At 32.5% G+C, this 62,039-nt stretch overlaps 6 protein-coding genes and 1 long non-coding RNA gene across 9 annotated transcripts in view; 3 read left to right on the forward strand and 4 right to left on the reverse strand.

The window, feature by feature from the left end:
- The window catches only part of LOC139493143 (SWI/SNF-related matrix-associated actin-dependent regulator of chromatin subfamily A containing DEAD/H box 1A-like), a 19,659-nt gene extending 17,094 nt beyond the window's left edge, over nt 1-2,565 (reverse strand). For all 3 annotated transcript variants that reach the window (XM_071281317.1, XM_071281316.1, XM_071281315.1), the window contains exon 1: nt 2,500-2,565. The gene's annotated coding sequence lies outside the window, so the exon portion shown is untranslated. The remainder of the gene's footprint in view (nt 1-2,499) is intronic.
- Nucleotides 2,566-5,534: 2,969 nt separating this feature from the next.
- On the forward strand, nt 5,535-11,953 carry LOC139493145 (uncharacterized). The gene is made up of 5 exons (XM_071281318.1): nt 5,535-5,897; nt 7,366-7,492; nt 9,792-9,903; nt 10,208-10,344; nt 11,010-11,953. Exons 1-5 carry the CDS (start codon nt 5,636-5,638, stop codon nt 11,353-11,355), a joined length of 984 nt encoding a protein of 327 aa, XP_071137419.1. The 5' UTR covers nt 5,535-5,635; the 3' UTR covers nt 11,356-11,953.
- Nucleotides 11,954-16,580: 4,627 nt separating this feature from the next.
- Nucleotides 16,581-22,196, forward strand: LOC139493146 (uncharacterized). Its single transcript, XM_071281319.1, has 5 exons — nt 16,581-17,048; nt 18,450-18,579; nt 19,344-19,464; nt 20,209-20,345; nt 21,683-22,196. The coding sequence occupies exons 1-5, from the start codon at nt 16,784-16,786 to the stop codon at nt 22,122-22,124; spliced, it is 1,095 nt and encodes a 364-aa protein (XP_071137420.1). The 5' UTR covers nt 16,581-16,783; the 3' UTR covers nt 22,125-22,196.
- Nucleotides 22,197-22,678: 482 nt separating this feature from the next.
- Nucleotides 22,679-39,232, reverse strand: LOC139492150 (L-sorbose 1-dehydrogenase-like). The gene is made up of 12 exons (XM_071280291.1): nt 39,065-39,232; nt 38,329-38,392; nt 36,845-37,062; nt 35,477-35,666; nt 34,310-34,438; nt 32,341-32,462; nt 31,632-31,799; nt 30,667-30,814; nt 26,173-26,327; nt 25,400-25,577; nt 24,463-24,682; nt 22,679-23,044 (listed from the first exon to the last, which is right to left on the reverse strand). Exons 1-12 carry the CDS (start codon nt 39,230-39,232, stop codon nt 22,924-22,926), a joined length of 1,881 nt encoding a protein of 626 aa, XP_071136392.1. The 3' UTR covers nt 22,679-22,923.
- A 2,088-nt stretch (nt 39,233-41,320) lies between these two features.
- On the forward strand, nt 41,321-44,068 carry LOC139493147 (uncharacterized). The gene is made up of 3 exons (XR_011656924.1): nt 41,321-41,414; nt 42,912-43,072; nt 43,895-44,068. It is a non-coding gene; the product is annotated as an uncharacterized lncRNA (long non-coding RNA).
- A 2,694-nt stretch (nt 44,069-46,762) lies between these two features.
- Nucleotides 46,763-51,258, reverse strand: LOC139492310 (E3 ubiquitin-protein ligase XIAP-like). Its single transcript, XM_071280527.1, has 4 exons — nt 51,165-51,258; nt 49,202-49,336; nt 48,019-48,138; nt 46,763-47,202 (listed from the first exon to the last, which is right to left on the reverse strand). Exons 1-4 carry the CDS (start codon nt 51,196-51,198, stop codon nt 47,006-47,008), a joined length of 486 nt encoding a protein of 161 aa, XP_071136628.1. The 5' UTR covers nt 51,199-51,258; the 3' UTR covers nt 46,763-47,005.
- Nucleotides 51,259-54,793: 3,535 nt separating this feature from the next.
- Nucleotides 54,794-60,658, reverse strand: LOC139492311 (baculoviral IAP repeat-containing protein 7-like). The gene is made up of 6 exons (XM_071280529.1): nt 60,407-60,658; nt 58,461-58,615; nt 57,872-57,902; nt 57,356-57,481; nt 56,454-56,539; nt 54,794-55,102 (listed from the first exon to the last, which is right to left on the reverse strand). The coding sequence occupies exons 1-5, from the start codon at nt 60,585-60,587 to the stop codon at nt 56,478-56,480; spliced, it is 555 nt and encodes a 184-aa protein (XP_071136630.1). The 5' UTR covers nt 60,588-60,658; the 3' UTR covers nt 54,794-55,102; nt 56,454-56,477.
- Between the last annotated feature and the right edge of the window lie 1,381 nt (nt 60,659-62,039).

The raw sequence follows: 62,039 nt of genomic DNA on the forward strand, positions 1-62,039 counted from the left end.
CACTCATTTTATCTGAAACAAAACAGAATTAATTTGTGATTTAATTTCAACCCTGAGAATTTGTCAATCTACTTTTTTTTGTATATCACTGAAGTCATTCCCTGATTTATATTTTGTGTCACCTGTGACATGTATGATCTTTAAATATGTATTTCTACTGTATAGTTTATCTCATCAAAAAAGTCTGTTCTATGGTCGGGTTGTTGTCTTTTTGACTCATTCCCCATTTCCATTCTCAATTTTATTTTTTATTTATCATGTTTATCTCATCAAAATGTACCTATGTATTATTGTATACTTCTTTAACATATGTATCTTTGTAATATGAGGCAGGCATTACCTGTGAAAGGGGACGAAGTCTGTATGAATTACCTTTTTAAATTCAAACATGTTAAGAAAAGAAACGGAAATACCGTAACGTTTCCGATTTTGGTTCTGTTGTTAGGGATTTTAGTTGTGACATTATTTAAGATATGACGTCATAAACAATGTAAACAAAGAAATGCTGTCATCAGGTAACGTCTTTTTTATATCAAACAATTATTAAAAATGAATTGGTATTGAGTTCCTTCCTATATTTTACTAGACTGATAAATATATATTTTATTCAAAATCTCATGCAAACAAGACCGGAAAAAGGAGGTAGATTTCTGCGCAGATGGGGGCCGGGGGAAGTGAAAAAGTCTGAAAAAAAGGAGTTATCAATTTTTAGTTCATTAGTAGAATGAAAATGACGGGATATTTTCCCAATTTTTTATTTTTATTTTTCTATCGTAATTGGGGACTTTGTCCCCATATTATTGTTTATTTCCACAACATATGTACATGTACCTTTGTATGATTGTATGTCCATGTTCATGTATATATATAAGTAAACTCAATATGAACCTGACATATCACTTTTAATCAATCTTTATAAACAACTACTGACGAATCTATGACAAATCGCCCCACTGGCAAATCGCCCCACACCTAATCGCCCCACTTTTTCACAAACTCGCCCCACTTTCTAAAAAAACGCCCCACTCTTGTTTACCAACTCGCCCCACTTATGAAAAGGGTAAACTCCCATTGCAAATAGGTTTAATAATATGCCCCCCTTATGAAAAGGCTTAAAATCCCGCTGAAATACGGTCTGTCAACTGGCCCCACTCATGACAAATAGATAAACCACTTATAAAAAAAGATGCAATCCCGTTGTATATCTTTGTCCCTGCCCACGTCGATACCTTTGAAAACCTAAGTGAAGTGCTATAAAATCAAATTGCTGTTAAAAACTCTGTTTTTGCAAATAAAGTTATATATAAATGTTAATCACGCATCAATTGTATAATTATGATACAATTAACAGGTTTCTTTTCAATTGTTAATACTTATACAAATAACTAAGCTTACAAGTATAAAGTTATTCTCCAATAATGATACAAAAATGTATTTGCAATTATATTTTAAGAATGTTAAAAAAGTTTAATAAATTTCGTTTTTGTTTTTTTTGTATTCTGTGTAGATTACAAAAATCAAAATAAGTTTTCATTTAAGTGCGGCTAGTTGGTAGACCTAAAATTACATATATATAAGTAGATTTTTCCTTTTTTCAATAAGTGGGGCGAGTTGACAGGGTAAAAATTAACTGGATTTAACCCTTTTCACAAGTGTGGCGATTTTTTAAAAAGCGGGGCGAGTTGGTTAACCAGGTTGGGGCTATTTTTTTTTTTTTTTTAATCGTGGGACGATATGGTGTGGGACGTTTTGCCAGTGGGGCGATTTGTCCTGCTTCCCTACTGACTACGAAAGGATTCAGGGAGAGAACGTGAAAGGGATGAACAGGAATGGAGCAACTGTGAAGCTGTATTTATTATGTGCATCAGCAGCAAAAAATGTGAAAGCATATAAATATAGTATATACCAAAACACATGATTAACCTGTTAACAGCGCCAGGTGATGTTTCATAGCCTGACCGTCGGTCCATAACAAACCTTCATCAGGAGCATAATCTTAATTCTTATGAATACTTTCACGTTTTAATATAAACTGTATCACACTATAACAACAAACTATTTTCTTGAAATATAAATCAGTTTTTCAGGTTTTTGGTGTAATCAAATTCAATGCCAAACGATTTCATTAAGTGACTTTTGCTATGCACAGAAATATAAAATTATGCTGACATATCTTTTCTAGTAAATTTAATGTTTATTTTGATATGTACAAAGCGTCTTACTAGGTGATCTTCCTAGTTAAAAACATCTGCAAATGGTATAGATCTCGACCAAGTATGAAACTTTTAGCAGTCTGTATCGCGCGAAATTATTTTGTTGTCTGTGGAACTGAAAAATGGCGGGTACAACCATCTCTCTTTTGAGGCACTTTCATTTAAATTTAGGCATAACCAATAAATATATTGAGATGTAAGATATCGAATAAAGTTTTCCCTCTCTAGAAATATGTTATTTATATTCTAGTAATACATTCAAGGTATTTTTATGGTGATATGTTACCACATTTTTCTTTGTCCAAAATCTAAGACAATTTGAAGAATGAAACGTCCCTTCAGATTAGAGAGTTCTTTTAACCTAAAACCTATACAACTACCCCGAACTCACACTGTTTCTAATATAATCAATTTATTTTTCTAGACTACACATTTCATGAACAAGACTTGGAAAATATTTTAACAAATTTTGAAACTACATATAAACACTTTTATTTTATCTCGAATTTCAGTTTGTGTTATTTATCCTGGCATATCTGCAGCAAAGGTAATATGTAGCTAAAATAGACAGGATACAAGAAAGAGCTTTGTTTTTTACTCTTTGAGGGCTACCGTATCTCAGATATATTTGCAAACAAAATATTGAATTCGAAAATTCCAACACTAGAAGTAAGACGTCGCCGAAGTTAGAAGAATAAGAACAAGGCTTATATTTTTCTTTAAAATTATACACCACCAAGTAGCAATATACCCCATGAACCTGTTAATACCATCAGACAGTCGAACAAGACAATACACTCACAGTCACTCATTCAGGCACATACAGGCAAAAAAAGACTCATATAAATTTTCGTTCTATCCTAGGACAATCGTCCAATGGAACCTTTTACCAGTTACTGCTGTCCAATGCACCACAGTTGAAGCATTCAGAGAACAGATTCCTATATCTGTTCTCAACCAATACTACACCATGTAATGTAACACCTTGTAAATAGTTTTATCTTATATGTACAGTGAAAATCAAAAACAAGTTATTATTTCGTTATTAAATTATTTTTTTTAATGTAAATATAAAATTGTAAATTTTACCCACGCATGCACGGCACATAGTCATCAATATTATGATGGAGTGCGGAAACTAAAAGAAGAAGAGAAGAACAATTTCTTTATACATTTGAAAAAACCTCTTCAGTAACCAGACAAATTAGATGATTGACTTGAAATAATTAATACATATCATATTATTTATTGCGTTCAGTTAAACTTTGTGATTTGATATATGATACAATTGCATATCATCTGTCAATATTATAAAAGCATACAAAACTAATTTGTATACATGTATTGATTCCGTGTTAATCCTTATTGCATGAACAGTAGAAGAATAATACTAAGTTCACCCTTGATTATATATCAGGGCCTCCTTAAACATTTATGGCGGTTAACAATTATTTTAGGACATCCACAAGTGGAATTCAATGAATAATAAATAAATAAATAATAAATAAGCTTTATTTAGAGTCGGCATGGTATATAAAACATAGACAAACATAAGCTCTAATGAGCTTTTAACCTCCATACCTACGATTTATTTAACCTAAATATTTTATAAATATTTGTGATCCTCCATTATTTGATTCAGAACCTCCATCATTCATTTCAGAATATCCAGATATATTTCGAATTTAGTGCTTGCATGATAATTTGAATTAAGCCTAAAATAAATCAATTCATCACAACTATTTGCGAAGGACCTTATATCGAATTATGGATGTACTGAAATATTTCATGATATCCTGGTAAAAGTATTATTGGGGTCTATCAGATATTAGAGGGTCCATAATTATTTATGGAAGTCCTAAAATCGAAATACAGAACTCCATGAATACAATACTTTTGACGAAATCCATGTCTCATATGATGTTGCTGTACGTTATTTTGATTTCTGGGTATTATTGTCTGCTCAACAGCCCTTGTCGCAAACCTTTTATTTTGAATTATTGTGCAAACATTTTGTGTGGTTAACCTTTATAAGGGTATCAATGCCCTTTATCGTCAGGCGTCAAACGGTAATTTTTGGCCACCGTCAGCGTCAAATTGGTTAACATTTTACCGTGATTCGCCAAAATATCCTGATCGTGATTCGTCATGAGAGGTCTCAAATAATTATCGTTACCTTTATTTTGGCATTTAGTTTAACGTGATTCGTCAAAATCAGACAATTTTTTATCGTCTAAAAGAAAGTGTACATTTTTAGTAACCGTTAACGTCAATCGGCAAGTACCGTTTTTCGTCATGAAGGTACTACGACCCTCCTTTATTGCTTTGAGGTTTGTGTGTCTTTTACCTGGTACACTTGGTTGTTAATGCATATGGTTGTACCTTCTTTCAATTCTGTATTTTTGTATTTACTCCAAACTAAGCTTTCGGTATGGTATATAATAAGTCATTAGAAATAACAGTTATTTGTTTCTGGTGATAAACTAAGAGCTTATGCAGAAGGTAGCTACGTTTGTACACACACTCAAAAAATAGTTGAATGTCTGTACTAAGTCAGGCTTTTCTGGACCATGCGTTGTTTGTTGTTTACATGTATTTGTTTGTACGTTTGATTTTTTGGAGTCGCGGTTACATGCTTCACCCTGGATTTGTTTGTTCTGTTGTACTGTCTAATAGTTTGACAATTCTATTCTATGAATTATGTAGATCTGTATAAACATGATTTGTTAGGAATTATTGAGATCTGTATAAACATGATTTGTTATGAATTATTGAGATCTGTATAAACATGATTTGTTATGAATTATTGAGATCTGTATAAACATGATTTGTTATGAATTATTGAGATCAGTATAAACACGATTGACATGCAGACTCACTATTAACCATACCTATATCACTTCATATTTAGTCTTTTGTTTGCTTTAACATGACATTTTAATAAATTGTTTGTATTCTTCTTCTTTATATTGATCACTGTATTGTTTACACAAGTTATAATAATTCAAATGTTAAAATTTTGTAAAACATAATATTTCATATTAAATGGTGTTATCTAACATGCAATTATTCTTAATCATTTGACAATGAATAATTTAAAGATTCGTATGAGTAGTTCGAACAGAATAACGAATAATAGCATATACGATATCATACAACGCGTCTTAAAAGACTAAAATGTCTATGGACTGGTTAATTCTTTAATCAATTACTGTGTGACTTGGCTCAGAGAATGCATGCATTACAATACAGTTCCAACACTGTCATTTTTTTAATTGAAAGATATTGAAGAAAAAATATAGAACAATATATTTTAAAACATATGTTAGCTAATCAAATCAAAAGAATGAATACAGACGAGCTATAGATTAGTAAGTTCGTGGTTCATTGCTCGATATTTCTGATATAATACCAGTGTCACAATGGTTAACTGCTCCTCATACAGAGGTGTTTTTCAGTTATTGATAGTTTTACTGATTGTCAAGGAATTTGGATCGTCCAGTGTGCCTGTACCTTTAGGTGATGATTCTACGACTAAAGCTTGTGTGACAAAACCATTCGTTTTAACATGGGACAAGGAAGATTATCCTAATCCTCAGACGGATATCAAAGGTGACTTTTGTGGAAGAGGATGTAAATCTTCATGGATATGTGATCCTGGACATATTATAAGCACTAAGCAAGGTAAATGTTAACACATACTATTATTAGAATAAAATTTGGATATGTGATACCGAAAATATTATATGCACTGAGCCAGGTAAACAAATACTATTAATTGAAATAAAATGAAACTTAAACCCAGAACTGAGCTATGATATTTTGAAAGACTGATTTGTTACCATTTAATTCCATTGATAGCAGTAGCGTATTCATAGGAATTTCAATAATCTTTTCATTGTATAAAAGTCCTCAAGTATAGCCTTTATTTGTGTTTTCCAAACTTTTATTCATGTATAACAAAAGAATAAGTAAAAAAAAATATCAAATGAAATAACAGTTTTCCTTACATAAGTTGAATAAAAATAATAACAAAGTTCCTATCAATTATTCAGTCCTTTCCTTGATATATTTTCATCCCTTCAATACTCCTTGTAGACCCTATGTATAAGTCGCAAAAAAACAGATTTAATATCTAATTTCTAACTGTTTACATTCCTTCAGAATTAAGAAATTTAGCCATAAAAATGTCCACCAAAAGGAAGAAAACGGAAAGTATACATACATGTACACGAACAAGCATTACAAAATGACAAGCTCTGGGCGGATGTAGAATTGTCAACTGATGAAACTACTATGACAGGACATCGATTGCTTTCTAAGCGTCCAGTGACAAATATTTGATGCATTCTCAGGACGAGAACAAATTAACAGTAATACAATATAGGTTCGTTTTGCAAGGAATGAGGACGTGAGATTTGGACTGAAATTGGAAAATGAGGATACGTTTTCGGTTTGGAACAGAAATATTGCCTAACGAACTCATTTAGAGAGATGTTTCCAGGTTCTATAACGTGCAAAGCCTTTGAATTTAACTGCGATTTTGCCTTAATAATACAAACGTGCATTATCGAGTTTAGATTTGGACTGAAACTGGAAAATGAGAGTACGTTTTTGGTTTGGAACAGAAATATTGCCTAACGAACTCATTTAGAGAGATGTTGCCGGGTTTCTATAACGTACAGAGCCTTTGAATTTAACTGCGATTTTGCCTTAATAATACAAACGTGCATTATCGAGTTAAGATTTGGACTGAAACTGGAAAATGAGAGTACGTTTTTGGTTTGGAACAGAAATATTGCCTAACGAACTCATTTAGAGAGATGTTGCCGGGTTTCTATAACGTGCAGAGCCTTTGAATTTAACTGCGATTTTGCCTTAATAATACAAACGTGCATTATCGAGTTTAGATTTGGACTGAAACTGGAACATGAGGATGCGTTTTTGGTTTGGAACAGAAATATTGCCTAACGAACTCATTTAGAGGAATGTTGCCGGGTTTCTATAACGTGCAGAGCCTTTGAACTTAACTGCGATTTTGCCTTACAATACAAACGTCCATTATCGAGTTTATCTCTAGTATAAAGATACTAAAATCTTCACTCTACATTAACGTTAATATTTCTGTATTCTGTTATTTTATATCTTATAGCGGATGCCTTGGACAAGGAAATCGAATCTATACGTACAACAACACCGTGTACGTGTTTATCCTGTCAGGATGAAGGAGGGTATATCATTTCAGTAGCATTGGTACCCTCAATTACTTATATACCAGGGTGAGTTATCTGCCGTAAGTATTTGATAGTTGAAATGAAATGTAGAATAACGAACGAGGAGAAAAAGAATAGAGAACAATGGAGAAAAAATAAATAAAGAAAAGATAAATGGCCATTAAAAATATTACAGAAATGAAGTACCCCTAATCCAGACCCTTGCATATTAATAATAGGAGATTTGAGATCAGTGTCAATGCTACAGCATAGTACAGAGAACATTTTCTAAAAAATAAATATGTCATAGTTTATTTAGATTAAACCACTACCCATTTCTCACTTAATATTGATTTGAAGAACAAGTTAAACAACACTAAAGCACATTACAAATAATTAGATACAATGTGCTATTAGATACATCAATGACTATTCTCCAAAGGATTAAATCAATTATTTTATGGTTTATATCCATCTTCTTATTGTTTTATCTATGGATGAGTTAGTTTCATCTAAATATTTTACAGGGATAAAGGCATATCTAGAATATGGATGCACGGCATACTATATAATAGTTTATTGCATTTTAGTTATCATTTAATGAAGACCACTTGCTCAATCTTTTGGCAAATTATGAGTAAATATATATGTATATGTATGTGAAGGAAAAAGAAAAAAAATTTGCATAAAACACTATTAGCACGGAAAACATTAGAATGAAATTCAAAACAGTGTGGCTGTGGCCATTAATTGACACATTAAAATCATCCATTGACTGGGAAAATTTAGGTGAACGTTTTTTTTTGTCTTTTTAATGACTTATCACTTATACTGCGATTAAAAAAAAAGGGTTGGGATCCCGCTAACATGTTTAACCCCGCCACATTATTTATGTATGTGCCTGTCCCAAGTCAGGAGCCTGTAGTTCAGTGGTTGTCGTTTGTTTATGTATGTGTTACATATTTGTTTTTCGTTCATTTTTTTATATAAATAAGGCCGTTAGTTTTCTCGTTTGAATTGTTTTACATTGTCATATCGGGGCCTTTTATAGCTGACTATGCGGTATGAGCTTTGCTCATTGTTGAAGGCCGTACGGTGACCTATAGTTGTTAATGTATGTGTCATTTTTGTCTCTTGTGGACAGTTGTCTCATTGGTAATCATACCACATCTTCTTTTTTATATTTATGGCAAAACACAGTAATGAATCTGCATCTATGTGACTTTTTTAATCAAATCAAATAGATCATCTATATTTGTAACTACGTGATATATTAATGCATTGTTTAGATACATATACAAATCCAACATGAAGATATAATACAGACAATTACAAACATATGTTCTTTTTCCTTGGAATTTATTATGTGTTTTCCTATAGAAGTAGATGCCAATATTGCTCTTTTTTATATTACGATACGTATATTTCTTGTTATTATTGATCATCTGAATTATAGCGGTTTGCTATCAGCCAGCTAGTTTCCCTGTAAACTTGTATCTAGTTTTTAGAGAATAAAATATCTATTTCTTCCCATACTTTCATTGTATGTAGCTAGGTTTTCCGCGATATGATACACGAGCTAGTTTTATCTAGCTAGTTCGCCTGTTATCGGCATTACATGTATTTCAAATCTCCCCAGAGGAACTTAACTGGCTCACTATTGAGGCGCCTTGAAACGTTTTTTTAATTTTAAAACTGATTTTGAAGATTGCCCTTAAACTATTAGTTTTTATTTAACCATTCATCTGCATATTTTGTTTTTGTTTTAAAATAATTCCTCGTTATCTCATTGAAAGCTTTACCAGTATGTGATGACTAAAGATTTCTCAGAACACCTCTTGTTCATACTTTTATTCAAGAATACTTCCCATCTAGAGAGCAGTTTGAATTTACCATTTTATTTTCTCTTGGGCATGCATATATATACTAGATAATCACCCATTCATAAAAAAAGATAACCGGTCCATCTCTTGACTTACATCGAGAAATTGGCAATTATGATCGGTTGAGATCAAAAAGATGATTTCGGCTTTACCATTGTAAAACTTTCCATTTATATGTAGCAACATTCCAGCAGCACATGCATATGGAATATATGTCTCTCTCCAAGTTGATACGATATTCAAGGGCTAACATTTTTTATGATTTTCTCGATAAAGGGCTGCTGCTTTAATACACGGAAGCTATTACATAGTTCTAAGTTGCGAAGTTGAAATTATTCTTTCGACAAAATTATTATATGATATAGGACCATAAGTGTTAATTACATCCTATTTTATTATGCCACATTTTCTTCTTTTTTTCAACATTGATCTCTTTGAGTTAAGTATTATTTTCAGACTCTGTCATATTATTTTTATTTTAGTGTGCAAAATGAGGCAGTAAAGAATTTTACAGACTATCTCCGCAATGTTTCTTGGTCGTATGGTGATTGTGGCAATGATGTGGTAATATTTATTTCAAGAGAACTTAAGATGGTATGTATTGTCTTATTATATAGCCCCATTGAAACCTTTCAGCTGGACCCTAAACAAAAAAGTTACCTAGTTCAGTGATAATGGACGTCATACTAAACTCCGAAATATACACAAGAAACTAAAATTTAAAATGATACAAGACTAACAAAGGCTAGAGGCTCCTGACTTAGGACAGGCGCAACCATGCGGGGCGGGGTTATTTGTTTATTAGTTGAATCACATTGAATCCTGTTGCAAATTAAAAAAAATGGCAGGTCAAAACTATTACACAACTACAAACGATGAACAACTTTAATAATTTCAGGTCCAAATATCAGCTGGTAAAATGGTAAATGAAATGTTTGGTAAGGAATGCTTGCTTAAAATTCAAACTGAAGCCGAAGTTTTGATGAAGCAAGACAAGATAGTACCAGGATTAAATAATTTGATTTCAAGATTCAGGTAAGCTCTCAATTCTCATTAACACAATGTTTCTTTATTATTTTGGAATAACTGTTTAAAGATGAAAATAAACAATACGTGAAAATACCAATATTTGTTTAAAATCCTTGTTTTCCTCTTTTTTTTATATATATTATATGCCTATATCACTTCGATATAACGACAATATCACAATCAAATTTTAGGACAACATTATATAATGATAACACACAATTTGCTGGTTTCTAAAAGAAACGTAGGAACAAAATGATAAAGATAAGAGTTTAATAATAGAGAGCTGATATGTACTCGTACGAAATAAAGATATAAAGAAAAATATACATACCAAGTTAGCATTTTATGGAAAATAAGAAAGTTAAAACAAGATGTTAATAAAAGTATACAACCCAATGGAAAGGAAGAAAAACATGAAAAATCGAAACAACAGTCCAAAAACACGACACAGAATAATAAATATTGAGGGGAACGAATCTCACTAAAACTGTGAGGTGAACTAAAGTATTCTACGGTAGGGTGCACTCTTCCTCTTCAATAAGTGACAACCATCGTGTTTCTCATAAAAAAAACTCGTGTTTTGTATAGTATAGTTCAATTCCTTTACACGTGTTATATTTATAGGGATATCAAAATAATTCAACATACTAACACCTGTCTTTATGTTTCAGGCAAATGTTCAAATCTAAGTCATGTGACATACCAACCCAAGACAGCCAAATAAATACTGCTTTAATAGTCATACTGATTACTGTTGGAGTACTGTTCCTCATTTGTATTTTCTCAGTGGTTCTACATCGACAAGGACATTGTCAAAGGTTAAACACATATCGTATTAATCTTCCTCCAATCACAATTCGCATACGTAAACCTCGTAAGCATCACCACCACCATCACGACCACGACCATCACGGTCATCACCATGAAGAAAGGAGAAATAGTACGTCATCGCATTCTGGAGAAGAGTTACAACCGATGTACACTGTAGATGATATTAGGGAAGGATTATCTCAATAATGTTCAGTTAAAATTGAGGAAGGCAAGACGTTCGAAATGTATGATGGTAAACTGTTAGGAAAGGAATAACAGATTGGAAAAGTAGCCATAGTTAACCATAAAAAGTCTTGCACAAAGGATAAAAGAAGGTTTACCTCAAATTACCAATGTTATTTATGTTTAAGTCCAACTAGCAATACAGGTTATACTTTTCAGATTTATACACTCCTTATTGCCTCTATAAAGACGACAATGAATGTTCTCGACAGTCCACTAGATAAGTAGATAATGACCTCCTTTTATGTATACTTCAATTGTCAATTTTAGCCCTTTTTAGGTAAAATATGTTGTCTCTACTTTTTTTACTTTTAAACGAAGAGTGAGTCACATGAACAACTTGTGAAAATGTATATTAAAATACTGATAACAGCATTATATGGTAACCGTTCTGAAAATCTTAATTGTATCAAGGAAACGGGATTTTCCGCTATAATCTACCATATTGGAAAACTATTTTTTTGGTATGTTTTTTACTTTCATATATTTCCTTTTCTTGTTCTATCAAGTATGATAGTTTCGAGTATTGATTACTCATGTTAATATATTAATAACATTTTTACATGATATGTTTTTATGCCCCACCTACGGTAGTGGAGGGGCATTATGTTTTCAGGTCTATGGGTCCGTTCGTTCGTCTGTCCGTCCGTCCTTTCGTCCGTTCGTCCGTCTGTGCGTCCTTCCGTCCGTTCGTCCGTCTGTCCAACTTTAGGTTAAAGTTTTTAGTCTTTAAGGATAGTGCGAGTGGGGCATCCGTGTACTATGGACACATTCTTCTTTTTTATATTGTATGTGGTCTAATGCAACGAACCTGAATTGCAAACAGTTGTATTTGAAAAAATAAAATAACATTTTATAAGTGGGATGTAAACGAGGCCAAGAACAACAGTCACATTCATAATCCATTTAGTCTATACCTTTTATAATCTATTAAAGACACCTAATAAAGATAAGATAGAATTCAAAAGAGAATACAAATTAGTAAGGGATTGATTCATCAGATCAAAATACTTTACACAAAAACAACCAACAAAGTGACATGAGATCCAAAGTATCGATAAAAGAGTATATATAGAGGCAACAGTAGTATACCGCTGTTCGAAACTCATAAATCGATTGAGAGAAAACAAACTAAAATGAGGGAAACTTTCCTTAACTGGTATTTCGCTTTTGTCCTTTTCTTTTCTAAATTATGGATGATTTTCTCTAATGCAAGTTGACACAATGTTCTCGAGCTTGCGTTTTAAATCCAGATTTTATAAAAGATGCTGCTAACAATGAAGATATATAACCAAGAGTTCCAAGTGGTGAAACTGTAGCCATCCGTCCTTGGAATGACCTTGAACAATATGACGGATGCCACTTGTGGATTAGGATATGTCTACACTTTCGTTTTGAGGACGTGTTCTTCAACAGACTGTCGGCAAATAAATGCGAACCAACTGTGCTCCTCTTCTTGATTCTTTATTATTATGAGGCTTATTTCATACAGGAACTTCTTAGGACGAAAGATAAGAAGTTAGCAATTCCTTTAACTTTACTTTCCGCTATATGGATGATGTTCTCTCACTAAATAATTCAAAATTAGATGAATATGTTAAACGCATCTATCCCATCGAAATAGAGATAACGGATACAATGAGGGTCGATTGAAAACAGATTTTACGACAGAAGAGATGATTAAGCTTCCCATTTGTGAATTTTCCAATTCTATGTAGCAAAATTCCAACAGCGCCTGCATATGGAGTATATATCTCCCAATCGATACGATATTCCAGGGCTTGTATGTCCTATCAATATTTCCTTGACAAGGGAGCTATTAAACCAAGAGTTTCAAATGAGGAAGCGATATCATCCCTTCGTAAGTTTCTGAGATTACCCCCAGTTTTTGGTGGGTTTCGTGTTGCATTGTCTTTAGTTTTCAATGTTGTGTATTGTTTTCTATCATTTGTCTTTTTCTTTTGAGCCATGATGTAATTTATTTTCGATCTATGAGTTTAATTGTTACTCTGGTAGCTCTCGCTCCTCTTTTTCGGAGCACCCAAGTTGTTGGTGTAGTTCGTGTTCCTAATTTTTTTAGCTTTTTTTTGTGTTTCCTGGATTACTTGTTCTTATCTCGTATTGTGCGTTTTGCCATAGCGTTATCAGTTTTGCTTCGATGTAATCGCACAAGCATTGCCTTCAGAACCTCCCAAAAGACAAAAAGAAAAAGCACCTTGCGAAATTCTTTAATTTTACTTTCCGATATATTGATGATGTCCTATCATTGAATAACCCATATGTCATCCAATACCTACATCTCATATATCCCAGTGAACTTGAAATTAAGGGTACTACTGATGCTAGAAGGACTGCCTCATACCATGATTTTTTCCTCAATTTTGACACAGATGGACGACTTCACAAGAAAATCTATGATTAACGGGACGATTTCAACTTCTCAAATATCAATTTCCCATTTCTCAGCAGTAATATTGATAATACCCTCTGCCCTTTCGTATGGTGTGTACAGGCTCGTACATGTTCACACTATACGAAATTCACATACATGAGTGTGCTCCTAACGCAGAAACTGCTCAAACAAAGTTATGAGGAGTTCAGATTAAAAATGACACTCCTTACTTTTTACGGACACAATCACGAATTGGTTAATCCATACGATGTGTCTTTGTCAAAACTACCACGTGTTAGAATATGGTTTGTCGTTACGTTGTCTGATCTTTTAATTACCGAACGTGATTTATTACCGAATGTGACTGTTTTGCTGAGTGTGGATTCGCATTGCTACTAGACGTGTCACGGTACTTTTCTATCCAAAATTCATGTATTTAGTTTTGATGTTATATTTGTAATTCTCATAGGATTTTGCCAAATGTCTTATAGTTTGTAGTTGTATATCTTATTTTTCTGTTGTATTCGTGTGTAATGGTAAAGATAATTATTCACCCAGTACATCTATTAATTTTTTTTTCTCAATCGATTTATGAATTTCGAACAGCGGTATACTACTGTTGCCTTTCTCTTTCATGATTGAATGATTTATTGTTTATATGAAAATATGGAGTTGTTGAGTAACTGCCACTGAAATAACTATCCACCAAAGTTTAAATGACATGGATATAAGCAACCTTATTAGTCACGGTATAGACTTCAACATCGTGGAAATGTGTGAAGATTTTATTAGCTTTTAAATCGGAGGTCTGAGTATTATGTATCGTAAGACCAATTGGGTGTACCACACTTATGTCATTAATTGTAATTTGATATCCTGCATTTATCATGCTTAACCTTAAACAGGTGAACCTCAAAGTAAAGTCAAATTGATGAAAGAATAAACTAAACAATATTTTTTGGATATAATATTTTTTTTTTAAATTTGTTATTTTTTGTCTTAGATAAATTCACCACTGTGACAAATAAACTCATCATAGATACCAGGACTAAAATTTTTTTATACGCCAGACGCGCGTTTCGTCTACAAAAGACTCATCAGTGACGCTCGAATCCAAAAAAGTTAAAAAGGCCAAAAAAGTACGAAGTTGAAGAGCTTTGAGGACCAAAATTCCTAAAAGTGTTTCCAAAAACAGCTAAGGTAATCTATGCCTGAGGTAGAAAAGCCTTAGTATTTCAAAAAATTCAAAACAATTTATCTGTTTTGGTCGGAGCAATGTTTGTTATATGTCTATTTTGTTTTACTATAGCCATTCTGTCGAGCTGTGCATTATAATTTTTATAAGAATTCGTTGACTGCTTTAAAATTGTTTTTAAATTAATTTCTATGTCATTTTGTGTCTTGTGGAGAGCAATTTTTTTAATATATATTCAAAATCATTATAATTTGAGGCGTAATGAGGTCGATTTAAATGTAGATGATAAATTTGGACTAGACATGTACCAAGTTGCATAATACATTGGAAGGCACTCAAGTTACAACTTATTTCTATAGAAATGAAAAAAAAGCATACACTCTATTGAAAAGACATTATATTTAAAATCCATGTTCTCGGATTCGACTGAAGCTGAGTCCCGTATTTTATTTAAAATTATTTATGTCTAAATTGTCGAACTCTAACAAATTGTTATTTCACCCCATCGGCAGTGTCAGGTGATATAACTGCTTTATTATTATTATTATTATTATTATTATTATTATTATTATTATTATTATTATTATTATTATTATTATTATTATTATTATTATTATTATTATTATTCAGAGAGGTGAAAGATATCAAAGGACATTCAAACCCCATAAGTCGAAAATAAACTTACAATACTAAGTCTGAAAAAGAAAAAGTGAAACAGACAAACAATTGTACACAAAACACAAAAGAGAAAACTAAAGACTGAGCAACACGAACCCTACCAAATACAGGGGGGGGGGGGGGGTGATCGCGGGTGCTCCGTATGGGTAAGCGGATTCAGTACCACAGTATAGACTTCAACAACATGAGAATGTATGTTTATTTCAATCGCTTTCAAAACGGAGGTCTGAATGATATGTAGCATTAGGCTGACTTCTTACAGGAACTTCTTGGAAGAAAGATAAACATTAGCAATATCTTTTAACTGTTCTTTGATTATCTCGCACTAAATAATTTAAAATTGTGTGGCTATGTTGAAAGCATCTATCCCATCGAACTAGAGATAATGGATACAACAGATATAGTTAAGTCTGCTTCATATCTTGACTTACATCTAGAAATTGACTATGAGGATCGGTTGAAAACAAAACTGTATGACAAGAGAGATGATTTTAATAGCTTCCTATTTGTGAACCTTCCATCTATGTAGCAACATTTCAGTAGCGCCTGCATATGGAGTATATATCTTCCAATCTTCCTGTTCTGATTCTATTACCATATTTTCTTTCACCACACCCCTTTTTTGCCCCCCCCCCCCCCAACACACACATATGCCCTCGCCAAACACTCATATTCACACTAAACCTGTACAAACACCAATTTCTACCCTAATTTTTTTGAGTTATCTCCCTTAGAATGATATACGTTTTTCAATGACCCATGTTTTATATCAAAGATTTTAAACACGATTTTAAACACGAATGCAATACTTTATAATTGAACCGGTTATCAAATGTATACAAAAGAAAGAATTTGTATTGATATGTCTTTATACTATGTCTTATTGTTTATGCTTAACTGTGTAGAAAGAAACGTTCAACGGAGTTTAATGTGGTCTAAAAGTATTTGAAATTTAAGAAGTAAAATAATCAATTGATTTAGATATTGCACACCGATTTAATTTTGATATATTGTTCATGTAATTCTATTTTCGGAACATAAAAGTGAACAGTTACCAACTCAACACCTAATTGAAATGTTTTATCTTTATTTATAATTATCAAAAACATAAATTTAAACTTTTAACCATGTTTAATACATTACGGAAAGTGTTCGTATGCTGGAGCATTGCAATTATTTTTACCCAACTTAACAATGAATATGTTTGTTCGGAACACATATACACATCACCAATAGGGAATCATTCAAACTGCGGAAGCAAGCCTAATGTATCACAATGGAATAAGTACAATTTTCCGAATCCCCAAAATGATATACAACTGGACTACTGTGGACGGAACTGTAAAGCCTCGTGGATTTGTGATCCTGATCGTATACTTAGTCAAGACGAAGGTATGTATAGTGACATTGTAAAATATTTTGGCTTTTCTGGTTCTGCCCCTTTTGACCATACAGCTCGTCAATATATCTATACTTCCCTAGCTTTCGATTGGTAGGTTTGTAGCGCTAATAATAAAGATTAATATAGAACAAGCGCTTCAATTTTTCAAAATTTATAAACTGTTATTTCGATGTTATGTGTCTACGCCACTGACAATTGACACAAAAACCGTGATTTAAAACGACAAAATGTTTGTAGGCCATAGTATTATATTGTAAATTTAATTACTATAACACATGATATTAACTTACAGAAAAATGAGATCAAGACAATTACTGCAGTGACATGTCAAAACAAGGTCAAACATAATCAAAGGCAAAAATCAACAAGAGTCTTAGACAACAGTCAAAAGCCAACAACCCAGAACGACGGATAAAGGATATCATTAGATTTCAGGCAAATTATTGGCACATGCTATCATATGATTTCATTCAAATGACAGACATATTATATCTTTTGATTTCATTCAAACTTTCGGAGAATGATATCTTTTGATTCACTTCAAACGCTCGGAGAATGATATCATTTGATTTTATTCAAACATTCAGAGAATGATATCATGTGGTTCAATTCAAACGATGGGCACTGGATATCTCTTGATTTCATTCAGACTACAGACATATAATATATTCCATTGAAATGACAGTTCCAGGGTATATAAACAGTTTTTTTTTATTATTTGTTTTTCATCAGAAACGCACGGATTATATTGGTAATGGTTGGGTTTGTGCGCAATCAAAACAACACTTCCTTTTTTAATTAACTGAACCTCATTTTTTCATTGTTGCTTGTTTGTATATTTACTCAGTAGAGGCGAATGTTGGTGGTTTATGTGGTCTGTTGTCATTCAATTTGTCTTTTGTAATGTCCATTATATATGTATTTTTTTGTATGCTTTTCAATAAGCTACAATGCATGTATAATAGTAAAAGGTTATTATACATAAAATAGTTGTATATTTGTGTTTATGTTGGAAATATCGAATAAGATTATTGAATTTTCCATAATATTACAATATATTGAAATTAGTTATCAAAAATACCAGGATTATAATTTTATACGCCAGACGCGCGTTTCGTCTACATAAGACTCATCAGTGACGCTCAAATCAAAACAGTTAAAAAGCCAAACAAATACAAAGTTGAAGAGCATTGAGGACCCAAAATTACAAAAAGTTGTGCCAAATACGGCTAAGGTAATCTACTCCTGGGGTAAAAAAGTCCTTAGTTTTTCGAAAAATTCAAAGTTTTGTATACAGAAAATTTACAAAAAATGACCATATAATTGATATTCATGTCAACACCGAATTGCTGACTACTGGGCTGTGAAAAGTGTTTAATGTTATGTTGCAGCTGATAGCCTAGAGGATACCATTAACAGAACTGTACAAGACTTTTTCTGTAATTGTTCCAGTTGTCCAAATGGTCAAGGCTTTTACAGTATTTCCGTCGGAGTAGTCAGACAAATTGGAAATGACAATATGCAAGTATTAGTTGTTACAAGTAAAATAGGCAAAAATATGTAAAAGATATGTAAATGTAAAATTAGACTAGAGGTGAAAACTTTAACACGTATGCGTGTTATTTAATGTTATATTTTTTCTACAAATGACTGGATCTAGTCAGGAAAATTACTGTGATGTGTATTGTGATTGACACACAGTTGCATTGTTACTAAAGATATAATCAGTGGCTAACAGATTGATTACTAAGTTATTTTGATGAAATTGACAGATAGTCTATCAATTTGAATATCAACAGACATAACGAATTCGGAGGAACATGACATTTCGTAATTTACTTTAAGTAGTGTATACCCTCGTTATTTACTTTTTTCCCCAATAAGAAGGGACATACCAATACCATACAACACCAATCCGTATTCAAAACAAGCCATGAAAACGATGAAATGAAATGAAATTTATTTTATTTTGGTAGGTTGCAATAACATGTAGATTGTCTTCCCATTTAAATTAATACGTATAATGCACATGTGTATCACTCCACTTACGTCATGCCACACTGAATATGTGTTGTCAAGAAGTCTGACTCTGGTGGAAAGAAACTCTATAAAACTAATTATACAGATTTTATGAACATAATATTATATTATTGCTATATACTGACAGGGAATATTGTCCCATACCACCTATGAATATTACAAATAACATAAAATATTTTTGGCAGAAATTCTTTAAGACATAAATCAGTCAGTTACATCTTTTGTTTAATATTTTTTTTTATCAGGAACCTTTCCGATATAGATGAATTAGGTTCAGAGTTTTCGGATCATCTTAGGTTACAGAAATGGAAATTCAGCCCATGTGACATTGAAGTGGTTGTTGTTTTATCACAGAAGGATAGGCTGGTGAGATATATATTTTTAGAATTTATTAATTGCTCGTTTTGATTTCCTATAAAGGCATTAAGTCAATGCAGCTAAATACATACACTCAAAGATATCGAAATGTTTTAGTCCAATAACTTTAATCATTCACATGACCGGGTCATATATAGTGTAACAATTGCTTATCTTCTGTCATCCAATTCCATCTGTCTTGCTAAAGTAACACAGCTCTGTATACACATTTCGTTATGTTTGTTAATTGGCTTGAATTATCTTACATTAGTTTTCAACGATGACTTACAGATTGAGTATGCATTTTGAAGTCCTCTGGACTCTAGAAAACATTGCTAACCTCAGTATTTTGTATTGTTAGTTTTGTCATTTACAGATTGTAAGTCAATGCATTTCTATGTCTTGTTTATAGACTAGTTTTTTGGGTGGAGGGGGAATACTCTTTTAATGCCACTTTGGTATTTTCTTACTCCTTTTTTACTGACGATTCATCCGTTATTATGTGATAATTTGTCTTTGATTTCCAATTGATATTATGTAATCTATGTGCCTAAACGACATAAATAAATCTTTAAAATTTAGTCTTTCATTTTAAATTTCGTCTCGTGGTTAAGAACCGAAAGTAATAATATAATCGGGGAAAAAAAGAAGAAATTGTTTAGACAACATTTTTTAATGTGTATAAGAAAGATAGAAGTAAAGGCTAATCAAATAGTTTCATTTCTTGTTTATTATATCTTTTTTCATATCTAGATTTGGGTTTCAATTGGAAATACGGTAATACAAAACTTGTCCAGCTCCTTCGAGTATAGAATACGGAATGAAACCTATAACATGTTACAGTCTGGATTGTATGGTGAAGCCTTAATTTACGTGATCAAGGAAGTTGGGTACATATATAAATGTATTTCAATAAGCGTTGTATTTGTGTTTTTAAAACTTTTATAAATAAAGACAACTGTTTGATAAAAAAAACCAAATATGTCATATTCAACGTATGTTCAAACCGAAATATGATTTCAGTTCGTTTGCAAATAAAGGAAGCAGTAGTATACCGCTGTTCAATGGTCATAAATCGATTAAACAAAAACCATTTATCCGAATCAAAAACCAAAAGTCGGGTTGTTGTCTCTTTGACACATTCCCTATTTCCATTCTCAGTTGTATATCAACTCTAAGAGGAAAAACAACAGAACAGTAACATTGAAAGGTAACACAAACAAACGCTTAGATCACAGAAACGAGCTATTTGATAGTAACTGCTTCACTTCCTAATTTTAAGAACAAAATGTGGTTAGAACCTGGTTTAATGACAAGACAAACTTCCCACTATTGAAAGTTAAAAGAACCTCTAAAGGAACCAGCGTCGAACCTGAGTCATTTTTATTTAGTGTATTTATTAGTATCAATGAATTAATTCAAAGTATACAGAACTGATAAGATAAATGAATGTAGAAGAAGAAACTTTAGGGGATGATATATATAGTGCGCACATTATTTGTGATAATAATGAAAAAAAAATGAAGACATTTTTGTCCGGAAGCAATTTGATGTTAATTGTAGAATTCAAGATAAAGTTATATTAATTTTCAAATTTTCTATCGTATTTTTTGAAATGCAGAATGGAATATTAACAACTATGTTATGACACATTGTGGGTACCTTCGCCTTCTCGTTTTCCTCTGTTCGGTGGTGTACGTTGTCGTATTACATTTATACTACATCGCCAGATTTGTAAAACTTTCGAGTACGACTATTGTTATAGTGTTTCGAGTACGACTATTGTTATAGTGTTTCGAGCAGCACACATTTCGTACTAAACAATGTTTATGATCAAAAGGTTTGATGCTGATCTTAATATCTGTTATATAGTTTTACCAAGTTGTTATTAATCAATTGACGAAAACACCGATCATCCCATTTCTAAAGTTTTACATAGTGGTAGGAGTATCAATTCAAAGAACCCTTTGCTCATTATTGACCTGGATACAAGAATATAGTAAGTTGTATCGTAAAATGTCATGAATTAATACACCAAGGCGCTGCACAACAAATACATTGCAATGTATGGTTATGTTTCATCATTTACCAAATCGATACACATCTTTACAGTACGTTTTATACCCAAGATACATCAATTGATACATACACAGTCCTACATGGTGTTTTTGTAAGGCATATGGAAATGAATTGACCTAAAACTCGATTTTTTTTCCTTTTCTACTAGGGAACTGTTCTCCATTGGTGGTCGAGCTTTATCATATAAGTGGTATACACAAGAAGCCCAAGGACTGCCATCAGAAGCTTTAATAGCAGGAATCGTTGTATTCGTCGTCCTGTTCGTTTATGCAACTTTCATGGTACGTAAAGATTTAAAGAAGACTCGAGAAAAAGAAAATCCATCTCTTCGAATAAAGAAACGCAAATACTTTCTCAAAAGTCGGAAAGAGAGAAAACGTTTGGCAGATGAAAGAGGAAGGTTGGCTAAAATAGACATAGAAAAGACCACTGAGGTCACCACAGAACAACACTCAACTGATGAACTTAGTATTGATTTGTCAGAGAGAGCGAAGTTCATTATTGAGGAACCACATTATAGCCCTTGTGTAACCATAACTGTAACAAATGCAGATGGAACTAGCAAGGATTTTGAGGAACATGCTTTGTAGGAATGAGAAAGATAGTGTGATAAAAGAGAGCGAGAGGGAAAGACTGTGATGAAAATGTCATATTATCAATATAAACAACATAAATGTTTATACTACAAGTAGTCTGTCATAGTGGGATGTTTAGCCTGCTATAAAACAACGTTACACCCAATGTTTTCTTTGGGAAAGGCTTGTACCAAGCCAGGAACATGGCTGTTGGTTTCGATTGTTCCGTTGATTGGTAACATTTGACTGTGTCAATTTTTATGGGCTTCCCCCTTTTTGAATTTGCTTTGAAGTTGAGTATTTTGTAAAAACTTTTCTATTAAATGAAAACAACATGAAGTGAAACTTATTATACAGATGATTTTAAACACTTTTCATTAATTGTACAATTGAACGATCACTGGAAAAAAGGACATATTTATTCATCCATCGCCCAAAATTCCAACATGCAAAACAACCAAACAGCGATTTTGCTGCTATTATTTATCTTACATGTCACAGTAACCTGTTCTTTCCCCACGCAAGGTCGACATTGTTACCATACAAAAAAGATACAAAAAAGTACTGTCTTCGTTTTCAGAGTGAAGTCCATATTTACAGCAAAACTTAGATATTCGTTATAAGCAAGAGTTTGTTGAAATGGAATGCATGTAACATGTGTAATGATAAATGTAGTGATGATAAAATTAATTGATAAGATAATTTTCAAACAACATTATACTGTTAGATGATGTCTCATGATTAGTACAAAATAAAGTGAAGGATTTATGCAAATCATTTCAAGTATCAAATTATAACTAATAATTAGTAAGTATTATTTCAATATCAAAGCAGCTGCTCGTTCAGCTATCATAATGGTAGCTGCATTTGGGTGATCTGTTATTTCAGGAAATACTGAGGCGTCCACTACTCTTAGGTTGAAAACATCTTTTACCCTGTAAGAAGAACGAATCCACTTTATTGGCATCTTTTGCAATGAAATGATACAAATAAATTACTAAGTAAGGTGTAAGCGTGTGTGTTTATCGTGGGGTGTACTGTACCATACATTTTTTAACACTTACTTGATCGTGGTTTGTATTGAATCCTATATAATTCAAAATACAGGTTACGACAACAATCAAGGTCATAAACACGCGGTATAAAAGAAAAGGCAGCAGTATTCAAGCCGATGTTCAAATCTTATGAATCGATAAAAAAAAAGACAATTCAGGTAACAGATACAAACTGAGGAAATCACAAAAGGAGCAAAACCGGTTGCATCGACTGGATAAGAGTCACCTGTTATACATGATTCTATAGCCAAGAAAATCCACACTCGACAGAATTTTAGATTGAAAAAAATTGAACCTAATACCAAGTATTTGATGTGGAAAATCAAAGCTATTCACAATTGGTGTTCCTATTTACCAAAAACTGACTGGGAAAGTGTCTTTTTTGCATTCATAATTCTTAATACGAAGATAGACTCATTCAAACTGTCACAATAGGAAATAGGACACAATCGGTAAATTTACAGGAAACCTAGAAAAACTAAGGATTTTCTTATCACAGGCATAGATTACCTTAACCGTATTTGGCACAACTTTTTGGAATTTTGGATCCTCAATGCTCTTCAACTTCGTATTTGTTTGGCTTTATAAATATTTTGATATGAGCGTCACTGATGAGTCTTATGTAGAGGACACGCGCGTCTGGCGTATTAAATTATAATCCTGGTACCTTTGATAACTGTTTACACCACTGGGTCGATGCCACTGCTGGTGGACCTTTTCGTCCCCGAGGGTATCACCAGCCCAGTAGTCAACACTTCGGTGTTGACATGAATATCAATAATGTGGTCATTTTTATGAATTTCCTGTTTACAAAACTTTGAATTTTTCGAAAAACTAAGGATTTTCTTATCCCAGGCATAGATTACCTTAGCCGTATTTGGCACAACTTTTTGGAATTTTGGATCCTCAATGCTCTTCAACTTCGTACTTGTTTGGTTTTATGAATATTTTGATATGAGCGTCACTGATGAGTCTTATGTAGACGAAACGCGCGTCTGGCGTACTAAATTATAATCCTGATACCTTTGATAACTGTTTACAGACCAAACAACTACTTCTTTTAACTTCTCTAACATTTCTTTCATGAGTAAGACACCAAAATATCACATATGTACACTGATATGTGATTTTGTACTTAATACTGGTGCAGATTCAAACTCACTCATTCGTCAACAAAACTCTACTGTAGCAGTTTTTATGTAAAGAGACCGTCACTGTTAATGAAGTGTCGTATTATCGTTGAGACAGAGAGTGTATAACTATGATAAGTTCTCCTATGAAGCATTATGCATATTTACCTGAGTTTATTGTCAACAACAGATCGAACGTCATTGAAGGCACCCATCTTACAGGTAGAGACTGGATGATGTCCTGGGTCAGAGAATGTTTGTATATAACATTTCCAGTACGGATCAGAATCAAACTTAAATTCTTTGCATCCCTTAAAAGTTGGTTCCATCGTAGCGCCTATTGACTGCATTATTGGTGTTTCAATGATAGATTTTACTATTTTTATACCTGCAAATATTATAATTATAAGGCTATAAAATTTTATAGGCTCTCTTAATTCTTCATGTCCTTGTTTAAGATTGTCATAAATGTAATTCTGTGTATTCGCCCTGACATGTAATTTGATGTCCTCTAGATGTCCAAATATCATATGTGTCGTTGGATTACAATCTCGTTGTTACTACACACATCTTCATTTAATTCATATTGGAAAATACTAAAGGGATAGAAGAGGGGCGAAAGATACCAGAAGGATCGAAAACAAACTGACAACATCATCGATAAACAAACAAACAAACAGACAAATAATAGTAAACAAAACACAGCACAGAAAAATAAACACTAAGCAACACGAACCCCACCAAAAATGACCTAATCTCAGATGATACGGAAGGGTAAGCAGATCTCACCGATTATAGACAATGAAAACGTCACAGATGTCTGTCCGAGTACCGCAAAACAAAAAGGGAATTTTTCACCTGTTTTGTTTCACGGAATTAAAACCAGCCACTTATCTGTTTATGCCATATTGTATGAGTAGTAAAACATTATAAGTCAGAAACATTTTACCTTCATGGAATTAAAGCCTGCCACTTATCTGTTTATGCCATATTGTATGAGTAGTAAAACATTATAAGTCAGAAACATTTTACCTTCATGGATTTAATACCAGTCACCTACCTTTCTTGACCATATGGTATAAGTACTAGTATTCAAACATGTTACCTTCATAAAGTGTTTTAATATCTTCTACATTAGAGAGGTATTTAGGATCAATGATTGGCATTTCGTTAGGATCCGTCGAATTTAACTTAAGATGACCTCTACTTTTTGGATGAAGGAGTTTGACTGTTATTGTTATGCCATCTTTCTTTTTACCAAGGGAATACCATGACTTGATCAGCTGCAATAAAACACGCAATAATAAAGATATGTTAACATTGTTTTTATAATCATTGTTATCATGTTACATTGTATTGTTTAAAGTAAAACGTAAAACAATGATTTTGTTGAAAAAAATAAATGTGGGAACTTGTTATGTATAAAGAAAAATCTTTCGCTAAGAGTTTGGGTCTGATAAATACGTTGTAATTAAAATTTCCCCGTGACAATTTCGTTCATCTCATTGCAACAATTCCGCCTAAAATACTGACAGTTGTGCATTTGATACTCGCTCAAGTCAAGCTTTATTTTAAATGATTATTCAATGTTTTGCCTTTAGCACGCAACATTTAAGAGAAGGAGAAAAACTTCAGGAAAGATAAGAATTTAATGTGTGTCCAGACGACTTCAGTGTTATTATTTGATAAAAGTTTTGTGAAGCTTGTCAATTTCAAACAAAGTTGAGTCGATGTCAACCTGGTCAATATTCAGATACCTTAAAATATATACATGTCAAAAGTGACACAGAAAGCAAAACATCCATAAATCTAAAGTTTACAGTTTCTGGTTTTAAACACTTTTGACCTGTTTATCAGATGGACATTTATTATACATACCTCGTCATCTTTATTCATCACTCGTAGTAACTTGTGGTCATGGTCGGCTATAGTAGATTTAAACGTTAACTGTAAGTCTGGGTATGGCGATGGTCTTGTTTTATTTGTATTCGCGAAAAGAAAAGCCTCGCTTCCACCAATGGAAGCCATTAGACCTGAAAAGTGATAAAATTGGCAAGATAGTAAATGTCAGAGCAAATAGGACTCAAATGGTAAATTAATAGATCCAATGACTATTCTAGTATCTTAAGATCCAAGCCTGCAAATAATAGGTGAAATATTTGTGTTGTTTTGGTATCACATGAAAGCTTGAGGACTTGGAATTACTGAAAAGTCTTATTGAAAGTTTCTTTTTAATCAATATAATTTAAAAAAAAGATATAAAAATTTATAATAGGAGGGCATATTTGCCTTCGTGTTCAGATCAGAAGTACCCGTGTTTGTACTATTAAACATCCGGGAACCAGTACGCTCTAATATGCAATTAAATGTACGTTGAATTGTTTGGTACAGATCGGAATAAGGTATACATCTAGTTTAGACCTAAAAATAACTACCACTTTATTTTAACTGAAGACAAAGTAGACGTTAATGTTTGACATAGCAGAATTTATCATAGAAAGTAATGGGACTATGTATTAGTGGTTTTATACGTTTATGTTACTCATCGTTTCTTGTTTTCTCTCATTTCTTAGTACGTTAACTAATTGTTTGCGTGAGGTATTTTTTCTACCACACGAAGATTCAAGATATCGAACAGGTTTATTTCTGACCTTTTCTCTGATAGAAATACTGATCAATCATTAGTCTGTTCAGATTCCTTACCTTTTCTCTGATAGAAATACTGATCAATCATTAGTCTGTCCAGATTCTTACCTTTTCTCTGATAGAAATACTGATCAATCATTAGTCTGTCCAGATTCTTACCTTTTCTCTGATAGAAATACTGATCAATCATTAGTCTGTTCAGATTCCTTACCTTTTCTCTGATAGAAATACTGATCAATCATTAGTCTGTCCAGATATCGAGCACGTTTATTTCTGACCTTTTCTCTGATAGAAATACTGATCAATCATTAGTCTGTCCAGATTCTTACCTTTTCTCTGATAGAAATACTGATTAATCATTAGTCTGTTCAGATTCCTTACCTTTTCTCTGATAGAAATACTGATCAATCATTAGTCTGTCTGATCAATCATTAGTCTGTCCAGATTCTTACCTTTTCTCTGATAGAAATACTGATCAATCATTAGTCTGTTCAGATTCCTTACCTTTTCTCTGATAGAAATACTGATCAATCATTAGTCTGTCCAGATTCTTACCTTTTCTCTGATAGAAATACTGATCAATCATTAGTCTGTCCAGATTCTTACCTTTTCTCTGATAGAAATACTGATCAATCATTAGTCTGTTCAGATTCCTTACCTTTTCTCTGATAGAAATACTGATCAATCATTAGTCTGTCTAGATATCGAGCACGTTTATTTCTGACCTTTTCTCTGATAGAAATACTGATCAATCATTAGTCTGTCCAGATTCTTACCTTTTCTCTGATAGAAATACTGATTAATCATTAGTCTGTTCAGATTCCTTACCTTTTCTCTGATAGAAATACTGATCAATCATTAGTCTGTCTGATCAATCATTAGTTTGTCCAGATTCTTACCTTTTCTCTGATAGAAATACTGATCAATCATTAGTCTGTTCAGATTCCTTACCTTTTCTCTGATAGAAATACTGATCAATCATTAGTCTGTCCAGATTCTTACCTTTTCTCTGATAGAAATACTGATCAATCATTAGTCTGTCCAGATTCTTACCTTTTCTCTGATAGAAATACTGATCAATCATTAGTCTGTCCAGATTTTTACCTTTTCTCTGATAGAAATACTGATCAATCATTAGTCTGTCCAGATATCGAGCACGTTTATTTCTGACCTTTTCACGGATAGAAATACTGATCAATCATTAGTCTGTTCAGATTCCTTACCTTTTCTCTGATAGAAATACTGATCAATCATTAGTCTGTCCAGATATCGAGCACGTTTATTTCTGACCTTTTCTCTGATAGAAATACTGATCAATCATTAGTATGTCCAGATTCTTACCTTTTCTCTGATAGAAATACTGATCAATCATTAGTCTGTCCAGATTCTTACCTTTTCTCTGATAGAAATACTGATCAATCATTAGTCTGTTCAGATTCCTTTCCTTTTCTCTGATAGAAATACTGATCAATCATTAGTCTGTCCAGATTCTTACCTTTTCTCTGATAGAAATACTGATCAATCATTAGTCTGTCCAGATTCTTACCTTTTCTCTGATAGAAATACTGATCAATCATTAGTCTGTTCAGATTCCTTACCTTTTCTCTGATAGAAATACTGATGATCAATCATTAGTCAGTTCAGATATCGAGCACGTTTATTTCTGACCCTTTCTCTGATCGAAATACTGGTCAATCATTAGTCTGTCCAGATTTCTTACCTTTTCTCTGATAGAAATACTGATCAATAATTAGTCTGTCCAGATATCTTACCTTTTCTCTGATAGAAATACTGATCAATCATTAGTCTGTCCAGATATCGCGCACGTTTATTTCTGACCTTTTCTCTGATAGAAATACTGATCAATCATTAGTATGTCCAGATTCTTACCTTTTCTCTGATAGAAATACTGATCAATCATTAGTCTGTCCAGATTTTTACCTTTTCTCTGATAGAAATACTGATCAATCATTAGTCTGTTCAGATTCCTTACCTTTTCTCTGATAGAAATACTGATGATCAATCATTAGTCCGTCCAGATATCGAGCACGTTTATTTCTGACCCTTTCTCTGATCGAAATACTGGTCAATCATTAGTCTGTCCAGATTTCTTACCTTTTCTCTGATAGAAATACTGATCAATAATTAGTCTGTCCAGATATCTTACCTTTTCTCTGATAGAAATACTGATCAATCATTAGTCGGTTCAGATTCTTACCTTTTCTCTGATAGAAATACTGATCAATCATTAGTCGGTTCAGATTCTTACCTTTTCTCTGATAGAAATACTGATCAATCATTAGTCTGTCCAGATTTTTACCTTTTCTCTGATAGAAATACTGATCAATCATTAGTCTGTCCAGATTCTTACCTTTTCTCTGATAGAAATACTGATCAATCATTAGTCTGTTCAGATTCCTTACCTTTTCTCTGATAGAAATACTGATGATCAATCATTAGTCTGTCCAGATATCGAGCACGTTTATTTCTGACCCTTTCTCTGATCGAAATACTGATCAATCATTAGTCTGTCCAGATTTCTTACCTTTTCTCTGATAGAAATACTGATCAATAATTAGTCTGTCCAGATATCTTACCTTTTCTCTGATAGAAATACTGATCAATCATTAGTCGGTTCAGATTCTTACCTTTTCTCTGATAGAAATACTGATCAATCATTAGTCGGTTCAGATTCTTACCTTTTCTCTGATAGAAATACTGATCAATCATTAGTCTGTCCAGATTCTTACCTTTTCTCTGATAGAAATACTGATCAATCATTAGTCTGTCCAGATATCTTACCCTTTCTCTGATAGAAATACTGATCAATCATTAGTCTGTCCAGATTCTTACCTTTTCTCTGATAGAAATACTGATCAATCATTAGTCTGTCCAGATTCTTACCTTTTCTCTGATAGAAATACTGATCAATCATAAGTCTGTCTAGATTTCTTACCTTTTCTCTGATAGAAATACTGATCAATCATTAGTCTGTCCAGATTCTTACCTTTTCTCTGATAGAAATACTGATCAATCATTAGTCTGTCCAGATTCTTACCTTTTCTCTGATAGAAATACTGATCAATCATTAGTCTGTCCAGATTTTTACCTTTTCTCTGATAGAAATACTGATCAATCATTAGTCTGTCCAGATATCTTACCTTTTCTCTGATAGAAATACTGATCAATCATTAGTCTGTCCAGATTCTTACCTTTTCTCTGATAGAAATACTGATCAATCATTAGTCTGTCCAGATTCTTACTTTTTCTCTGATAGAAATACTGATCAATCATTAGTCTGTCCAGATTCTTACCTTTTCTCTGATAGAAATACTGATCAATCATTAGTCTGTCGAGATTTCTTACCTTTTCTCTGATAGAAATACTGATCAATCATTAGTCTGTCGAGATTTCTTACCTTTTCTCTGATAGAAATACTGATCAATCATTAGTCTGTCCAGATTCTTACCTTTTCTCTTATAGAAATACTGATCAATCATTAGTCTGTCCAGATTCTTACCTTTATTCTGATAGAAATACTGATCAATCATTAGTCTGTCCAGATTCTTACCTTTTCTCTGATAGAAATACTGATCAATCATTAGTGTGTCCAGATTTCTTACCTTTTCTCTGATAGAAATACTGATCAATCATTAGTGTGTCCAGATTTCTTACCTTTTCTCTGATAGAAATACTGATCAATCATTAGTCTGTCCAGATTCTTACCTTTTCTCTGATAGAAATACTGATCAATCATTAGTCTGTCCAGATTCGAATTCGGTTTCATAGTCGAAACATTAACAAATACCCGGATGTCAACAGAGATGTGATCTTGTAGATTTTCTCCAACAGGTAGATCAGCAATTACAGGAATCTGTGGAATATTTATTTTCTATTGATAAAGTATTATCCTCAAAAGCACATATAATATTGTGAATTTTACAATACATAAAATTGAGAATGGAAATCGGGAATGTGCCAAAGAACCAACAACCCGGCCATCGAGCAGACAACATGTACAACACAGTACAATCACATTGAAAAACATAAGATGAAGAATATAAGATATGTTATTGCTGTATAGTAATATAAAAATTCACTGTTTGCCCAAAAAACTCCTCTTATATTTGAGTCTGATTCACATTATTATAAGACGTGTCACGGTACTTTTCTATCCCAAATTCATGTATTTAGTTTTGATGTTATATTTGTTATTCTCATCGGATTTTGTCTAATGCTTAGTTCGTTTCTGTGTGTGTTACATTTTAATGTTGTGTCGTTGTTCTTTTATATTTAATGCGTTTCCCTCAGTTTTAGTTTGTAACCCGAATTTTCTTTTTTTTTTTTTTATCGATTTATGAGTTTTGAACAGCGGTATACTACTGTTGCCTTTATATACCAAACTCATAATTTTTCGTCTACATAAGACTCATCAATGACCCTCGAATCCAAACATTTGGATGTCAAATCAAATATGAAGCTAAAAAGCATTTAAAAAAGCAAAAAATCCGAAATATTGCTCAAAATATTGCTTAGGCAATTTACGAGCTCTTATAGTATTGTAGTTTCAGTTAGCAACTGTGTGTATGTACTAGCATAATTATCCATCTCTCCATAACATGTATGGGTGTCAGACAAATATAAACATACAATTTGATTTATCGTCTGCAGTGCATTTTAAATTTAGTTACTTGCAAGTTATAAAGTTGTTCTCTGGGTCCAATTCCAGACAAAAATAATATTTTGGGAGAACCATATGAGCCAGCAGATAGAATAACTTCGTTTGATGCTAGAACTTGGAATGAAACGTTTGAAAAAATGAATTCTATGCCGACTGCTTGTCTACGGGAAATCAAAACCTGCAAAAGAAAAACATACATTTAATCAAATATGCATATAGTATACGTTTGGTCTCATGTTGTGCTACTACATCAATGTTCAAGGTCAAAATGAAGGTTAGGCGCCTACAAATATACTCTTTGTATGCCTGCAACAGGTCAGGAACCTACAAATTAGTGGTTATCTTTTGCTGTATATCCCATCTGTTTTTGATTATTGTTTAGTGCATCATTCAGGCCTTTTGAATAGTCTTTTGTAAAAGTTCTCTCCAGCAAGAGGGTACAAAGGTCTGCAAGAACAGTATAACAACCAAACAAAATGAGAGAACATGAATTATGTATGTTGGCTAAATTAGATCTACACTGAAAATTTCTCTTTTGATTTTATGTCTGATATACAAACATTTAGCCAGAGAGTCAGACGAAAATATATACATATTATAAATAGCTGAATTCTCAAATAGAACCAAACAACTAGTGACACAATATTCACTTTCACGCAGAAATTCCCAAAGTATATGCAAAAGAAAATCCCGCCAACATATCCCTTAAACTAACTTACCCTTGAAACCAATGCCTTTGTGACAATGTTTAAGTTCTGTCGTCCTCGGGCTTCATTGAGATAAGCTTTAGCAGTGGTTAATCGTTCTCCTCCTCGTATGTTCGTTTGTATCCGACATATACCTAAAAAGTCAAAATCATTCTCATTTGGAGGATTATAAACATATTGGTGTTACGACGGTTATTACAGAAGATGTGTTTATTTGAAGTTTAGTAAAGATAATGTCCAACTTATAAAAATATGTTTATTTCATATCTGCAGTTGTTTCTATTCACTGTTAGTATGAACACAATAAAAAATCAAAAGTAACTGTGTTTCCGCTAACCATACATATTAATTTTTTTGTACCTATTGTAAAGATGTATTACTCATTTTGAATCAGTATTCAAGTCAAACCATCCAAAAAATTTAAAAAAAAATCTAGAATTTGTCGGAACGACACTAATGCCACCGCTCGCTAAAAAAACCTGAAGTCTTGTTAGGAGCGAAAATTGAACAAAATAACATCGGCAAAAATCATCATATCATAGCGGAACAAACGTAATCTCGATCTGTAACTCGTCAAAGTATACTCACATTCTAAAAATCAGCACAATACATTAGATGAAATTAGATAAACGTCCGTTTAAATGTTCGTTGCGGAACGACGAACAATGGTAAAACTGGTTGACTCCGACATAAGTCGGCGGGGCATACACAAAAAGTATTTGCCTACCTGCCTACTCTTATTGAACCCATCATGTTAGCGGACACATTCATTATTCCTTAAAAACTTATGACTTCGCTTTGGTGCTTGTTATCGGGAAAAGATGCAGTTTTTGGCTGATTTTTATCATTCAAACTGATTTAACTTGAAAACGAGTTCATGGACACCTCTTTTTTTAAATGAAATTTGCTTTGTAGACGTAAGACGATTATGTGTACCAATTTTCTTTAAAACGTAAATAGTGCAATTGTTTATTTCGATAAATATACAGCAAAAAATGATGTTTTTTTCCCTACATTCATGAACATTTGATAAATATGAGTTATTTCTGAATAAAAAATGTATAAATTTTTAGAATACCTATAAAAAACGGAAATTACATATTATTTAACAAAAAACAATTTGCGTTTATCTTTTAAAACAAGAAAGTTATGTCTTTCTTTGGAAAGGGAAAATACGGTCACAAATCCGAATTTTTTGCAAATATACAAAATTTCAACCTCATTTTACTCAAAAAGTAGCACATGAAGGTACTTTTTTTTTACATATTTGATTTAATCAGGTAAAAAATAATATATATGGGAATGTTTATTAAACTGTAAATACGGGATCAAAACTGTATCGTATGCCCTTAAGGCCTTAAGGGCATACGATACAGTTTTGATCCCTTAAGGGCATACGATACAGTTTTGATCCCTTAAGGGCATACGATACAGTTAAATGAGGTAGAAATTTGTATATTTGCTCAAAATTCGGATTTGTGGCCGTATTTTCCCTTTAGAAAGAAAGCCATAACTTTTTTTGTTTTAAAAGATAAACACAAACTGTTTTTTGTTAAATAATTTATAATTTATGTATTTTATAAGTGTCCTAAAAAGTCATGCATTTCTTATTCAGAAATATCTCATATTTATCAAATGCTCATGAATTGAGAAAAAAACGTAATTTTTTGCTGTGTATTTATCAAAATTTAAAAATTGCACTATTTACAGTTTTATAAAATTTGGTCCACATAATCTCCCTGCAAAATGACACAAAATGTCGTTATAAAAAAAATAGGGGTCCATGCACTCGTTTTTAAATTAAATCAGTTTGAATGCTAAAAATCAGTCGAAAAATTAATCTTTTCCCGAAATGTCATAGTTTGACGTCGCGAAAATAACATTTTACGTTAGCAACGTCATTACCTCCCCTGTAACTGTATTGTATGCCCTTAATTAATTCATAGCCACACTAGATAGTTATAATAAAGTATGAAGTTACCCTGATCTTCTTTCTCGTTACAATTGATGGCATCATAGCCTAGACTTTGTGTTGCATTGAAATACACGTTTAATAATGACGTGGGCTGTAACGTGGACACTGTCATTGGTCCACACGATCGGTGTAAATCTGTAAAATATTATTGAAGAATAATGATGAAAAACAATAACATTGAGACTATGAAGGATTTAAATCATTATAAGTTATGGAACTGATGTCTATTGACAGATCAGTAGTCATGCAAGAGCTGTGTTACATGTGTTGTCTATAATCAAAAGTGTATTCTTGATCATATTTACTTCCAATTGACCACCGACTAGATCTGCAGTTACTGTAGTTATGTAGTGCAGAATTGGTCAGTTGTAATCCTGCGTGATTGAAATCTAAAACAAATCTATGAAGCATAATGATGAAGGTTATACTGATATGTGAGCGGTGTAAATCTGTTATTGGCTTGTTATATTCAATATAACGGTATAAAATGATTGCTTTTGATAGTACGTGTTGTTGATAAAGATCAGTCAAAGCATAGACAACAAAAATGGTTTCTATTTAACAGTTATATGCTGTGTAATATTTTGAAACTTTTTCCCAGTGGGTTAATTTAAAAGCTGCAATACCTTGCAAAATAAGAATTTCTAGGTTGAGTTCTTTTTTGCATATTTTCATTGATTTTTCCCTTCAAAACTTATTTTTTAAAATAGCACATGTCGGTGAAAACCAACAGCGAGGGATATTTATACTATTTATCCTTTATCATTAAGATTTAAATTAGGATTGTCTTAACATTTTGGGGAAAGACGTGTTGAGAATATGTCTGTTTATTTGGAGTATCAATTTTGAAACATATAAAAATGTTTTGTGCCAATAAAAACATGTGTTTGATAGTTGTTAACATTAATATCTTGAGATGTGGTAGGAGTGACAATGAGACAACTCTCCAACCAATTTACAATTTGTAAAAGAAAAACCATTATAGGACAAAATACGGTTTCCGACACGAAGCATAGGTTCACACCGAACAGCAAGCTATAAAGGGTCCCATATTAACTAGTACAAAAACCATTCAAACGGGAACACCATAAAATAGATAAAACATAACAGATTTAGACAGCTCTATCACCTTTGTATCAATAAAGATATGTGTTTTGTTAGTCGTTAACATACCAGATTTAGACAGCTCTATAACTTTTGTATCTACAGATTTACGGAAGTAAGGAGCGACATGTTTGAATCCCCATCCTTTAGCTCCTTTCTTGTCCCATTCATCAAAGATTCCAGGACCTCCTCTCTGATAAATCATATCATTCAGAGCAAACGTACCTCCAATAACCTTACCTCTAGGTAAGGCAGCTTGCTGGAAAACAGTTTTTAAAATATATACATTGCATCAAGACAATTACATATTACACAAAAATAATTATACTGATATTTACTAACCAAATCACGATGGCGTCCATATAACAGTTATTGAGACGATTCTTTTGTCGAAAAGTTAAAAGCTACATAAAAAGGAATTTCAACCAGCCACGTTAAAAAGTAAAATCAGCCACGTTGAAAAGTAAAATCACAAAAATACTGAACTCCAAGGAAAATTCAAAAAGGAAAGTCCCCAATCAAATGGCAAAATCAAAAGTTCAAACACATCAAACGAATGGATAACAACTGTCATATTCCTGACTTGGTACAGGCATTTTCTAATGTAGATAAGCTAGACTTAGATGCATAATTTTGGATGTGTTTTTATTGGCTGTGAACTTGTTTTCAGTATCTGCGAGTATAATCTCAGATATGTAATTAGTATCTTTTTTTTGTGTATAAGTACCCTTCAACGGAGTTGGGTTGGCGTATTGATATTCTACGTTTCTTTTTTTCTTATTTTTATTTTTCTTCCATTTTTTTGTCTAGCTTATATCTTGGAACTGCATGAACTACTGGTTATGGAACTATACCATAATGTTACCCAGCATGTGCAGATTTGCAAACAAAGTATGGCATATCCAAGATGGCGGCCGTTGTCATAGAAACTGACAAAATGTGACAAAAATCTAAATTCTAAATCTTACATTATAAGACCCAAGTGGATGAAACTTTATAGATATGTTACCTGATATGACCAGATGTGCATGCACTATTAAGAAGTTCCAAAATGGCTGCCATTGTCATGGAAACAGGACAAAAGTTTAACATTGACCCTATGGGAAAATACATTAAAGCCGCATTTTTTCAATCCAAATGAAACTTTAAAGATATGTAACATGGCATGTACCAATATGCTATCTGTCTTTGGAACTTTGGAAATGGTCACCGTAACATGGAAACATCAAAAATTTCAAAAAACTTCAAAATGCTCCAAACTTCATGAAAATTTACAACAATGTTGATTGGCATGCGTAGATACGCTCTCTGATCTTAGAAATTTCAAAATGGCTGCTGTTACCCTGGCAATATGGGAAGGTGCCATCCGTTATTGCTAGCAATTACAAATCTAGTTATAGTGTTTTGTTCTTATATTGTATTTCTAGGAAATATTACCTTATTCCTATACCCAAACAATGCATTTTCTTGTGGATGTGTAAAGTATTTCCAGTCTACAGAACTATTCCTGAGTTGTTTTGCTAGCCCTGGTGTTGTAATGAATGGTGTTTCTGGTCTGTCTGTTTCCTTGTCACCAGCTTCTAACAATAACACTTGAACACGTGGATCTTCTGATAACCTGGCCGCTAACACAGAACCGGCGGTACCAGCACCAACTACTCAATAAATGAATAATTATAAAATATTTTAAAAAAATCATTACAAATTGTCAAATGTATTCTTGTATAAAGCAAGTGTGGATATCCTCTAAGGATAGAACTATAACATATTTTAAGATAAAACACCAGGATTCTTCTACAATTTGTGAGTACAATGTTAATATTTAACATTTAACATTGCCATATAAGCGGGAGGTTTGACTATCCATAAACCCAAGTGCAATGCACCATATTATCTTAAAATATTCTGTACCTAGTAATTATAAGGATATGGCAGTTGTTTTCAAATAGTCTAGATCTGTTTCTATGTATGTTGGCGTTTGTTTTTGTTGTTTCCCACTTTCAGTTAATGTGGTTCCTTCGATTTTGGTTTGTGACCAGGATTTGTTTTTCATTTATTCAATTTATTACTATTTAACAGCGGTATACTACTGTTGCTTTTATATAAAACTAAATATCTGATTAATAGTTGTCTCATTGTCAGTCAAACAGTATCTCCTGATTTATATTATAGGGTCAAATACTGTTTTCTTGTTTTTCAAGTATTTTGCGCTGAATAACGAATTCCGAGACGTATAAACCTTACACCATTATGCAATAATTTGGTATATATCTTGGATAAAGTATAATATAAATAGAACTTAACGTTAGACTCTGGAGTTATATGAAAGAGCAATATGGTTAAACATTTCAGGTTTGAAAAAACATAAGCTAAAACTACATGACATTTCAACATCAGGAAGTGAACGTAATTATACACTTTTAAGATAAATGTACTAATACATAATTAGATCGATCTGAGTCATTACTTTCTAGTTATGATATGTTATGTTATATTGAAATATATAAAATGATTGATCACTGGGGTCAAAAAGGTTATTAAAGTGAAGATTTAATTGTTGTTGTTTTTTTGTAACTTTTATACATAGTTCTCATTTGATTCAACTTTTTGCGTTTTAGTTGACATATATTGCTTAGACTTTTGTCTACTATTGAAGACGACTGTATTTATGATGAGTTTATCTTCCATTTAGATAACTTTTGGTTATTTGTGCATGTAGTTTGCAGTTTCATTGGCATGTGTCCTACATATTTTGAAGTACAACAGGTTCACACAAAATTAGTATTTACTTGCCTATAATGTAATCATACTGGGTCCTTATATACTCTGGACAGTTTTGTGCCAATGTAATACTTGTCCACAATGTAATCATATTGGGTACTTATACACCTTGTGCAGTATTGTGCCAATGTAATACTTACCTATAATGTAATCATACTGGGTCCGTATATACTCTGGGCAGTCTTGTGCCAATGTAATACTTGCCTATAATGTAATCATACTGGGTCCGTATATACTCTGGGCAGTCTTATGCCAATGTTATAATTGCCTATAATGTAATCATACTGGGTTCGTATATACTCTGGGCAGTCTTATGCCAATGTAATACTTGCCTATAATGTAATTATACTGGGTCCTTATATACTCTGGACAGTTTTGTGCCAATGTAATACTTGTCCACAATGTAATCAGATTGGGTACTTATACACCTTGTGCAGTATTGTGCCAATGTAATACTTACCTATAATGTAATCATACTGGGTCCGTATATACTCTGGGCAGTCTTGTGCCAATGTAATACTTGCCTATAATGTAATCATACTGGGTCCGTATATACTCTGGGCAGTCTTATGCCAATGTAATACTTGCCTATAATGTAATCATACTGGGTCCGTATATACTCTGGGCAGTCTTATGCCAATGTAATACTTGCCTATAATGTAATCATACTGGGTCCTTATATACTCTGGACAGTTTTGTGCCAATGTAATACTTGTCTACAATGTAATCATATTGGGTACTTATACACCTTGTCCAGTATTGTGCCAATGTAATACTTGCCTATAATGTAATCATACTGGGTCCGTATATACTCTGGGCAGTCTTGTGCCAATGTAATACTTGCCTATAATGTAATCATACTAGGTCCGTATATACTCTGGGCAGTCTTATGCCAATGTAATACTTGCCTATAATGTAATCATACTGGGTCCGTATATACTCTGGGCAGTCTTGAGCTACTGTATTTAGTATGGTTATCAGTAATAAACTCCACAGCCAAATGATACACATCTCTGCTGATGGAGAACCTAAAATGTTTAGCATAATGTTTTTCTTTTATCAGAATTCTAAAACATGTAGCTGTTATCTCCACTGATTCAATAACCAAACCAAATAACAATGGGCATTATAAAGAGGTTATTCAAATAACAATGGGCATTATAAAGAGGTTATTCAAATAACAATGGGCATTATAAAGAGGTTATTCAAATAACAATGGGCATTATAAAGAGGTTATTCAATAACAATGGGCATTATAAAGAGGTTATTCAATAACAATGGGCATTATAAAGAGGTTATTCAATAACAATGGGCATTATAAAGAGGTTATTCAAATAACAATGGGCATTATAAAGAGGTTATTCAATAACAATGGGCATTATAAAGAGGTTATTCAAATAACAATGGGCATTATAAAGAGGTTATTCAATTTTTACAATTTATTCTAACTACCCTGTAAAAGTCAGAGCATATAAATTTTAAATCTTTAGGAAACAGCGGTATATACACAAAAATCAAAACTATTAGTTTTTTGAAAATGATCAGAAGAAACTAATTAAGTTCGTATGCCATATGTTTTATGTTTCATAACGTAAACTGTAAAATGCTTAAAATGAAACTTTGAAAATTTCTATTTTCTGAAAAATAATTCATCTTATAAACTTATGACAAACAATTGACTATGTATAAAGCTGGATACATATTTTCATTATAAACATCATAAAAAATATGAGTTAAAATTCTTACTATGATAAAGCCAAACTTCCGTTCACATAATCCAACGAATTTAATTATCATAAAAACATGTAAAAACAATTTTCTTTATCTATTAACAAGACAAGTGCATGTGTACATTAAATTAATGGTTTTACAAGGTTAGTTAACTGCTTATTAAGGTAGAAAATGTAAAATGGTTTTACAAGGTTAACTGTTTCTTAGGTAGAAAATGTACAATTGTTTTACAAGGTTAACTGTTTCTTTGGTAGAAAATGTAAAAGTGCCTCACCTGTTGTGTGTTTATATTCTTCCCTAAAATATTCAGTTAAAAAGAATGATGTGTAATTATACTACGGTTTATAAACAGACACTTAATTGATGTTTGACATTAGAATAATTCAAATCTGGCATTTATAGCATTTTTCTCTCTCTTTTTTTAATTTGAAACAGAAAAAAAGATAAGTGTGTTTTGTTATAAAGAAGAAAAAGACACTTCATTGTATTGTATTATGTTTTCTTCGCAGTATAGAAACCTTAGATAGAAACTATATATATTTTACCTCAAAGTTACAAATACGTTTATTATATCAAAAACCGCATCAGACTGCGAGAAAACAAAAATATTATAAATATTGACTCACGTGCAAAGTTTGAACGTAGTTTGACATATGAAAAACAAGAAAAGCAGTGTGATAGGTAATATGACAAGGATCGTGATAAATTGTACCCATTGTTTTAGACCTCACGCAAGTGTACTCTCAAAAGGCATATTCATTTTTATCTGATTTATTATAAACAAGAATCACTAACATCATAACTCGAACCAATAACACTAACCACTTCCACCCTGCACCTTTCTCAGTTGACGAATCGCTTTTATTACCAAAAAACATGCATCACAAATGCGTTCATGACTTGTTTATATGTAAATTAAGACAGGCCTTTTCCATATCGCCTCGTCAGGTATAGTTCAACTTAATGTTTTATCAGGTACTACCGATTTCCGAACGTACTCAGTCTGCTAACAACATATCAGACCGACCACGTGACATCACAAAGGGTTGATATTGGTTTTCAGTCTACGTGTGAAATTAGCTAGCTAACTGCCACCCGTTACATATATTCAAAAACTAATTATAATGCTAAGTAAATGATATACATGTATAAACATATTCTTATTTCCAACAATACCAAGTGTTTTCGTTTGCATTCACATAAAAATGTGTTCGTGAAAATTCAAATCGCCGGACTATCCCTAATAATATAGTTTTTTTACACTTGTTCATTTGTAGGTTTGTTTAGCAGATTAACTAAAATCACTGATTTACGGACTTTTTATGACCGCTCATCAACACACCAGCTGCTTTATGTTATTGAATGTCCTATCAAATACGATTTAATTTGATATATTTATGACAGGTTTAACATTATTGTACTTTTATGATAAAATTATGGATCATTGAAAAGAAAGATATGCTGGCTTTTTGGCTCGTCTTCGCCATTATATATGGTAAGTAAAATAAATTTACATCATGATACGTATATTTACTTATTTCAATAATAACATACCAATATAAAACTCAAAGTTGTGAAACTTTTATGAAATAGTTTAAAATAAAAAAAATCTAATATTATACTATCTCTTACCGATTGATTATACTTTGCTTATCGTTCTTGGTCTGTCATTGTTTGTTTGCCATAAGATTCTGCTTATGTGGCGACAAAGAAAAAAAGCGATCATGTATGACAGTGTCTCTTAGAAATAACATATCATTGAAGCGATCTCATTTGCCTTCATGTATATCAGCATGAGAAGTATAGATACCACTGTGTAGCATCACCACCAGATATTGCAGAAGCAAACAAACAATGAAACCAAAAATTACATAGTCTAACCAGTTGTAAACAAATATTTTCCACTACTCGCCGAACAATTTATCTTCATTCTTTACATGAATTTCCCTGTGTAAACAATAGTTTATTTCGAAATACAATGTTGTCCAAGCTTAAATATGAAGACATAATCATTCAATCAGTTTAATTCAGATCTGGATCTGGCATGCCAGTAACTGCTAGTAGTCCTTTGATAATTTATATATTATTGTCATTTTGCTTAGTTTCTTTTGTTAACATTTCTGACACCAGACTCTGACTTCTTTTAAACTGAGTTTACATATTGCGGTGTGCCTATTTTTATCTTCATTGGCTAGAGGTAACAGAGGGTTGTTAAGATCTTACAAAACATATTTAACCCAGGCGCATTTTTGCGTTTGGCATTTTTTAGTCTTGTATGTGTTTTTTTTCTTCAAATTTAGTTCATTTATATGTTTTGGAGTTTAGTATAACCTACATTTTCACTGAACTGGTATATATTTTTGTTTAAGGGCCATCTGAAGCCCCCACTTTGTGCGGGCTTGAAGACCTATTGATGGTAAGACCCATTGATGGTCCTCAGTTGATTTTTGCTCTTTGACGATTTCTCCGTTTCCATTTCCAATTTGTGTCATAACATTTTAAAGTGTTTTCACAAAATCTCTTCCGTAGTGAATTAAACGTAACTATTAGTGCACGTGGCCATATTATGGCGGCCTGCTTTATAAGTGCTGGACACCAGAGTACGGGAAAAGCACCGATCTTCTGTAAGAAAACTGGCTGGCAATTCCTGTAGAGCTAGTAAACTAGGACAGGTCGATTGTTGAATGCACGTATCAACTCGGAACCTCAGCGTTGACAGGTTAATGATAACTGTAGGTTAACTTCTGAGACTTCTTAACCCCTGAGGCCTTTTGATAATGTTCATCGATCTACAATAACAATAGAACTTTCTCTCAAGAAAAACACTTAGTAATGCAAAATACCCACGGAGCACACCACTCAAACTCGACGAGACTATTGAACGATTCCACTCTGCATAAAATGCAGGGAAATGGAACTGGATAGATAAACAGAAGATCATTTATGCCCAAAAATAACATGAGAAATCTTAAGTTTTAACGTTTTATTGTAGGTATGCATGCATCTATAGACAACCATGGTTGCCCGGATGATCCACCAAGATGTTACGACTACTGTAACAAACAGAAGGGATGTCTGACCGGATACTGTTCCGTTAATAGTCTCTTCCTGATCTGTCAATGTCAAGGCTGTACACAGAAAAAAGACATAAGAGTAAGATAGTCTGTTAATCTTCTCTCAATGTATTTTTTGTAAATATCATTGTTAGGGTTCTGTCTTACTGAAATATACCAGTATGCATTAAAACATCACTACCGCGAACAACCATTGTTTAATCATAATTTCATTTATGTTGATGTCATGGTTGTTTAACAAAATAAAATTTTGGTATGATTGCCAATGAGACAGAATGTCACAAATTCAACAACTATAGGTCACCGTACGGCCTTCGATAATGGGCAAAGATCATAACACATAGTCAGCTATAAAAGTTCCCGAAATGCCGGATATAAAACAATTAAAACGAGAAAACCAACGGCCTAATTTGGGTACAAAATAATGAACGAAAAACAAATATGTTACACAGCAACAGACGATAACCACTGAATTACATGCTCCTGACTTGAGACATCTGGTACATATAAGACTGTGGTGAGTTTGAACTTGTTTGAAGGCACTTAGCCACCCCATAATTTAGGAAAGTTTGGTGTAACAATACAACTTAAGAACAAACTATAAAAATCGGTTGAAAAAGGCTTCAAACTCATCATATGGGGGGACATAGAAACGCATCTAACAAGAACACAGAGTGGACGTGGACGGGTACTTATACATCTCCACAACGAAAAGACACTTAAGTACTTTCTGATAGTGCTCGCAGTTAAAAGTTCTAAATTGAAAAAAAAACAAGATCCACGAAATATGTTGTATTTTATAAAATCTATGATCATGATTATAAATGATACGTTTTAACCATGCTATTTCACACAGATTTTAATCATTTACCGCTGTTTCATATCGAACTTTATGTTTCAGTACAGGAATTACGGTTGCAGCAATGTGAAAGTTATATCACCACCCGGCGGTAACATCACACATCAACTATTGAGAGACATTGTATACGGAAAACGTCTAAAGCCCAATATATGGCCAACGAAAAAGTAAAAAGAAATGTACTAATTTGCATGAATAAAATTGTACCATATACTCGGGGTGATTTCGATTTTTGCTTATAACGTTACACCTAATAAGGACTTACTTAAGTTCGTACAGGACCAACACTTGAACAAATACAAACTACATAATAAAAGTGTTAAAACGTCAATGGATTTGTTTATCTGTTTTGTTCATAAGTCTTTTAAAAACAACTGAACAAACAACATAATGCAAACGAACTGATCATTCATTATTTACTGCACTTAAATTATGAAACTGTAATCAGCATGCATATGAATAAAAATAATTATTGAAGCACTCGTCAATACATGAGGATTCATAAACAATAGAAAAACAGAAATAGCAAAAATTGACATTATCGTTTGGGTCTAATTCCAACCTCCAATAAATGTACCCATGTTTAATCTTTTTCCATTTTTCACAAATTTTTATGTTGTTTGACCCAAGAACGAGTTTACACATAAAAGCCTACAAAACTGTAAATCGCTTCTACAGATCAATCTCATGGCTTAAGAACCCAACCTTAAGTTAGAAAATAATCGATTGTTAGGACGCTTTATGAGAAATATTTTTATAGCGACACCTTAGTGTTACAGTCTACTCAATAAGGCTGGTAGGTAAGATGAAAACATAGATACTTCTTTGATTTTTGGTGCCGTATCATATTTCCCTAAGAATTCTTTCATAAACAAAAAACAGGTACGAGGCAATTTAATTTTAGCTTTGATGCTTGTAGGGCCAAGGTTAAATACATCTTGCAATAATGATGGATCTATGATAAGAGAAAAAATAACTTCTGTAAACGGGATAATTATTTGAACACTATTAAATTAACACCATTATGTAGTTATGTTAGAGACAACCAATGAACTATCAATGTAGCAGTATTCAATATGTTGTTCGCCAAATTCATGTTGGCATTTCAGCATTTGTCATTGTCTAACAGAAGTTGAAATAATTGATATGAAGTTGTATTTGCTGAACGTGCTTGTTATCATAATTCAGATCTCTTCTGGAAAATCTACAAGAAGTGGTTTGTAGTATTTTGTCTTAATTAAATAACCAACAACATTGTCGATCAAAGAACATCTATACTATCTATCTATACTATTAAACGAGAAGACCTCATTTTGTGTGTCGCTTCTCTTCCTTCCACAATAAATTAATCATCATACTTCTGTGTCCTATAGGTACCATGTATAGTCGCATTTGTCATTCATTCTTATGATTATTCAGTTTGGTTTATTTTGGGAGAAAAACGAAAAACAAATGCGTCCGGATATTTTTCCGTCATTGGACGAAATTTTAAGTCAGACTATACTTCCGGTTTGCGTTTTTCTGTACTTTGAACATACAAAAACTACGAATAAAGTGTATTTGCTATCTGCTATTATTTTCAAGTTATAAGTTTAAGTTTTCTACATAAATAATGTGGTGGGGTTAAACATGTTAGCGGGATCCCAACCCTCCCCTGACTTGTGACACTCTATTTATAATGAATGTTCATAATGTACAGATAAATACTAACATTATTGAAATTAATAGAAGAAAAAAAAAAAAGAAAAAAAAATGGGAATTTTGGAGCCGAAAAATGAGGAGCCGGGTTAGAATTACAATTGTCATGTCCCAAAGTACTGATGACTGTTGATACCTTTTCTGAAATTCTCCAGTCATATAATCTTTTACAAAAATTAATCGGGTCACTAAGTATATGAAATAGAGAGGGTCTATATAATATATCAATGACCGCCGTGGATTGATTAGTAAACTGAAAATTGATAGTAAAAAGCAAACACACTTTAAATGAATGTTCATTATATAGTAAACGTAATAGTATGTTCATATTGAAATACATAGAAAATAATGAAAATTTTGGGAAAAAAGGAGGAGAGGTAGAAAAACAATTGTCCTGTCCCATGGTACCTATGACTTTTGATACCTTTCCTGAAATTCTCCAGTTATTAAATCTTTTACAAAAATTCAGCCTACAACACTTTGCATACTTTTAACCACGCTCTGAATGCCCGCGATTTAACGGGTGTGTTCTATCATTTATCATCCTTGCTTAACATATTTCAGTTTGGGTTATTTTGCATGTTTTGGGAGGAATATGAAAATAAATGCGTCCAGATATTGTTTCCGTCATCGGACTGACATTTTGAGAAATTTAAAAGACTTCCGCTGCCCTTTAGGCCTGCTTTAAAATTGACTATTCACGACATTCACTGATACATTTTATATAATATATCAGTGACCGTTAATAGAAATTATCGTCTATAAGTATGTTCATAGTATACAGAAAAACAGAAGGAATAAAAATCGGTATTTGGAAAAAAAGGGATAGGGCAACAAAAAAAAATGTGCCCAGTCCTCAAGTACCTTTGAATTTTGATACCTCTTCTGAAAATCTCCATATATATTTTTTTACAGCTAACATACGCTCTATTTACCCGCGATTTCGCGGGTGTCTTCTATTAATATTGAAGCAGAAGCTTTTATACAATTTTGTGAAGACAACTCATGCATTTGTGTATAGACCGTTGTACATAGATGTTAAGCAAGTAAAAATAAACAAAAGAGGAAGGAATTTCCATTTATTATTGTCATGTCAAGTCTTATCATAGATATATGCAAGACGTTACCAAAACACTATAAAGGAAAGATATAAATTATACATTAACTGTGATGTAGCCGTTATAGAAGATATAAATTATACATTAACTGTGATGTAGCCGTTATAGAAGATATAAATTATACATTAACTGTGATGTAGCCGTTATAGAAGATATAAATTATACATTAACTGTGATGTAGCCGTTATAGAAGATAAACGCACGGACCATATACACATGAGTGTTGGTTAACTCACGTGCAACATACACGTGTTTTGAAGTCTGTAAGAAAAATAACACAAATACAAACCGAAATTCACACTTTTGTGAAAAAAGCCGCAAAACACACTTCACATGCTTATATTACGTCTACTTTCATGACGTTCTTAATAAATTCTCGACAGATAGCACATTTCCGAATCGCCGGTGAACAGTCTGAACAAGCACAAATATGGCCACACGGCAAAAACACAACGTTCACCTTATTTTCCAGACATATTTTGCACAGTTTACTTTCCTCGATCTGTCTATTTTCTTCAATGATACTGTTTGTATCTGGAAGAATATATAAAAAAATAATCGACTTCTTATAGATCATTAAAGACAGGTTTCAAGGAGTGGTCACATAGACTAGTGATAACGAAATGTACGATTCGTTTTGGTGGTTTTTTTTATTTTGCCAATTGAAAAGGTTTTGAATTTTCCTTGGAGTTTGATATTTGTCTTATACCACAAGCAATCGCTATTTCATAATCAGGGAACAGTTCACTGAACAAGATGGTACATTTTCACATTTTCACAGCCTTGGTGTATTAATTTTGATTTCTTCGACGCATTTGAAGAAAATATAAAAACAAAGGCAATGTGTTGTAATACAATACTGTATTTTATCATGAAAGGGGGAAAGGGGGGGGGGGGGGAGTTTGGCACCTCATACATGTTAAAACTCGCCATTTTTTGTATGTCAGCAGCCTGCTATTCAATGGTTGTCGTTTGTTGTTGTACTTATTATATGTCTTGTTTTTTTTCGTGTATTGTTTTGTGTATAAATTAGGTCGTTAGATTTCTCGTTTGAATTGTTTTACATCATTTCTAGCCTTTTATATGAAAATGACGATGCGGTATGGTGTTTGCTCATTGTTTACAGCAACCTATTGTTATTTGTTATCCGGTGGAGGGTGGTCTCATTGGCAATTGTACCACATCGTCATATTATTATCATATATACCAGGGTAAAAAATTGGTACACCAAAACGGTCGTATCGTCTACAAAAAAGTCTCAAAATTGACGACCGACTCAAAAAAAATATATATAAGGTCAAATAAAGTACAAGATTGAAGAGCGCTGAAAACAAATGTTCTGTTACAAACCTCTGTCTGGTACTGATGATTGATGTGCATCTGGACCATCAGTTTCTACTTGAATATATGATGCAGAATTACTTCGTCTTATTATCATCAACAAGTCTTCTGCGGTGAAATTCCTGTTTCCTAATTTATAGTAACAACAAAAGGCGATAATATGTGTAATCATCTTCTAATAATCAATCGTGAAATTTTAAATTCTTCGTGTTTCCTTCTGGAAGTTTTACATATAAAGAACGAATTTTTAATTGACACAAATGTCTTTTTTTTGTTTCAAACATTTTCCTCTCAATGCAAATATGTCTTATCAAATGGGTGTTGTAATGTTATATTATGTTATGTTATGTTTTCTTTTCATTTTATTTCCGATACATTTTATCCTACAGGTTTTCAGGTTTTTATTTTATCGATTTGAGCACTACTGGTTACAAAAAAAAGTTTTTGAAGTGCGCATACATGGATCACGAAAACGTCATCAAAATAACCGTGCGGAGGCTTTCTTTTTTCGTCACCATTCTTATATTGAAATCCTTTTTACAACTATCCGATGCGTTGTCTGTGGCATGTACAATTACCAAATATCATCCAATTCTGATAAATCCATTTTAATGCTACAACCATGACATTTAAGAGGGATATAAACCTTTTTAAGTCCAATCTTCGATAGTAGAGGGGCATTATGTTTTGTGGTCTGTCCGTCCGTCCGTCTGTGCGTCCGTTCAGGTTAAAGTTTTTGGTCAAGGTAGTTTTTGATGAAGCTGTCCAATCAACTTGAAACGTAGTACACTTGTTGCTTATGATATGATCTTTCTAATTTTAAAGCCAAATTAGACTTTTTACCCCAATTTCACGGTCCACTGAACATAGAAAATGAAAGGGGGAGTTTCAGGTTAAAGTTTTTGGTCAAGATAGTTTTTGACGAAAGGTGAAGTCCAATCAACTTGAAACTTAGTACATATGTTCCCTATAGTATAATCTTTCTAACTCTAATGCCAAATTAGATTATTACCCAATTTCACGGTCCATGGAACATGGAAAAGGATAGTGCGAATGGGGCATCCGTGTACTTTGGACACATTCTTATTCTTTGTTTTTTAATGCTTATTTCAACACTGTCACAGAGTTCACGTGCAGTCAAAGTTGTTTATGTTTAATCTGGAAATATATAAAATATGATCTGTATATATACCTTCTCGTGTGACATATAATTTCACAGCATCCATTATTTCTTGTAAGGGATAGTTAAAAGTCTGCAACGTTGTTACAGCCGTAGTATGACATAAATCTTTAGAAAACAGATTGCTGATGTATTCTTGTGATTTACCTAAAAATTAATTATTTATACATAACAATATAAACCAAACTATCACTATAAAATCATTTTATTCTTTCTAAAATACATTATTAAATCTTCGGAAAGTAAAGTTTTGTCATTAACCTTTGTATTACTTTTGATGGTGGCCATGAAAACCATGAACATCTAAGGTATTTCCAAAGCTTGAAAACTATGTATCCTACGTCAACTTATTCCTTATTCGTTATTTATTGTCAGTTTTATACAGTACTACGGCGTGCTACAAGCACAGACGTTTTATATTTCTTCATAATGTTCATTTTCTCAGTTATTTCTTTTCACCTTGTACAGCTAAGATATCAAGTGAACTTAGGAATATTGTATATTTGTAACATAAAGCCAAGGGAAATGCTATTTGATATGAAACCATATAAGCAAGAATTCATGATGCGTCATTGTTATTGTAATATACTCAGGTTCATGCTCAACTTGTAAGGCTAAGCAGACAATGTATTGAAGGAGTTTAATCTTCTATTAATTAAGAATAAAAATACGTTCATGCTATGCTCTATATACAAAAGAAGATGTGGTATGATTAACAATGAGACAGCTTTTCATAAGAGATCAAATGACACAGAAATTATCAACTATAGGTCACCATACGGCTCATTTCAAGAAGGTAGGCATTATATTTGTCAATGTAAACTGAGCAGAAGCGAGCAAAACAAGAATATATTTATATTGAATATCCTTTTGGTATCTTTTTTCTCACTTTTTAACATATTACATCTCTTTTTAACAGTAGCTGTATGATATGAAATAAATTGACGCGTGTAACAAATGAAATTGTTAAATTGAAAGTTCGTCATGCAACATGTGAAAGTATAAACGAAAAATATTTCATGCACTGCCCCGGGATAAGAACTATAATAACAAAAATGCCAACTACATGATGAGGAATCTTGAAATAGAAAAAGAGGATACGGTTGAAAGGATAAGAGATTTTGCATTGCAACGACAACACAAAAGATGTATGTATGGTTTCTTAAAAGGAGTAGGTTCAGTAAGACCCCTTTTTGGCCTCAAAATATAGCAGTTTTAGAAAATTGTGAAAATGTAATCATTTAGATATTTATTGCAAAGTAGAATGCTTCTGCTACATAAATATGGGCTGTTTTTGATAAAACAATGCACATATATCGGGTACTAGCATCATTAAGTCATGTTAAATTACTGAAATCTTCACAATTGTAGCATTTTAGTTAAATTTTAGACGGTTTCCGTCTGAAATGAAAGTGGCCGCATTCGTGTTCATTCATAATATTAAAATGTAAGTTGTGTTTGATGATAATACATAATATATATAAAGGTTGAGGATGAACACGGATGCGGCCACTTTCATTTTTGCCAAAAATCATCTGAAAAGTGACGATTTTTGGCATATTTGATAGATTTTTCATATTTAAGCTTCACAGTTGAATCAGGGCGTTTTAAATGACTTATTAAGTTAAAATCTTCCCCATTAACTAATTGAATCAATTGAAATAGACACTTAAGTGTTAAGAAAGTGTATAAAATCTTTCGTTAGATGAACTTGAAAATTGAGGCCGAAATCGGCCCTTACCGGACCTACTCCTTTGAGTACAGAGTTTGACTTTCCCTTCACGGGACATCATATTGTGACTAAACGTCGCTGTGTACTTCGACGCCAGACACCTCTACCCGCTTAATTTTAATGGTGGACAGGAGTGATTGTCCGGGTGATCATACTTATCTAAATGCGACCCACTTATAAATCAGTATTAATGCACAAGACAATAAATTTGAATTTTCGTACTATTATCGTTTAGATTCTTACCTGAATCGCATTCCCAGGTATGTTTATACTCCATAATGACTTTTCATTTCGTATGATATTAATAGTACGCAATATTTAAATAGAACTTTGGTTTAAGTTTATAAATATAACAGATAAAAGGTACATAACCTAGCATATCCGAATCTTTGGCTAAATGATTATACTTTAAAATATTCTGGGTATTTCCGCTCATTCAAGTTTACACATATTTTAGATGCCATAAATAATTATGCTAAATATGTCTGTAAGAATTTATATTACAAGACTTTATATTAAGAAAGCAGCATTTGTAATACCTGATTTACAAATGAAAATTTTGAACTGATATTACTATGGAAACAATCATATCAAATTGCTAAACACTTGTATGTACATAAGATCACATAAGGCGAGTTTATAGATTACTTTACACTACTACAGCATAAGGTGCAATTTATAGAAAGGCTAAATTTATAGATAAACTTACAGGTGAGTTTGTTTTTTGATATACTTGTTTGTTATCTTAAATGTGTGCACGCGCTCAATTTATTGATTTAGGTTAATGAGCACAATGTCACCCCGCGGCACTCCTCTAATTATTCATTTATATCATGGGACACTTATCAAAATCCGTAACTACGGTAATGTCTGTGTCATTTTGGTCTCTTGTGGACAGTTGTCTCATTGGCAATCATACCACATCTTCTTTTTTATGTAATCAAATTTTGATATTAAGCATCATGACAGTGGCTAAGATTAGCCAAGAAGAAACAGATTATCGTGAGGTAATCTTAATTCTATGTTTTTTTATTTTACAAATGCGAAGGTGAAGAGTAAATTAAAAGATATAAACCGGATTTGAACAATGTAATGCAAAAAGTATATACGAGACAACAAACATTACGATATTTATAAGGAGTAGCACTTCAATCGCTGGTATTTCTGTGTCGATTTAAAACCCTTGGACATATTCCATGTATTCATTGTTATGTAAACGTTCTGTGTAAAATTAGACATTCAAATTCCACGGTCTAATAATGGCTCATATCATTATGTCACATGCCTGCAGATGCCTGCTAGTCCAAATTCCCATAATTTCATGTGATGGGAATAAAAATAAGTCGATGTCATAAGTAAGTTATACATAGAAAGTTAAGTCAGAAATCAAATTGGGCGTATATCAGTTCAGTCTTTGTATAAAGGTTGTAATCAAGAAGAGGAATGCAACTATCAATACAAGATAAAGTTATATGGTACTGTTCTATGGTTGTACGTGTCCTTTAATTTGCATCATGTGAGTTTGTGATATAATTATATACTTGTAAATTTCTTGAATAAAAGTTAAATTTAAAAAGTAGATCACAGTCGAATTAGTTTTGGACAAATATTATATTTACTTGGTATCTTTCCAATTAAAAAAATAAATTCAACGACGAACATTTTGATGGGTACAATTGTAACTTGAACATACAGTAATTTATATTTGCAATGAGAAAAGAATTAATATTAGAAAAAGGAATATGTATATTGATAGCAGAGAAAAGCTTCAGCATTCTAAAATAGCACGTTTCTTCGTTTTAAGACGCCAAAAAAGAGAGTACACAAAAAGAATAATTATATTATTTTTTACTTTTCTTTAACAGAAAATGATTGGAAGAACAAACTATCACCTGTCTAACAGGTTTTTTGTTTGGTGGCTTGTCCTCATTGGTCCGTATGTTATTTCCGCGCCAACTGGAAATGCTGCAGTTGATGAACATAAATTTGTTGAAGAGGTTCAGAACTTTAATCTATTTAATCCCAGTAAAAATAACACAGAGTCCGATAAGATAGATCTTCAATTCTTTCCTCAGAACAAATCTGCTGCGATAGAATTCTTCAAATTCGACAACACAAGTGCAATAACATGTTTATTAACTGCCATGCTTGATATAAGAATTGGTATTACAGTGAATACAAGGAGAACAATTCCCACCATATTTATTGTAGAATTACGAGTTGGGAAGAATAAACCGGTTTACACACCTGCTTTGCTTCAGCCTGGTGTTGTACATCAGGTACAGTTAAATAGAAAATTTAAAGTTACGACTGGGGATAAAATAACTGTTAAAGCTAGAGGTACACCGTTTATTGACAGGAGACAATTTTATAATTACATGGAGATATCGTGGATCAAATTCAAGTAAAAGCGTGAAACTAGTTCCAATATGAAACTATAAGACGTCGGCCACGGTTAGCACCGTTACCAGATCGTACACCAATTACGTACATAAGAGTAAGCCATTGCAGGGATTACTCGATACTGGTTAAAGAAGCTCTACAACCGATACACATGTAAATACAGTCACCATACCATTTCATCACAACGATCTGTTTTATAGACTTGTATAATTAATGACTGTAGAATGTGATAAAGATTATGATACACTGGACTTGATAAAAAGATTGTGTGTATATTTACAAATATAGATAAAACATCTAACCTGAAGATATATAGTAGACACAGTTGAAGTGATATAATAACCAAACAACTAATCTATAGACTTGACATTAATGTGTGTTAAGAGACTAGTTTTATTAGTAAAAATGATGCTTAGAACAGAATGTTGACTTTTTCAGTTTATGCAATTTTAAATCCGATATATTTTAGGTACTGGAAAAACAAACAAAAGTCTGGATGAGTTAAAAGGAACCAGCAAGACAAAATGTGAAATAATTCACACAAAAACACCAGTTAACAGTGCTCTAAAATAAAACAAATTAATACTCAAAAACAGACAGCAACTTCCAAAAATTAAAACAAAAGATGGAACATAGATCAGTCAATTTCTCGAAAATGTCATTGTCCAACAATTTCAATTTTTCAAGGTCTATTTTTTTCAAACTGCACCTTTGAAATTACAGAACCTGAGGTAAACATGTTTAAAGATTTATGAAGTATACCTGCATCTGTTCACATCTTTGTCCGTGTCTCAAATGTTTATCAAAGTATGTAAGGTACAGGGCAAATCGAATCCATGAGTGAACATTTCTTGAAAAATTGAAAACGGTATATGTGTCCATTCTGTGCCAAAACAGGAATATGACAGTTAAAATTGAGAATGGAATGTGTCAAAGAAACAACAACCCGACCATAGAGCAGACAACAGCTGAAGACCACCAATGGGTCTTCAATGCAGCGAGAAACTCTCGCACCCGGAGGAGTCCTTCAGCTGGCCCCTAAACAAATATTTATACTAGTGCAGCATTCGTTTGATGTGTTTGAGCTTTTTAATTATGCCATTTGATTAGAGACTTTCCATTTAGAAGGTCTGTATTTTTGTGTTTTTTCTAAGGATCACATGTGTTATCAAATATAGGGCTTTCGTTCCTTTGAATTCAGTACCAACAGTTTGAGTAAACGTAACGAATGATGATAATATTGAGGAGACATACTCGGCACATCATGATTTATATTATCTATTGAATACTTATTCTCATATTTACCTCCAGAGCCTATGCAATGATTGTGACATCGTTATATACTAGTACATAACACTTAAGATCTAAGTCAGGTACTAAATATCTAATTTGCTTTTCAAAAGAGTAATAAAAGATTGAAATGTTTATCCGAACATTTACAAACAAAACGAAAACATTGGACCAAAGCTTTCTTGACGGTGTTGGGTTTCTTTCCCCTTGACGTTTACCATTACCTCATTGTATAAATATCTAAAACTAAATTAGTTCGAACTTCATTTAATTCTACAACCTTTCAACATCTACTCATACTATACATATAAATATATATCGTTGTCACATAATGTTAACTCTTGTCTATCAAACTGTTTCTCCAGTGAAAACTCTCGTATTTTCCCTTTTCTGTCAATACTGGTAGTACTGTCACTGCCTTCGTTTCTGAGTATTGACTAATATACTAAGACATTTCCGAGTCGTTTAAATTGGAATTACTCCTATACCTGAAATAAAGCACAAGACTATTTCACTTTAAGAACAATTTATCCTACACGAATAGCATACTTTTGCAAAGTCAGAAATTCACAAAAAACAATGAGAGATGCTGTGTGAGTGCGTCCGTCCAAGTCATAATTTGTAAGAGTAAACCATTATAGGTCAAAGCATGGTCTTCAACACGGAGCTTTGGTTCACACTGAACAGCAAGCTATAAGTGGCACCAAAATGACTAGTGTAAAACCATTTAAACGGAACAACCATGGGTCTAATCTATATAAAACACGTGAAACGAGAAACACTTATGAACCAAATCAACATACGACAACTACTGAACATCAGATTCCCGACTTGGGACATGTGCAAACAAATGCAGCGGGTTTAAATGTTTTTTAATAGGTACCAACCTACACCCTTATCTGAAACAATAGTGTACAATCACAAAATAGAAAGACACACTATAAAATATCAATTGAAATAGCTTAACTCAATCAAAGACATGTTAACATTATTATGTAATTATGAATTGTATTTTGGTATTAAACGTATTAAAATATTGAGTCAACCAGTTTATTGATACTTATATATAGGAAGATGTGGTATGAGTGCCAATGAGACAACTCTCAATCCAAGTAACAATTTATAAAAGTAAACCATTATAGGTCAAGGTACAGCCTCCGACACGGAGCCTTGGCTCACATCGAACAGTAAGCTATAAAGGGCCCCAAAAATTACTTGTGTAAAACCATTCAAACGGGAAAACCAACGGTCTAATCTATATAAAAATAAGAAACTAGAAACACGTATGAACTACAGAAACAGACGACAACTACTGTACATCAAATTCCTGACTTAGGACAGGTGCAAACATTTGCAGCGGAATTAAACGTTTTAATGGTATCAAACCTTCTCCCTTTTCTTAAACAATAGTATAACATCACAACATAGAAAGACACTGGCGGATCTAGAAATTTCATAAGTGAGGGCCCACTGACTGCCTTAAGAGGGGGCCCGCTCCAGTCACGCTTCAGTGATTCCCTATATCAGCAACCAAATTTTTTCCCAAAAAAAGGGGGGGCCCGCTACCCCCCCCCCCCCCCCTAATCCGCCTCTGAAAGACACACTATAAAAAAATATCAATTAAAAAGACATGTTAACATTAGTATGCAATTATGCATTGTATTTTGGTATTAAACGTATTAAAATATTGAGTCAACCAGTTTATTGATACTTATATACATATTACAAATCAATCAATATGACGAGGACTTGGAATGAGATATATGATATGAAAGTCCTGACCTTACAGCCTCTATCCGAGTGTCATATAATGTATATATTTAAAAGTGTTACACATACCTTTTATTTGTTCAGAACACATTTTCATCTACACGAGCTGTTTAGTAAAACTGGTAAAATATCTGTTGCAGTAAATTCTAGTGTATCTGGAAAATTAAAACACATCTGCGCATGACTGTTTGTGCCTTTAAAACTCCTACATATTGTATGTGGAATTTTATTGTAAAAAGATGTATGAAATGTCTACATAGATCATCCCAGATCTGTACAACGCGCGAAACTAGTATATATATTTCTAAACACGAGATTGTTAAAATCAAACCGTCAAAAAAGGAGAATCACAATATTAATTTACATTTGAACATTGCTTATTCTAAGTCTGTCATCGATCAAAGCTTAATCATGACATCAAATCTTGCTTTTCTCTGATTTCCCTAAAAAATGCGACTTACAAATCTTATGAAAAAACGATTCGATGCACAACCGTATATCGAGTGATACGATATGCATCCGCTTTCTGTAGTAATTTCTTAAAATGTTTAAACTCAGCAATCATTGCCTTTAAAATGTTAAGCTGTATCCAGAGGAGAAATATCGTATCACAGTACATGCAGTATTGATTTTTCCGCCGGACGTAGTTCCGCTAGAACAGAGAATGGAAACGGATAATGTGACAAAGAGAACACAACCCGACCAAAGAGCAGAAAACAGGCAAAGAATACCAATGGGTCTTGGACGCAGCGTGAAAATTCCACACCCTAAGGATGGTTTCAGCTGGCTTCTGAAATTTTTATCATTATACCAGGATTAAAACTTTCCCCCCAGACGAAGTATCTCATAAATATTTTTAAAATAAGAGCATACATTGCAAACGTTTTAATTATTTTATATGTTATTCTATGAATCTTATCATATGTTTGTATGTGGTAAGACTCTTATAAAATATTGAATCTTGAATTTACCTTTTTCTGCTACAAACAATTTGATTGCGTCCATAATATCTTGTTCCTTGTAGCATCTCATACTGATCAAAGCCTGTGCTGCAGTTGTACAGATCAAATCATCGGAATACAGACATCGTTTTCTAACTGAAATAATTAAAAAAAATATCATGAATTTATAATCATATCAGACAGAATATAATATTTAATGAAATTTCCTCTTTGTCTTCCTTTTTTTGTTGATATGTAAAACAAAATAAATATGAAAACAGCATTTTATAAATTATATCCTTCGAAGCGCTTATCTTGATTTACATTCACCAGGCGCTCACATGCTCAAATCTGAATATTTCAAAGTTGACGAAAAAAAAACCCAAACGCTATGAACTCCTCTAAAATGTCCAAGGGCTTATAGTGTTGTTAAATGTAAGAATTGCGTGTAATGAATTATCATGAATTATGATAATAACTTATTTCCCTTTTCCATCTAAATGTATACATAATGTAGGCAAATAAACCTATTAACGTGTATAGTACCTGGTTTACTTGCAGGTCCATCCTCTTCGACCTATGGTAAAAAAAATAAAGCGATGATTTATTAGAAAACAACCACATAATTTGTAAGCATCTTTTATTGTGTCAGTCACTCTGTAGTTGGGTGTTGTTTTTTTGTGTGTTTTGCCATTGATCAAGGAGTCTAGTTTGGACAGATTAGCGTGTAGTCCTAAATTGGTAACAACAATACAAAGGACGAAGAGAATGAATCAAGACTGATACTTATTCCATTGTTTTACCAACCTTGAAGAACCACATACATTTATGAAAATCCTTGTAGGAAGATTACTGATTGTTGTTTGAGTCAAATGTGGTGCCTAATACATTTGTTCTAATTTTTATAAAAATTTAAGAAGTGTTAAATGGTTCATCGACAAAACAAATATTTTGAACATGTAAGCTTAATGTTTCTTTAAAGGGAAATACATGAAAACAATTCACAAACAATTACCAATTGATAAAACGAAGAATGAAAACCACTTTTGTTAAATCATTATTACATAATTGATATATGAAAACATAATCGGGGTTGCATCAAAAAAAAAATAGGATTGAAACTTTCATATTTTACCTGATTTATCTGTTTGTAGAATTGATCTCCTTTCACATTACTGACATGAGGGCAGTTCTTCCCGTGTCTAGCATGTTCTACCCAAGGATTATCGAAAACATCCCAACTTTTCAATTTTAAACCACAGTAAAAACACTGGACCACATCTTCTGTACCTGAAATAATTGATCTGACTTATAAAAAAACTTGTTATGTTAACTTTTAGAAATATTATACTGATATGAGTTGGGTTTTTAAAATTTTATTTGTCTATAAAAGAAATGCACATACCGAGGGGTATAAATAATACAAAAATATGCACAATGCAAAAATCATAAGATATTAAAACATCATATATTAATAGTAAAATATGTTATGTTGGTACTAAAACAAACGTGGTACATTCCTTCCAACAGAAAGGTCATGTGCATGCATAAATCATAAAAAAAATAAATAAAATAAAAAGACCTTTCTTGATCACTGTTTAGGTCGAGCTACAGAACGAACATGACATCATTACACGAACAAACACGACAAAGGCAAATATAAATCAATAAGACGTGAACATGAAAACTAAAAAATATAAAGTGTTGGACAATAAAGACTTCCTTAAGGTGGTATGGGTGTCTTCCTCCATCTTGGATCGTAAAAAACAGAGAATCATAGGTCCAGATATTTCATCAAGTTAGCAAAATTTGATGCAGGAATGCAGATGTTTAATGTACATTTTCATTTAAAAGTACCAATTTATAAGAATATAACTTCTAAATATTGATATTTTTGCAAATGTTAATTATTTTTGGTTGTTTTTATTTTTATTTTAAATTGGCATTTTAAGGGGAGGTAACTCTAAAAAGTGCATTTTCTGAAGGATTCTGTATGGAATTTTCCTATTTTGTATTTTAGCCGGAAAAAACGTACGGTGACCCTATCTTTTCTTTTGATATTCTCAAAGCAGTGTCTGAAAGCTATCTTTTCCTGAAGTATTTAACAATTCTATCATTTTGTTTAGTTTCTAATCACAAAATGATGTTTTTTCCTGTATAATCCATACAAAATGTGTCATTTTGGGCCGTTCTGTAGCTTAAGAAAATGCGCGGTGACCCATCATTTTTATTATATTTTTCAATATGTATCAATAGATACAACGTTTTGGCAAAGTATGAACAAATTCTATCATTTTTATTTTAGACTCCCATACCACCTTAACACTGATAGTATAAACATGCTATAATGTGGTCGAAGCGCCTAGCAATTTACATTGATTAAAACATGTGTTCCAGAAATCGAAATTTACGAGCAGCAACACATATATATGCAAGTAAACTGTATTGTTTTCTTCATTTGAACTTTATTGAAGAGAGTTCTGAATGATATATTAGAAATTTTCAATAGAAAATTGACAGAAGACAATAACAATCAAAACCAAGGAGTAAACAAAGACTCACAAAACCAAAGGACATTTACATCAACAGTTATAAATAATAATTAAGAAACAACACGAACTCCACTAAAAACCGGGAGTGAAATCAGGTGCTCCGGAAGGGTAAGCATTTCCTGCACCGTATACGGCACCCGTCGTGTTATTTCTTTGTTCAGTTTGGTAATGATGGAAAAGTATCATTTTGCAAGAATGTGGTACATTTTCATGTTCACGTCTTATTGATTTAGATTTGCCTTTGTCGTGTTTGTTCGTGTATAATGTTGTCATGTTCGTTCTGTAGAAAGTACTATCATTTTGCAAAATTTAAAATATGCGATTTGAAGTCAGAATTTAATACAAGAAGATATGCTATAAATAAGGTAATGACCTCTGTATATAAATATAATCGAAATATCACCCTTCGGTATTGTGCCTTTGAAATATATATATGTTCAATTCACATTTCTTAAAAAAATGACATTATAGATTTATGCTTCGTTGCTAAAAAAAAAGATTAAAAAACAAAGATGCCCATTAAACTTACCTGCATAAAAGAATCCTGCATCAGCTAGATCTACTGGCTTTGGAGAAGTTCGTGTCCAATTTGAGTATGACCTAATTCTAGCAGCAAGAGTTGCATATGAAATTGCAACTGGTTTCTTTAAACAAATTCCAAGATTATTTTCTTTCTCGAAGTTTTTGGATGAACTTATTTTGCACTGCATTTTAAGTTTCTAGCAACAAATTCCTTTTTATATTATTGTGTTAGAAATCCACAGCTGGCTTAAACATATATATACATGTCACAACAGATGCGCCACGGAATTCAATAAATTTCCGATGTTCTTTTTTTAGCCGTTCACCATTGGATATTTTCCCATAATCTATTTATAGCGATAGCTAAATTTGTCTATAAATAACAGAAAAAATATACAACACTTTTTTTAATTATTGCTTTCTAATTTGATAACTTGACAAGAGAAAAGTTTCTAAGTATTCTTTTCTTAAATTTCTTTCCGCAATAAATAAAATTGGGCAATAAAGTTAAAAATGTTTTTCCAGAAACTATTTATATCAGTCTACAGGTGCAATGCAATACAATACATAACAAGGTTTTGGTTTAATACAAAACAATGCACTGAACTTAATCATGTTAATTATAACATACTAAGCCCATCTAATGTTTGACACTTGTTAACTAGTGTGAAGCTAGCCGGCGTTAATATTCATGAGGCTAGCCGTCAATAATATTCATGAGATTAGACCGCGTTCGATGAAGTCGTGTGGGTAATTAATTAATTGTGACAACAAAATCACTTTTTGCTGTAAATATCAAATATGGTTATGCTATTTATAGCAATACATAATCTAAAATCAATAGGTGTCTCCTGCAAGGTCCGTGTCATTTAAAATGAAAGTAAATAAAAAGGTTAATGCCCTAATGCACATAAAACCATAAAGAATTCTTTAAAAATTCTGTGATAAGTGGAATTATGTAACCTGAAACTACAATAAATAGGACGATTAAACATAACGTAAGGGTACCCAAATTGCACCGAGTACCCAAATTGCACCTATTTAGAAAAAAATAGCAACAAAAATCTTACAAGATTTCCTAGAGACTAAACAATTTGTATTTTTATGATTTGATACTATGCACGTCTTTCAACATAGGTAAACATATTTAGAAATACACAAAACGTTCATAGTTTTTATCAACAGATGGACTGTTTACTGAAAAAGCAAAATGTACGAAAACGTCACCATGCGACGTCATCAAAACGTCATCTTTTTAAAATTAGCAAATACAAAATATTATAAGTATCCATTTCGTAAAATATGAAGAGTAAGCATGGAAAAATATCCAATTGTTCAAAATATTTGAAGAAATTAAACAAAAGCCCGGTTATTACACTTTTGACGATGTGAATCTAAGCATGGATGCAATTTGGGTACTCCTCATTACAGAATCATGGATAGTTTGGAGGTTGATTCAAACCCATTTTTCAATGACTCAATATGGATTAAAATGTAAATTGGTGTACCTATACAATCAAGAAGGATAGGGCTACAAAATAAACACAGTATAGACATTTTTTTCTTGATCATAAAAAAACGTAGGTGAAAAAACTGTCAAAATAGGTGCAATTTGGGTACCGTCACGTTAGAAATTTAGC

This window comes from Mytilus edulis, chromosome 10 (genome assembly GCF_963676685.1).
Source record: "Mytilus edulis chromosome 10, xbMytEdul2.2, whole genome shotgun sequence".
Taxonomy (NCBI): Eukaryota; Metazoa; Mollusca; class Bivalvia; order Mytilida; family Mytilidae; genus Mytilus; species Mytilus edulis.

What these genes read in the sequence shown, in the direction of transcription:
- LOC139492311 (XM_071280529.1), bottom strand. Translation starts at nt 60,587, where the DNA reads ATGCAGTGCAAAATAAGTTCATCCAAAAACTTCGAGAAAGAAAATAAT. An exon ending in TCTACAAACAGATAAATCAG is followed by an intron (nt 57,903 to 58,460) that starts GTAAAATATGAA and finishes TTTTTACCATAG; the next exon opens with GTCGAAGAGGATGGACCTGC. An exon ending in ATTGTTTGTAGCAGAAAAAG is followed by an intron (nt 56,540 to 57,355) that starts GTAAATTCAAGA and finishes TTAATTTTCCAG; the next exon opens with ATACACTAGAATTTACTGCA.
- LOC139492310 (XM_071280527.1), bottom strand. Translation starts at nt 51,198, where the DNA reads ATGGAGTATAAACATACCTGGGAATGCGATTCAG. An exon ending in TACCTGGGAATGCGATTCAG is followed by an intron (nt 49,337 to 51,164) that starts GTAAGAATCTAA and finishes ATTAATTTTTAG; the next exon opens with GTAAATCACAAGAATACATC. An exon ending in ATTATATGTCACACGAGAAG is followed by an intron (nt 48,139 to 49,201) that starts GTATATATACAG and finishes ACTATAAATTAG; the next exon opens with GAAACAGGAATTTCACCGCA.
- LOC139493145 (XM_071281318.1), top strand. Translation starts at nt 5,636, where the DNA reads ATGGTTAACTGCTCCTCATACAGAGGTGTTTTTCAGTTATTGATAGTT. An exon ending in TCAATTACTTATATACCAGG is followed by an intron (nt 7,493 to 9,791) that starts GTGAGTTATCTG and finishes TTTTTATTTTAG; the next exon opens with TGTGCAAAATGAGGCAGTAA. An exon ending in TTTCAAGAGAACTTAAGATG is followed by an intron (nt 9,904 to 10,207) that starts GTATGTATTGTC and finishes TAATAATTTCAG; the next exon opens with GTCCAAATATCAGCTGGTAA.
- LOC139492150 (XM_071280291.1), bottom strand. Translation starts at nt 39,232, where the DNA reads ATGCTAAACATTTTAGGTTCTCCATCAGCAGAGATGTGTATCATTTGG. An exon ending in TTGGCATAAGACTGCCCAGA is followed by an intron (nt 38,393 to 39,064) that starts GTATATACGGAC and finishes ATTACATTATAG; the next exon opens with GCAAGTATTACATTGGCACA. An exon ending in GTTGTTGACAATAAACTCAG is followed by an intron (nt 23,045 to 24,462) that starts GTAAATATGCAT and finishes TTCTTCTTACAG; the next exon opens with GGTAAAAGATGTTTTCAACC.
- LOC139493146 (XM_071281319.1), top strand. Translation starts at nt 16,784, where the DNA reads ATGTTTAATACATTACGGAAAGTGTTCGTATGCTGGAGCATTGCAATT. An exon ending in TATCACAGAAGGATAGGCTG is followed by an intron (nt 19,465 to 20,208) that starts GTGAGATATATA and finishes TTTCATATCTAG; the next exon opens with ATTTGGGTTTCAATTGGAAA. An exon ending in TACGTGATCAAGGAAGTTGG is followed by an intron (nt 20,346 to 21,682) that starts GTACATATATAA and finishes CTTTTCTACTAG; the next exon opens with GGAACTGTTCTCCATTGGTG.